This window comes from Podarcis gaigeae (genome assembly GCF_964106915.1).
Source record: "Podarcis gaigeae genome assembly, chromosome: 15".
Classification (NCBI taxonomy): domain Eukaryota; kingdom Metazoa; phylum Chordata; class Lepidosauria; order Squamata; family Lacertidae; genus Podarcis; species Podarcis gaigeae.
In genome coordinates, this window is record NC_139692.1 from 20,174,179 (window position 1) to 20,246,267 (window position 72,089).

General features: G+C 45.2%; 2 protein-coding genes across 2 annotated transcripts in view; both read left to right on the forward strand.

Moving 5' to 3' along the window:
* The first annotated feature begins 32,726 nt into the window (after positions 1 to 32,726).
* On the forward strand, positions 32,727 to 39,842 carry LOC310832379 (uncharacterized protein). The gene is made up of 4 exons (XM_083714156.1): positions 32,727 to 32,984; positions 35,473 to 35,680; positions 37,033 to 37,091; positions 38,243 to 39,842. The coding sequence occupies exons 1-4, from the start codon at positions 32,813 to 32,815 to the stop codon at positions 38,515 to 38,517; spliced, it is 714 nt and encodes a 237-aa protein (XP_083570282.1). The 5' UTR covers positions 32,727 to 32,812; the 3' UTR covers positions 38,518 to 39,842.
* A 27,489-nt stretch (positions 39,843 to 67,331) lies between these two features.
* The window catches only part of LOC310832393 (6-pyruvoyl tetrahydrobiopterin synthase-like), a 7,551-nt gene continuing 2,793 nt past the window's right edge, over positions 67,332 to 72,089 (forward strand). The window contains exons 1-3 of the mRNA XM_083714180.1: positions 67,332 to 67,491; positions 71,385 to 71,458; positions 72,081 to 72,089. The exon at positions 72,081 to 72,089 is cut by the window's right edge and continues 14 nt beyond it. Of these exons, the coding sequence (XP_083570306.1) occupies positions 67,394 to 67,491; positions 71,385 to 71,458; positions 72,081 to 72,089 (181 nt within the window). The 5' untranslated portion in view covers positions 67,332 to 67,393. The remainder of the gene's footprint in view (positions 67,492 to 71,384; positions 71,459 to 72,080) is intronic.

Here is a 72,089-nt window from a genome sequence, read left to right on the forward strand (position 1 = left end):
TGCCTCCTGCGGGAGCGAGTTCCAAAGTTTAACTATGCGCTGCAGGAAGAAGTCCTTTGTCCTGGATCTTCCAACATTCTGCTTCATGAAATGTGCACGAGTTCTAGCGTGCTGAGAGAAGCGAGAGAAGCTTTTCTCTATCTACTTCCTCCACGCCAGGCATAATGATGTCAACTTCTATCATGTCACCGCTTTCTCGCCTTTCTTGTAAACTAAAAAGTACCAAATGCTGCAACCTTTCCTTACAGAAGAGTCGCTCCATCCCCATAATAATTTTACTTGCCTTTTTCCGAACTCCAGTACTTTGGTATTTTTCCATTCCACACCACTACCCAGCCTAATACCCATCACTACCTCTCCAGATACTAAAAGCTGCTGTGTTTGTCCTAAGCAGAACCAGATCTATTTTGAGTTCAAACATTTTTATTCATCTCCAAATTTTTTAATCTCTTATAATACTTTCGGAATTGACTCCATTGGTTCCTCTACAGATATCACCACATCATCTGCAAATGCTTTTAATTTATATTGTCTCTGTCCCACTCTTATACTTTCAATTTCTTGATTACATCTTATTCTTTGCGCCAATGCTTCTAAAGTAATACAAACAATAAGGGTGACAATGGACATCCTTGTCTCGTTCCTTTAGTTATTTTGCAATTCTCAGTCAGGACGCCACTATTTTCACCTTTCAGGAAACTCAGGTCACAGCAATTAAAGTGGATCTGAGCTCTTGTGCAACAAACCTGGTTCCCACTCCCAAGATTGGACACATTGCCTGACTTGGCGTCATATCAAACATACCCACAAGTAAATCAGAATGAACACTCAATAAGCAGCATGGGCCTTGTAACTTCCCCACAAACTTTGTGCACACAAATCGGGGTGAATGTTCCATAAACAGGTAATCTGGAAGTGGCCTTCCATCAAGATGGAGGCACCTGACCTTTCTTGGCTGATGCTCCTCTTCCTGAATTTCTCTCACATTTGAGTATGCCCTACAGGCATGTCCAACATGATCTACTGGTAGATCGCAATCTCTTGGTAGATCGCGGAGTGTTCCTGGTAGATCCTGGTTGACCTCTAGCCCCTCAGAGATCTCCTTACAAAAAAGCAAAAAAAACCACCAACTCTGGCTTCCTAAAAAAAGCTACTTTGGCTTCTTAAAAAAAAAAAACTCAAGCTCCACAACTTTGGGTAGATCACTGCCAGTCTTTTTATGACAATGGGTAGATCACTGCCATATTTTTATACTGTGAGTAGATCGCAGTCTATTGGGAGTTGGACATCCTTGGATGAGTAGAAACTAGCCTGCTATACTGTATGGAGGGAGAAGCTGGTAAGGAAGGAATCCCTGGTGTGATAACAGGGATTCCATACCTGCCAACCATCCCTATTTTCCCAGGACATTCCCAGAATTACAAGAAGCCATCCCGGCTTCTGATTAGATACCGGAATGTCCTGAGGATGAGCCAGCCCTGGAGCAGCCGACTCACATGGCACCAAAAGATGTGTGTCCCAATTTTCATCAGTGGAATGTTGGAGGTTCTTATTACCTCCTTTTTAACCTGTGAAGTGCCAAAGGGCCTAGAGAACAGCATCTTTGCCTCTTGCCACCATCTCAGGCCTTTGGACTGTTTCCTGTTACAGTCCTCATAATTGGGAGAGGAAGCCCAGAGAGGAGGGGAAATGAAACGTCCTCCTCTCAGCTCTGCCCTTGTCCTCCCTGCATTGTCTATCTTTTTCCCCCCGTGGGTGCACACTCGCTTAATTTAATTCCAGAAGTGGCTGTTCAATAGATCTGCTGAGTGAAATTGTTTCAAGGAAGGTTAAATTTAGGTACTGAACCTCGACTTCTTGCTAGGCTCCCGTACAGAAAAAAGAAAGGGAGAGAGAATAGCGTAATAAAGTATCTTGCCATCCACCTGGTTAACAAGATGCCGTTTCATGCTTGACAACAGACGTCTCGAGAGTAAGGAGGAAATATTCTGAGAGAGCTAGCTAGCTAGGCTCTCGTCTTGATGAAATGCTACGATCCAGTCCTAACTGCAGTAAACAGACTGAGCAGAAAAGAACAAAACCAGACTCATTAGCACTCTCCAGAGTCTCTCTGCCTTTCCTGGTTCATTTAGAAGGGTTCTCTTCACTCCGAGGTGCTTCTCGTTCCCTGCAGGCAACATGCTGTTTTACAGCCAAGCGTCTTCTTTCAGAGGGCTGGAGAAGAAAAGATGAAGCTGTTGTTATAGCAACAGGGACAGCATCCCTGCAGCTCCTCCTACCTAGGGCACCATCTTTCCATCTCAGGTGCATTTGGAGACCAAGGGAAACATTGGATTTTGCCAGTATCCAGCAGCCAGAGTAAAAAAAAGGATCCTTTTCACCTCAGCCGTGAACTCGCCAAGGGATCATTGGCAAGCTGTGATCTTTTTTAAACCTGTGCCCCTCCGGCTGCAATATAAGGATAATAACACAGGGATGCAGCAAGGGCTGCTGAGCTAAAATGTATTCTGTAATGTGTATCGAACAGTACAGAAGAGCTACAGAAATTATTTTCATTCTTCTTGTGGTTGTAACCAGAATTCTCTGGGTTGTGATCAGATATAGCACAGACAAATTTCTCAAAATGTGCTAATGCTGGGGAGTGGGGTGTAGAGTCCCTTTGATTGTGGTTTGGTCATCAGAAGCTTTGAATAATTTTCTATTATTGTTGCTGTGGAGACAGCAACAATAATAGAAGATTATTCCATTTATTGTTGGGAAAGGAGGGAAATCTAGCCCAGTTTTTACATAAAGGTGAACTTACAATATTGTACTTTCCAAATCCATGTGCACTCAGAAATGCAACCATTGTTTGAAATCCGTCGTTCTCTGAATTTTGCAATGCAGTTATTCAGCCAATTTATGTCCACCAAAACACCTCCCTTAAGGCAAAATGCGTGTTTAAAAGATGAACATATTAGTGAAAATAACTTACAAAAAAATGCATTACATTGTGGGAAATTGCTTTGCAAAAATGTGGTTATATTTGGTGAAATCGCATGCAAAATGTGTATATTATGAAAAATTCACACTAAAACGCATGTCAATTTTCACGAGCACTTTTTAAACAAAGAATTTGCAAGCTAGTGCAGAACTGAACATAAAGCTGAGAAAAATGCAAAACTGGAAGAAACCAAATTTAACAGATTTGGCTATCCCTACTGGAAGGTGGTCTGTGGGCATGTCCACATTAGTGACTTGAAACACAGCAACATCTTTCCCAACCCACTACATTTCAAGTTGTATGTGACCACACTCACTCCATACATTTAAAGCACTATGATACCACTTTAAATAGCCATGGCTTCCTGCAAAGAATTCTCGGAGCTGTAGTTTGTTGAGGGTGCTGAGCGTTGTTAAGGTAAAGGTAAAGGGACCCCTGACCATCAGGTCCAGTCGTGACCGACTCTGGAGTTGCAGTGCTCATCTCGCTTTATTGGTCGAGGGAACCGGCGTACAGCTTCCGGGTCATGTGGCCAGCATGACTAAGCCGCTTCTGGCAAACCAGAGCAGCGCACGGAAACATCGTTTCCCTTCCCGCCGGAGCGGTACCTATTTATCTACTTGCACTTTGACGTGCTTTCAAACTGCTAGGTTGGCAGGAGCAGGAACTGAGCAGCGGGAGCTCACCCCGTCGCGGGGATTCGAACCGCCGACCTTCTGATCGGCAAGTCCTAGGCTCTGTGGTTTAACCCACAGCGTTGTTAGGAGGCCCCTATTACTCTCACAGTGCTACCATTCTCAGAGAGGATTAACATTCATAGAATCATAGAATTGTAGAGTTGGAAAGGACCCCAACGGTCATCTAGTCCAACCCCCTGCAATGCAGGAATCTCAGCTAAATCCCTCATGCCAGGGAACTCTGAGAATTCTCAGAATGGTCAATCAATCCCTCTTCCCATGACACTCTCTGATGGTAAAGGGGTCTCCTAACACCTCTCCTAACACCCTTAACAAATTGCAGCTCCCAGAATTCTTGGGGGGAAGCAGACTTGTTTTAAGCCAGGCATCCCCAAAGTCGGCCTTCCAGCTGTTTTGGGACTCCCATCATCCCTGACCACTGGTCCTGTTAACTAGGGATGATGGGAGTTGGAGTCCCAAATCAGCTGGAGGGCCAAGTTTGGGGGTTCCTGTTTTAAGCGGTACCACAGAGTAAATAAATGTATGACCTGTGTGAAAGGGGCCTGTGACTAACATCATGTCAATGTGGCTTCGAAAGCTAGCCATGAGATATTAGAGATATTACCATCCACACACTTTCACTACGCAGATACTGGTTGTTTTAAACTATTTAGAAGAGTTTATATTCTTTCTCTTGTGGAAGCGGTGAAAAATGATGAAGTTGTTGTTTTAAAGATGACTCACCAAACTGTGACATCTCGGTCAAAAGGTTTTATTCCCTGACCAGGTACAAGCATTACGGTAGCAAATATATTTTTCAACTGTTAAAATAAACAGTAATTAACAGCACACTTTCAAACAAAAGCTCTCTTATCTCTCACACATCGTAAATAACAGTGACAGTCCTTCAGCAGAATTTACAGACAAAACACTTCGGACAGGCGCCCGCCATTAGGCATCTGCGAAAACGAAGCCGGGTGGACTTATTTTTATTGGCACTTCCAGCTGATGCTAATTAAGCTCAGAGTGCCACTCCCACATATAAAGGAAAACTCTGGAACCTTCTAGAAACTTTCTACTTGTTTCTGGCAGAATGATTCCCTAACATGAGATGCAGAGTAAGGGGTGATGCAAACATACCCCAAGATGGCTGCTGCTGCATCAAAAACATCCACCTCCCAACTGCAGTGTCTCCAGTCTGTGAATCTAAAAAGAGCTTGCCAGCCTGGGTAGTTTGAGGGTGTATGAAAGAACAAGGAAGGGAGTCCAACTCCCAAGGAAAGTGTCTGATAAATAGTTCAGTGTTTAACTTAACAAGGGAAGTCTTTGAGCTGTGGAGCCTTTGGCATTTTCCTATGATCTGGAGACACGTGGGAGAGAGAAGCATTTTCCTCTTTTGGAGAACCATTTTTCAATGTTACGCATCTCTCTTTATGAAGGCCCCCGCTTGGCTGGGGCTGATCTCCTTGACACTTTGAAGATAGTGGCTGCTCTTGAATGGCTTTTGGAATGAGTTTGTTTAATGAAGCTCTGGAGGCGGAAACAGTAACGCATTTCAAATGCATTCATGGCCTTTGCAGTTGCTCTGCTAATCAGGGAAGCCTTTGGGGCTAAACAAGCAACTTTACAGAGCCAACCAGCCTGCCTATTTTCAGCCTGAACAAAGTGTTTCCTTACCCTATATTTAATATATTCTCTCTCTTTTTTAATCCGTTTGTTCAACTGGTTCCATCAGGCATACCGAGGCAGCTGCCTTAGATGGCAGATTTGGAGGGAGGATTTTGGTAGCCCCCTCCAGCCATGCCTTCTGAGAGACCCAGTGTGGTATAGTGGTTAAGAGTGGTAGACTCATAATCTGGTGAATCGGGTTCGCGTCTCCGCTCCTCCACATGCAGCTGCTGGGTGACCTTGGGCTAGTCACACTTCTCTGAAGTCTCTCAGCCTCACTCACCTCACAGAGTGTTTGTTGTGGGGGAGGAAGGGAAAGGAGAATGTTAACCGCTTTGAGACTCCTTCGGGTAGTGATAAAGCGGGATATCAAATCCAAACTCTTCTGCTTCTTCTTCTGAGCATCCGCCTTCCCCCATAATTCCCTTCTGTAGGAGGACAGAACTATGTGTGCCACACAGCCAGTCCTGTGCTCCCTAAGAAAGCCCACTGCTCTCATATGTGTGGGCATGGGGATGCAGCCCGATCCCCACTGTTGAATTCAGCTGCCCATCTGGTTGGCTTCTGTACATGAGGGTTGCCTTTGTGTCTGTTGCTTCAGCCACAAAATGTCTTGAACATGTGCTGCCTCCCAAGATGCCATCTGTCTTTTGTCAAAAAGGAGTGACACAGAGAATTCAATTCACATTTACAATACTTTTGTCCAACTGAAGCAGATGGCTTAGAGTCCTGTGCTTCTCAGTGTTTGGAACTTGGGGTGGCTTTTCATGTGACCTCTGAGACCTTGATGGAAATTTGAAGATAGACAACAGCAGTGGGGATATTACTGGCCCAGAGGTGGAAAGGAGACAAAGTTCCAACCAGATAGGAATGGCTGATGAAGATGGACTATGTCGAAATGGCGAAACTGACTGGGAAAATCAAAAACCAGGAAGAGAAGAATTTCAAAAAGGAATGGGGAAAATTTACAATGTGCTTAAGAGAACACGGTAAACAACTCAAAACTTTGGCAGGATTTGTAATGTAATGTAACTTCGGAAAAATGGATTATTGTTTTTTAACAAATTGGAGAAAATAAGATAAGCAGTTGAAAAAAAGACTGATAACAGTAACCATGGAAGGGTGGTGGGAAGTCAAAGGATTCAGAGAATCCTAGATGAAGAGGTGAATGATGTGTTTGAATTTAAATTTGTTAAAACTTAATCAAAATATTTATTTATTTATTTATTTATTTATTTATTTATTTATTTATTTATTTTAAAAAAAGGAAATTTGAAGAAAAACACTGAAGTTGTGGTGGGGATATATTCCTTCTGTTTGCATTCCTTGCTGAAGAGGCCAGTCCGCATTTTGGTTTACACTTCAAATCTGCAGACTTCCCAGTTCAAAAACTGCTGAAGAGGCAAGCAGCTTTTCCATTTAAGTTTCAGCATTTAAAATTAAAGCCAGCTTGCCTCTTCAGCAATGCAAAAGTCTGCTTTGGATCACACCCCATCCATACACAGGCATATCACTCAGTTGGAATGCAGCCTTGAGGGATGAACGCAGAGGCTGAGGATATACTCAGAGGTTTCCAGTTGCCCTTCCACACTGCAGTTTGTCTCTTCAGCTACGAGTTCAAAGAAAGTGACAGCGGTGAGCCGCTTATCCCCCTGCCTGCATATAACACCATAGGATGCAGCTGCAAATGATAAATACAGCAGTTGAGGATTATCTCAGAAGTCTTCCCGTTTCCACCCCTCACACTGCAGCTATAAAGTAAGATTTGGAACAAAAATGGGAGGGGGGGTTGTTTAACAAAATCCTCTCTAGGGGTAAGATGGAAGCGTGCAAAAAAAATTTGACATTTGTCAAGTTTTACTCATTCTTTGAGAATTTCTCTACCAAAATTCATACCAGTGCTAGTGGGAATACTGGTATATCTACTGCAAATATTGAAATATCACTCAGGGAACAAACAAAAAAATTGCAACTCAATATACATCACATAAATATTTCCTGTGATTCCTCCTGAGAAACTCTACTTTTCAGCTACCCACCAATTTATTTATTTTTCAAGCTGGAAAAACTCTTGGTCACAATGGGAGCTGGCTGCCTTATGCAAAGTTGAAAGATGCACTCAAATCTGAAGCACTCGCAGAGAAACAAAATGTAGAAATATCCAATTCAAAGTGGTGCGTTCTGGGAAATCTGCTCCCTAACATATCCATGCATATTTCCAAATGGGGAAAGTGGGAGAGAGTTAACTCGTGCAGATTTTGAAGCTGCAAGGATGTTGATTCTCTCAAACCTTCTCCCCTCTAAAGCAGATTTTGAACATCACAAGCCTTGAGCACAGTCCTACCATTGGGCAGAGTGAGGCAGCTGCCTTGGGCCATTAGTTCTGCGCTCCCTAAGCTAGCCTGCTACCCTCAGGTGTGGCAGAGGGTCCTGTCCCCATCATCAGTGTTCCATTTGCTGGTCTAGTCAAGTTTTATACATGGAATGCAGGGAAACCATCTTGTCCTGTGCCTCAGGCAGCAAAATGTGTTGGGCTGGCCCTAATCTTACCCTTGCTATTAACACAAAGTGCAGTTCTGCTAGGAAGATTCTGCGTGGAAGTTTCAAGTCCAGCATGGGGTTTGTTTTTGTTTTTTAATTTCAAAATACAGCCCATCTTCTCAGCTGCCTTCCCATGTCTTGTGAGGAATTAAATCACTGCTGAAATAAAACTCAGTGCCCAGCAGATGGCAGTGGAAATGGGCAGTGGGAGCAGCTGTGGTGGTTTGCGAAGGTGTAATAAATCGTAAGGGATGGAGTCTGGACAGATCACTTAAGAAGAATTTTGCCTCCTGCTGCAGCTAAGTAACCAGAAGACTCCTCTAAATGGCCTTTTTACTATGCATTCATGAAAAATTGTGGTCCTGGTGGTATCAGGGTAGATATACACAATGCTTCTTTCATTGCTGGTTCCACCTGCAAAGGTTTGGGGGCAGACGCACTGCTGGTCCTGGATCTTAGACAAGTCCATCGAAAAACTGTGGGGGGCATTTTGGGGGGAAATAGTTGAACAATTTTGGGGTCTTCCTAAAAAAAAGCTCAACAACTGGTTTTTACTATTTGAAACATGACAACCCTATTTTCTGTTGCTTTGCTCCTCCATACACACAAGCAGGGTGGCGCTGTGGGTTAAACCACAGAGCCTAGGACTTGCTGATCAGAAGGTCGGAGGTTCGAATCCCCGCGACGGGGTGAGCTCCCGTTGCTCAGTCCCTGCTCCTGCCAACCTAGCAGTTCGAAAGCATGTCAAAGTGCAAGTAGATAAATAGGTACCACTCTGGCAGGAAGGTAAACGGCGTTTCCATGCACTGCTCTGGTTCACCAGAAGCGGCTTAGTCATGAGGGCCACATGAACCGGAAGCTGTATGCTGGCTCCCTCAGCCAATAAAACAAGATGAGCGCCGCAACCCCAGAGTCATCCACGGCTGGACCTAATGGTCAGGGGTCCCTTTACCTTACACACAAGCAACAATACAAGCCAAGATTCAGCACTTAGCCTTCATTTCCTAGTACGTGTGGCCTTAGAAACTATGGGTTGGATGTTTCAAAGCAACCCAAATATGAAGCCGTGGTTTAAAAGTGGCTTCATATCCTCTCTTGGCTGTTTGTCATTATCTCGTTTCCTGGCTTGCAAGCTGAATTGTGTCTTGCACAGACACTTGATCAAAGGGAAGAGGGAGGTTGTTGCAAAGGAGCTCCAAGTTTGTTCATATCCTGGCTAACTCAGCCAGGACCTGATTGTGCAAAACAGCCCAGTTTATCTTAACAGTCTTCATTCCAGTCCTTTTGGTTATCAGCTTGCCTTCTCCTTTTGGAATCTGCTTCTCCATTCCATCTCCAGCACTTTCTCCAAGTCTTTAGCTGTGTAGGAGGAGAGACAAGGCTGGTGCTGGTGACGGCAGAGTCAGACCCTCCAAGTGTCCCTATTTTCCAGGGACGTCCCTGATTTAGAGAAGCCATTCAAGTTTCTGATTTTATGCTGGAATGTCCTGCTTTTCTTTAAGATGTCCCTATTTTCTTTGGAGAAATGTTGGAGGATATGGAGTTATCCAACCCCCAAGCCGTCTGAAGGCAATCCCATATCAGGAAGTTTTTTAATGTTTAATGTTTTATTATGTTTTTATATATGTTGGAAGCTGCCCAGAGTGCTGGGGCAGCCCAGTAAGATGTGTGGTGTATAAATAGTAAAATTATCATTATGGAATGGGACATCTCCTCGATTTTCATTGGAGAAATGTTGGAGAGTACTGTGGTACCTCGGGTTAAGAACTTAATTCGTTCTGGAGCTCGGTTCTTAACCTGAAACTGTTCTCAACCTGAGGTACCACTTTAGCTAATGGGGCCTCCCGCTGCCGCCGCACAATTTCTGTTCTTATCCTGAAGCAAAGTTCTTAACCCGGGTACTGTTTCTGGGTTAGTGGAGTCTGTAACCTGAAGCGTCTGTAACCTGAGGTACCGCTGTACTCAATGTTGCATTCTTAGAATCTTGCCCAATTTCTGTTTTATGCAGTGAGGGAGGTATCAGATTCATCCTGGTTGGTTGTGAGGCCTCCTTGGCACATCAATTTGCAATGGTGGCAGAAAGCAGAGAGCCCAACAGTAGATGGAGCCAGAGTCAATGACAGGCAGAGCCAACTTCTTCCACCTTCCATTTCCCTCTTGAGTTTTAGAAGGGCAACACTGAGACTATGGAGGAGGAGGAGGAAGAGCCAGAGGGACCCTCTGGACTGGTTGAAAGCATGAAAACAGGTGGGCATTGAGGACTCAGGCTGGTGGGGCAGTGCCCCATCTGCCCATGTTCCCTAATGGACCAGGTTCCATGATCCATTTGCTGCTGCTGTGACTCTGGGGCACAGCCCTTGGGAATATGACTAAACCACTACTGCAAGAGGGTTTACCAGCAAGTTAGACACTTGAGTGGTGTAGGGTTGGACGAAGCTGGAAGGCCCTAGATTCAGATCCCACCCACAGGGTGGCCCTTGGGCAATTTTGCTCTTGAAATACATTGCCCCATCTGTAAAATGGTTACAATAGTGTGGATAAATCAGAGAATGTAATTTGTTTTGCAAATGAATGACGTTGTTGCTGGGCGTAGCCTACCCAAGGCAGTTCAGATATAGATATAGATCCCCAAAAGCATACACTCAGGCCAGTTTCTTTAATTGAAAAGATTACAAACATTAATACAGATGATCACCCCACAAACAATCCCATCTATACTAAAATGACCACCACTGAGATAAAAACCTTTAAGAAAAGGCCATGTTAATCATTGTCAACGTTGGAACCATACGTACCTCAGTTAGGAGGGAGTTCTATAATCTGAGGGCTGCCATAAACTGGGAATTGAACATGTGACCATCTCAAAGCAGCTGCTCTGCCACTGAGATATTCCCTTAAAAAGGAAGTACCGTATTTTTTCCTCCATAAGACGCACCTGACCATAAGACGCACCTAGTTTTTAGAGGGGGAATGCAAGAAAAAATATTCTTTGAAGGAAGCACTGAGAAGAGCCTGTACACATCCCAGGCTCTGCTCAGCGCTCCCTTTCACGAGCCACGTGGAGCGTGTGTGTGGTGCTTGCAGGCTTTTCCCCGAGGAGGCTCCGTGCGGCTCTTGGAGGCTTTTCCGGGAGGTGGGGGAAGGGACTGAGGGGCTATCCCAGAAGCTAGAACAGCAAGAGGGAGCGCTGTGCAGCGATCCCTCTCGCTGTTCTGGCTTCTGGGACAGCTGCGCAGCCTGCATTCGCTCCATAAGACGCACACACATTTCCCCTTACTTTTTAGGAGGGAAAAAGTGTGTCTTATAGAGCGAAAAATATGGTAATATTGTAGTCCTTCGGGGCTGGAATAAAGGGCTGCTTTAAAAAGGTTCACGGGTCCATCTAGCTCAGCATTGTCTACACTGACTGAGTTTCAGGGGGCGTTTCCAGTCCTAACTGAAAAACAGGGGCCTTCTACTGAGTTATAGCCCTCCTAGTGTAGAAAATATCCCGTCCTTCTAAATTACCTGGAAAATACACTGGGCCATTCCCTTATCACATCAGAGACAACTGGGGCAACCCTAGAAAAGCAACAATACATTTTCGCCATTATTACAAATTCTGTGGCTATACACCTGGGTTATCATTTGAAGCTGCATTCCACAGAGTCAGGCCACTGGCCCATCTAATCCAGCATTCTTATGACCTTTCCAAAGCACCTGAGCGAGAGCGATGCTCTTAGCCTTCCAAGCTCAAAGTGACTTATATTTTCCATCACGGATTTGATCTGTTGTGAACTGCTGTGGGCACAGAGGATGGATGAGTGTGTGCCAATTGGATGTCCTTGGCCCACTTCTGGGCTGGCCTGACCTAGAATCCACCAGGCACATAGTGTAACAGGGATCGTGTCTCTGTCACCTTCATTATTTCCCTGTTGCTTTTTCTGATCAGAGCTGGCTCGTGGTTGTTGACTCACTCAAGGAAACCTCCTTCCATCATACCTGAGTGACTCAACATCAGCCACCAGGAGAAACCAACACAAAGCCCTCTACATCCACCTTCCCCAACCTGGTGCCCTCCAGATGAACCACAACTCCTGTCGCTTCAGCCTGCACAGCAAAGGATGATTGGAGCTGGGCCATGCCGCTGGGAGATGTGGTCCTGAACGTCTTGACAGCACCAGCCGATATACATCTTCTGGCGTCTCTGTTGCTCTAAACAGAGGCTTGCTTACCTGCTCTCATACCCTCCAGCATTTCTCCGATGAAAATAGGCATGTCCTAAGGAAAAGAGGGGAATTCTGGGATCAAATCAGAAACTGGGGTGCCTTCTGTAAATCCAGGACTGTCCCTGGAAAATAGGGACACTTGGAGGGTCTATACCCTGAGAGGACCTTTCTAGCCAGTCTGCAAAAGCTAGGACTGTCAACTTATTAAAGATAAAGGGACCCCTTACCATTAGGTCCAGTTGTGACCGACTGGGGATGCGGCGCTCATCTCGCTTTATTGGCCAACAGAGCCAGCGTACAGCTTCTGGGTCATGTGGCCAGCATGACTAAGCCGCTTCTGGCGAACCAGAGCAGCGCACAGAAATGCCGTTTACCTTCCCGCCAGAGTGGTACCTATTTATCTACTTGCACTTTGATGTGCTTTCGAACTGCTAGGTTGGCAGGAGCGGGGACTGAGCAATGGGAGCTTACCCCGTCGCGGGGATTCGAACCACCGACCTTCTGATCGGCACGTCCTAGGCTCTGTGAACAGCTTAATTGATTAATCTATCCATTTTCATAGTCAATTGGACCTAAAATAGACCTAAATTGGCATATGAGTGAAACACAGTAATTCTAAAAGGGATGGGGAATTCAGTTTTAATCCCACTCACCATATGGACCAGAAACTTTGAATAACAAAAGTGTTCTTTGAAGCTAGGCTCAAAATACCTTTGTCTTTTGCCTAAAAGGAGCAGATAAACCTTCCAAATCCTAGTAGAGACAGGCTGACTCAGAGTGGTTTTCTCAGAGCCACCTCTTTGATTTAAAAATTGAGTGTGTTTCTGCAGGGCAGGGCAGGGAATCCCCATTGATTCATGAGCGACACTGTCTGTGTGGGCCTTTTCTGTTGGAGGAACCCAGAAGTCTCAGCCTGGAGTGAGGAGAGAGATGTAAAGTAAACTATTCACTTGTATCCCACTTTTCCTCCAAGGAGTTCAAGGGGGCAAACATAGTTTTCTCCCTTCACATCTTACCCTCACAACAACCCTGTGGGGTAGGTTAGGCTAAGACTGGGTGGTCCAACACACAGCTCGTTTTTGGAGCTGCTGTACTTTCTTCATACCACTCTCTCTCTCACACACACACACAGAGAGAGAGAGAGAGAGAGAGAGAGAAGCCAACTCCTAGGTGCCGAGGGCATTCAGCCCCCCCCCAAAATTATTTGAGAGAGCCAAGGCCCCCCAAAGTTGATGGGCAATGCCATTCACATGGTGTGTGTGCACCGCATCATCCGATCAATTATGTGGGATGGGGCTTACCTGGGTTCCCTCAATATTTTATTCAAGTTGGCACCCCTACACACATCTCTGTGGAGGTCCCAACTCTTCAAATCTATGATTCTATGATTCTGCCCTCCACCCAGCAAAAAGCAGGATCAAGGTCACATTCCAGCCAGTCAAAAACACTCAAGGAGGATGCAAAGCAGTGAGGGGGTGTGATCTGGGTGAGGGGTTTTGGCCTAGGAAGGATTTTGAGGGCCAAAGAGAGAGGCCTAGAGGGCCACATTCGCCTGTCCCCCCTCTCCACAGGCCTGAGGTTTCCCTGTCTCTGCAATGAACCACTGACTAAGGGTGAGAGTTACTCTGGATTAATCAATGTGAGAGATAATGGTGCAATCATTTGCACACATCAGGAAATACTTGAATTGCAAGCTCCACTATTCTACTTGCTCAAGGCAAGGACTCTGAAATATACCTGCATGATTTCTTAAGACATTTGCTGGGACTAAAAGGTAGGGTGGCTCATTAGGGCCTTCTCCATCTTTTTTTTTCTTCCCAAAAATAAATAAATAAATTCGTCAGTCAAGGCAAAGCAACAGGTATCACAAGCGCCAGTTGAAGCCACTGACTCACCTGTCCAGTCTGGGTCATGAGCATTTCTCGTGCCACCATATCTGTGGATTAGGATCATACAGAGTGGGCAGTGGGATTACGCCTACTGGCTTGGCCCAGCACCTGCAAATGATGCTGTACTTGCATGTGTTGGCAAAGTCACCTAAGTATCCGATGGAGTCCAATGAGAAAAAAAAATGAGGATAATACCTTACTGAGAAAAACACTAAAGAAGGCTATAATCTCAGGAAAAATAAACAGAGAGGTCTGGTCCTTTTTTTCACTTCAGGCCTTGTATATAGCAGGGTGAGATTCAAGGAAACATACAGAGAAAGACTCCCTCCAAACCACACGGCCAATCAGAGCATATATTACCTTGGTGAGGATCAGACCACCCTGACTGGTTGCCAAGCAACACCTCCACCCGTCTCCCTTCTTGGCTAGGTGACTTTAAGTTTGACTGAATTAACCCTTAAATTACACACTGAATGGTCTCTGCTGTTGTACTTCCAACAACATGAACAGTTAGTGCTACTGTGGTTGTTGGAACACTGAAATCTCCTCAAACATATTCTTTAGATCTACAGATCAGGTTCACACACACACAGAGAGAGAGAGAGAGAGAGAGAGAGAGAGAGAGAGAGAGAGAGCATTGCTTGATGACTCCAATGTCATCATTGCAGCTGTAACAGTCCAGGTAGAACTTTCCTATTACCCCATATCACCTCAAATGTAATGCTTTTCAGTGGCGTCTGTTCACACATTCAGCTATCAAGCACTGAGTAATTAGATACAGGGAAATCAGGTGATGTTGGCGCATGTGTGAATGAGGCCAGGGTATTCTGATGAAGCTGGCCTGAGCCACAAAAGTGCTGGGCAAGACAGGCTCTCAGGGACAGTGCACCCAGGTCTATTTGGAATTTGTGGATGATGTCCTCAGCATGAAGGACTCAGTCCAGGAAGTGGGTGTCTTATGCTCCTGGAATCTGAACGCAAGGTCCACCAGTTGTGCTAACTCCTGCCATTGGCCCCAGCCTGGTGGGGTCTAAACTCTCCAGTGTGACATGTTTGTACAGACCCCTGATAGCTGAAGTACATTTCTTTGGTCTGGACTCAAGAAGGGTCACTTTTAGAACGTTAAAGAACACACCTAGATGAGAAGAGGCCAGCTCAGAACAATGCATAATGCAAAGATACATAGGGGGCAGAGCAGGGAATATGCTCTCTGTATCTGGAGTAACTGAAGAATCCAGGCACAGCTCAATGTGGAGTGGCCAATCCGTCATCCACCAACAAGGGCTTACTGGGTGGAGGCAGGCCCAGAACACGGGATCATGCAGAGAAGTAGCAGACATCCTCCTCCACAATGGGTATTTGTTTAGTTATTGGGACACATAAGCTGTTCTCTCAGAGTGATTGCCAAAGAAGAAGAAGCAAACTGTTTTTGTGGATTCCTGCTCTGTATAAATGTATTATGGGGAAGCTCAGTGGCAGAACACCTGATTCACATACAGAAGGTCTCAGGTTCACCCCGATGTCTCAAGGTAGAGCTGGTATTGTCCCCTGCCTGAAACACTGGGAAGATGCTGCCAGTCATTGTAGACAATATTGGGATAGATGGACCAAGGTATGCAAGGAAGCTTCCTGTGTTCCTATTGCCAACGTTCATTATTCTTATTATCCATTTAAGTAATTGCCATGAGCCAATTCGGGTGTTCCATTTCCTACACCTTAAACGTGAGTCATGAACTCTATCATAAAATAGGGTTGCCATACGATCGGAATTTCCCAGGCATAGCTTTTATTCAGCCCCTGTAAACAGCGTCCTGGTGGAAATTGCTTAAATGTTTAGGGAAATTTGGACGTATGGCTATAGTGTAGATTTTGACGGTACTTGTTTTGGTTTTGAGATTTCACACAAAAAAGCTGAACTTTGCCCTAATAAGCTCAACAACTTTTGTGTCTGAATTTTCACTTTTTTGAAATCTGGCAACCCAAACATAAAATTATTATTATTATTATTATTATTATTATTATTATTATTATTATTATTATTATTATTACCTACGGGACCGCCTCTCCCAGTATGCCCCACGGAGAGCCTCAAGGTCCATAAATAGCAACACCCTAGTGGTCCCAGGCCCTAAGGAAGTTAGATTAGCTTCAACCAGAGCCAGGGCCTTTTCAACACTGACTCCAGCCTGGTGGTACGTTTTGTCTCATGAGACCAGGGTCCCGCAGGATCTGATTTCTTTCCACAGGGCCTGTAAGATAGAGTTGTTCCGCCTGGCTTGGAGCCAATTTGATTCCCTCCCCCCTTTCTTTTTTTCTTTTTCCTTTCTCCTCCTGTGATGAGGCTGCATTTTAATATTTTAATGTTTCAATATTTTTAATTGTTGTATTTTAATCTTGTTTTTAAGTTGTATTCATTCAACTTGCTTTTATTATTGCTTGTTAGCCGCCCTGAGCCTGGCCTTGGCTGGGGAGGGCGGGGTAAAAATAAAAATTATTATTATTATTATTGCATATCTGTTACATTTGCATCCTGCCTTCCTTCCAGAGAGCTCTAAACAACATACACAGTTCTCCTTCTCCCCAAGACAACACTTTATTCTCATGACAGCCCTGAGAGGGAGTGGGCAGATGCTTTGGGGGTGGGTTGCGAAACAGATGATGCTCTACCTCCATCACCTCCTCATCCAGCAGCAGTTTTAAAGGGCATGTCTCTGGCTGTGGAAAAAATCAGAGATGTGGCTTTCCAGCTCACACCCTGCTTTGCTCAGTCACTACACTATACCAGATTGCTTATGTGAAATTTTGCTTTCCTGGGATTTCAGCCAAGTCTCCGAAAGTCTTAGAGATGCCGTATGATGATGAATCAAAAGGGAACAAGAGTTGCTTCTTCTCCCTGAGGCAAAGGAAGTCTCTTCTGCCCACATTTGGGAATGAGTTTCTGACTTACACTCCAGCTCTCTCAATTAGCCAGAGAGAGTCAGCATCATCAAAATGATAATTTTATTTGTATTATTACACACCACCCCAATTAGCAGAGACAGTGGTATCTTTATGCTTTGTGGTTTATTTACATACGTATGCAACCTGAGCCTAGATGGAGAGAGTATAGAACATTCAAAGGTAAAAGGTAAAGGACCCCTGGGCGGTTATGTTCAGTCAAAGGCAACTATGGGGTTGCAGCGCTCATCTTGTTTCAGGACGAGGGAGCCGGTGTTTGTCCACAGACAGCTTTCAGGGTCATGTGACCAGCATGACTAAACTGCTTCTGGCACAACGGAACACCATGACGGAAAACAGAGCGCATGGAAACACTGTTTACCTTCCCGCCGAAGCGGTACATATTTATCTACTTGCAATGGCGTGCTTTTGAACTGCTAGGTTGGCAGGAGCTGGGACAGAGCAATGGGAGCTCACCCCCTTGCAGGGTTTAGACCACAGCACCACCCGCATCCCTAGATGTACCACTGACCTGACTCAGAGAAGGACTGTAGATTGGTGGCAGAGCCTCTGCTCTTCACGTGAAAGCTCCTCATTTCAATCTCCAGCTTCTCTGGTAGGGCTGGTGGGAACATCCCCTGTCTTAAATCTGGAAATCTGCTGCCAGCCAGTGTTGAGAATACTTACCTAGATAGAAGATAGGAAGCTGTTAATACTGAGTCAGAGCATTGCTCTATCTAGCTCAGTGTAGACATCGACTGGTAATAGTTCCACAGGGTTTCTGGCAGGGGTCCCTGTCCCCGCCTTGCCTGGAGACGGCAGGAATTCAAACTGGGACATACAGAGTATTCAAACCACTGAGCTGCAGCCCCCTCCCTGTACATAAATCAATGCACGCCTGAGAACACAAAAGCACCATGCAGCACAGAGCCTACCACTCCGCACCCTGAAGCTACTGAGGTCTGGTTTTCAAAAATACATATTTGTAGAACAATTACGCTTCTCATGTTGTCGAGCAATTATATTCAATAGCTTTAACCCCAAACCACTCTTGCCTTTTAAATCAGCGCAGGACGGATGATTGCAAAGTCAAGCCTTTGGCGGTACGGAGAGTGGAGGGGAAGATGTGAGCATGAGAAGAAGGATGTCCCTGTGGACTTTAATCGATGGGACCTTGGTGGGAATGTTCTTGCCTTTGGATCCTTATTTATTTATTACACTTCTAAGCCCACTCCTAAGAGTCCATCTAACTCAAATTCTTATGATAGAATACCTGCAACTAGCAAAATTGACCGGGAAAATTAGAGGAATGTCAAATCTAAAGGTACTTAGGGAATGGAAAATATTTAAAGAATATTTGAAAATGTATTGTACAAACAATAAGATACTTGCAGAAATAGAGTGATACTGATATCTAAGAATTAATTAAAATATAATAGTGGAATGTATATTTATATACAAAATAAAATAATATGAATCTGTGCAAGGAATACAGATATTATAAGTAGTATAACGAGAATTATTGGAAGTTACATATTTTAATTTGTTATGTAAATGTAATACAGTGTATTTGTTTATGTTTGTTTCTCTATCTTTTCTTTATTGTTTTTTTATTCATTTGTATTGTTTTTTTTGTATTATATGTTATGTATATTTGTCTATGTGAAAATTAATAAAGATTTTCTTTTTTAAAAAAGAGGGGGGGCCATCTAACTTTGAATTAGGGTGGCCACCTTGGTTCCGGCAAAGTAGAGGGCAGGGTGGGGCGGTTGAGGGCGATTCTGTTTCCATCTGGCACTAAAGTGACTTCAAAGCAATCCATTACAATCTATTGCAGTCCAACAGGATGGCCCCTTTGGACAGTGGGGGGAGATTATGCCAAGCTGCCCAGGACGGGCATGTGGGGCACGCTCCCGGGGGGGGGCGAGGTGTGGAGGGAGCCCACTCCCGCACCACAGTTCAGGGTAGGAGAGGGGCAGGGAAGCTGCTGCCCACTTTCTTCCTGCTCTCCACCGCCCGATCAGGCCTGAGCCAGGGAGCGAAGCTGCATCAGGCACAAGCGCCGCAGCCAAGGCTCAGCTCCTTCTGGCGCAGAGCCAGGCTCCATTGAAGGAGCCTGCTGTGGGTGGCCCTGTTTGCACCGCCTCTCAGAATGGCGCCCGAGGCCACGGCACCCATGGCACACACCCGCACGCTATGCCTCTGCCTCTGCAATTTGTCACACGCACATGCATGCACTCACGCGTGCACACGAATCTGTATATCTGTCTGTGTTTGGCTCCCCAGAGCTTCAATACATGACCTTTCACACCCTTTCACACACATGCATTTGAGAAGGATCCCTAACTTAGCTCCTGTTGCTTGGTCCCTGCTCCTGCCCACCTAGCAGTTCGAAAGCACATCAAAGTGCAAGTAGATAAATAGGTACCGCTCCGGTGGGAAGGTAAACAGCATTTCTGTGCACTGCTCTGGTTCACCAAAAGCGGCTTAGTCATGCTGGCCACATGACCCGGAGGCTGTACACCGGCTCCCTCGGCCAATAAAGCGAGATGAGCGCCGCAACCCCAGAGTCGGCCACGACTGGACCTAATGGTCAGGGATCCCTTTACCTTTACCTTTACCTAACTTAGGAGACAGAGAGAAAACCCGAAATACAGGACAAAATTGTATCAATAAAGGACTTGGCATTTTACATTGAAATACTGTTTGGGACAATCCTGTATTATACAAGATAGTTGGCAATCCTAAAACAAAATTGTCAACACCACAGGTGAGGAACCTAAGGACTGTGGACCAAATGCGGCCCCCAGGCCACTCTATTTGGCCCTCAGAACTCTCCCCAGACCACACACCCTATTTGCAGCCACTCTGACAATGTTTCATGCTTGTCCGGAGGTAGGCTAAAGAGGGGTGTATGAATGTGTAGAAACTAGCAGGTAAGCTTTCCATTTTTTTCTCCACAGACTTTTGCCAGTGGTCCTGCCCATCACTGGCATGTGGCCTCCAGGAGGTTGTCCAGAAGGGGACGTGGCCCTTGGGGGCTGAACAACATTCCCCAACCCTTCTCTATATTTGCTGGCAGCATCTCTCCTGGGTTTTAACCAGAGGTGTTCCCCAGCCCTAACCAGAAATGCCAGGGGTTGGAGCTGGGATGTTCTGCGGCGCTATGCCACCATCAGAAGAGAGGAAGCTAAAGAGAGAGGCCTGGAGAAGAAGGACAATGGAAAAGGGAAGACAGTTGCTAGTCTAGACAAGAGGAGAAAGTAAACTCTGACCAGCTTGAAGACCCTGGAGACAGAAGCTTCTCCCAGCCTCCGCAGCAGCTATCTGACATCATTACCCATCATTGGTTAAATGAGTAACCAATATTGGAGTTGGGAACTGTGGAGTGATTATTTGTTCATTGTTATAATTGCCCCTTTATTAGATGTTGTTTCTTAATTTTATGAGATAAAGTAATAATACGTTCCTGGACTCTTGCGTCTGCAATCCGAACAATTACATCACCTTTTCTCAAGGCAGTGAAGAAGATTTTCTCCCCCCTCCTCATTTTATCTTCACAACAACCCTGAAAGGTAGATAAAGCTGAGAGGCGGTGACTGGCCCAAGGGCACCCTGAGAGCTTCATGGTTAGAGAGCAGATTTGAACCCAGGTCTCCCACTCTAACCACTACACCATATGCTGTAGCAACAGCCTCCAGCCTCTTCAGACCCAAGGGCCATCTTTCATCTACCCTTATCCCAAACATGTAATTTGGGGACCCATTTATTAATTGTTTTTACCATGAATTTGTATGGTGGTTGTGATGCTGCTACAAGTCCACCTTAGATCAGGCTGTGACCCGGCACTAGATGAAGAGAAATGTACTACTACATCTGTGGCAATACACACACTATTCAATTAAAACTTCCTCCCAAAGAATCTTGAGAACTGCAGTTTGTTGTGCATGCTGGGAATTGTAGTACAGGGGGGAGGATAAACTACAGTGCTCAGGATTCTTTGCTGGGGGAGGAGGTAAGGTAAAAGTAAAGGGAACCCTGACCATTAGGTCCAGTCATGACCGACTCTGGGGTTGCGGCCCTCATCTCGCTTTAATTGGCCGAGCGAGCCGGTGTACAGCTTCCGGGTCATGTGGCCAGAATGACTAAGCTGCTTCTGGCGAACCAGAGCAGCGCACGGAAACGCTGTTTACCTTCCCTCCAGAGTGGTACCTATTTATCTACTTGCAATTTGACATGCTTTTGAACTGCTAGGTTGGCAGGAGCAGGGACCGAGCAATGGGAACTCACCCTGTCACAGGGATTTGAACCGCCAACCTTCTGATCGGCAAGTCCTAGGCTCTGTGGTTTAACCCACAGTGCCACCCATGTCCCGGGAGGGGGGAAGCAACATCCTTTAAATGTGCTGTTTGGATGTGACCAAGTCTTATCTGATGAAGTGGACTTCCTTGCCATGGGCAACTTGAAAATTGCTGATTGCCTTGGCAGGCCACTTAATGATTTTTCTGCCTATTACAGCCATTATATTGTGCTAGACGCTGTAGGGTTGTTGTTCTACTGCTCCTTTTATTTATTATCTTGTATTTTATTGTGTTGCAATCTGAATTGAATAGAAATTCCGATTGTAAGTCTGCTTCACAGCATGAACCCTTCCTGCTGAAGCTAACAGGACCCCATTTGGGAAGCCCTGGTTTAGGCCTTAATAAAGTATGTTGGTCATCAAGGTGTCACGAGGATCCTTGTAGTTTATGTAGAAAAAAGGGGATCGCTCATTGGGGTTCCACTTCTTCTTTGCCCTGGCCTCAGGGACAGTATCTATTTGGGAGTCTCCATGCTCCAGGGAGCTTCTAGACTCAGCTGAGGTGAGGCTGTAGTATCAGGTGAAACTGCCTCTGGGGATAAAACTAGGGCAAAGAGGAGATGTTGGCGCTTCTTGTGCAATCCAGAAGAGTCTCCCATCGCTCTTTTGCCATGCCACTTGGGTTGGGCGTTCTTTTGTTGTTCCATTCCAACGTTGTCCTCACACCAAACACACCTCAAGCGATTAGTCAAGGAAAATGCACACGGTGTCCAGGAATGCAAAGTAAATCTGGACACAAATGAACTTTAATCCCCATGGGATGTGGGATTTCCACCACCACCCCTCCCCTCATGCTAATGTGCAAAACGTCACACACAGCAACAAGGTTCTATAAATAAATAAATTAGTTTAATAGCATATGGCGTTCGTCTGAGGGCCAGCACATTCCTAGAACATTGGTTCTTTTCGTTTCCTGCTTCCCCAGGTCTGGAATATGTGAAGCAATGACATAAAAAGAATGGGAGGGTTTCTGAGGATATACAGAGTGCATCCATAGCCCACCATCACAGACTTGGGATGAAAGGTGGGAGTTTCAAGTTAGTGATGGCATGTTTCAGTTTCCAGAACTGGACTGCGGAATAATTGCCCTGTGTATTTCTCCTATTAATTTCAACATACCAATTATTATACATTCCACAGAACTTCACATCTTATACAATCTTTTTGGACTTCCATCAGCACCTCTGATGATCCACCATTTTTATCATTTCTTCTGCATTCCTTAAATTCCTATTGCCGTTAATTATCTTAACTCACAATCCACCTCTTTAACCATTTTTGCAATAATTCAAATTATTTACCTCACAAAACTTCTTGCAAACCCTACAAACGTAATCTGGTCATGACAATCACTTTTCAAATAGTCCGTAAATTTACACCAGTCTTCTGTGAATCTCTGGTCCCGCAGGTTTCGAATTCTTCCGGTTAGTTTATCCAATTCTGCATAGTCCATCAATTTCATCCTCCATTCTCCTTTTGTCGGTAATTCTTCTAATCGTCTCTAGGATAAATACACAGAAGCCCTGTGTATTCATCCTAGAGACAATTAGAGACGTGAAATTCCCAGAACCCTTTGCCCTGCTTTAGCAATGTAGAATTCTCAGAAACATTATCCCTGTGTTCTGACAACAAATGTGTGTGTGCAATCCACGTGTCAAAGGGAGAAGTGGGATCGTGCCTGTGGCCTACCAGATATTCCTGGGAAATCCAAAATCCGGACCTGATCACAACAGCGCTCTCTCCCCCACTGAAGTTTCCAACAACTGGAACTGTGCTTAATGGACTCTCAGGTGTCAAACTTGGATACAGACTGGGAAATATCACCAAGCACTAGAAAGCAGAAGTTTCTAACAGCCTTCTCATAGAATCATGGAATTGTAGAGTTGAAAGGGACCACAAGGATCATCTAGTTCAACCCCCTGCAATGTAGGAATCTTTCACCCAGTGTGAGACTTGAACCCACATCCCTGAGGTTAAGAGTCTCATGCCCTACCAACTGAGGTATCCCTCATGCCAAAGGAACCTTCGCCAGCCTGGTGACCTTCAGAGGTTTTCAACAACAACTCACATCAGCTGGGATGGGGGTCAAAAGCGACTGCCAAACACAAACACACACACACCATCACATTACTATTTATATCATACCTCTGTGTTGATTTTAAATGCAAGCTGCATTGGGAGCCAATTCTGGCTGAAAACCAAAGCATAAATATAATTGGTTAATTAAATAACCGGACTAAAGTAAAATATATTAATGTAAGCTTGCTCCTATATTATCTATCTGTCTTGAATAGTCCTTTCCATTCAGGTTTCCTTTGTTTTTGGCAGGTCAGGGGGGAAGAATTAGGAAGCAGAGATGATGCCCAGTTAAGTCTATATTAAAATCCAATTAAATAGCATCTTAACAGAATAGCAAATCAATTCTCGTAAGCTTTCAGCTTCACTGTCGTTATCCTGACCTTCATCATTTTATTATCTTTTTAACAAAGCCAAATGGAAGATCTGAGTGGTTTTCTGGGAAATACACTAGACTGAGTTTTGGTGGGCAGATTTAGGAGCTGGAAACCCCTGTTTAGCCAGAAGCAGCTGAAGATGATCCACCAGAAAGCTCTTTTGGGAGGGGCCCCATTCAAATGAAAGCGTGCAAATGCTTGTAAAAGGAGGCATTTCCTCCAATTAAGTGCTCAGGTTTTCTAAATGGTGGCATTGTTGTTGTTGTTCAGTTGTGTCTGACTCTTCGTGACGCCATGGACCAGGGCATGCCAGGCACTTCCATCTTCCACTGCCTCCCACAGTTTTGTCAAATTCATGTTGGTAGTTTCGAGAACACTGCCCAACCATATCGTCCTCTGTCGTCCCCTTCTCCTTGTGCCCTCCATCTTTCCCAACATCAGGGTCTTTTCCAGGGAGCAAACAATAATGGGAGAGGGCTGATCTCTAGAACACTTCTGTAAAGGGCTACTCTCAGCCCAAAGACATTTCTCAAGGTTTATTTCCTTTTGTTCCCCTCATCTTCCCCTTTTATCATTAAGCACCTCAAAGTCTCCAGTGGCAGGACATGTAAGGAAGATAAGAAATAGATAAGATAAGATAAGATAAGATAAGATAAGATAAGATAAGATAAGATAAGATAAGATAAGATAAGATAAGATAGATGATATAGATAGATATAGATAGATAGATGATATAGATAGATAGATAGATAGATAGATAGATAGATAGATAGATAGATATAGATATAGATATAGATATAGATATAGATAGATAGATGATAGATAGATAGATATAGATAGATAGATAGATAGATAGATAGATAGATGATAGATAGATAGATAGATAGATAGATAGATAGATAGATAGATAGATAGAGATAGATAGATAGATAGATAGATAGATAGATAGATAGATAGATAGAGATAGATAGATAGATAGATAGATGATAGACAGATAGATGATAGACAGACAGATAGATAGATAGATAGATAGATAGATAGATAGATAGATAGAGATAGATAGATAGATAGATAGATAGATAGATAGATAGATAGATAGATGATAGATAGATAGATAGATGATAGACAGATAGATGATAGATAGATAGATAGATGATAGATAGATAGATAGATAGATAGATAGATGATAGATAGATAGATAGATAGATAGATAGATAGATAGATAGATAGATAGATAGAGATAGATAGATGATAGATGATTGATAGATAGATAGATAGATAGATAGATAGATAGATAGATAGATAGATAGATAGATAGAGATAGATAGATAGATAGATAGATAGAGATAGATAGATAGATAGATAGATAGATAGATAGATAGATAGATAGATAGATAGATGATAGACAGATAGATGATAGACAGATAGATAGATGATAGATAGATAGATAGATAGATAGATAGATAGATAGATAGATGATAGATAGATAGATAGATAGATGATAGACAGATAGATGATAGATAGATAGATAGATGATAGATAGATAGATAGATGATAGATAGATAGATAGATAGATAGATAGATAGATAGATAGAGATAGATAGATAGATAGATAGATAGATAGATAGATAGATAGATAGATAGATAGATATAGATAGATGATAGATAGATGATAGATAGATGATAGATAGATAGATAGATAGATAGATAGATAGATAGATATAGATGATAGATAGATATAGATAGATATAGATAGATAGATGATAGATAGATGATAGATAGATAGATGATAGATAAATAGATAGATAGATAGATAGATAGATGATAGATAGATAGATAGATAGATAGATAGATAGATAGAGATAGATATAGATATAGAGAGATAGAGAGATAGAGAGATAGATAGATTAGATAGATAGATAGATAGATAGATAGATAGATAGATAGATATAGATGATGGATAGATAGATGATAGATTGATAGATAGATAGATGATAGATAGATAGATAGATAGATAGATAGATAGATAGATAGATGATAGATAGATGATAGATAGAGATAGATAGATAGATAGATAGATAGATAGATAGATAGATAGATAGATGATAGATAGATAGATAGATAGATAGATAGATAGATAGATGATAGATAGATAGATAGATGATAGATGATAGATGATAGATGATAGATGATAGATAGATGATAGATGATAGATGATAGATAGATATAGATAATAGATTGTCTTTGGGGAAATGGTTTTCCTGTCTATCCAATTTTCTATGGGTTTGGAAGCCTCTGAGGTAACTTCACTAAACATAGCACAAGGTCTCCTGAATTGGCAAGGGTCTTTGCTAATGTTTTGGTGCCAGGCGCCATTTTGAATCAAGATGGTGGACAAAACCATGGTTTTGCTCATTATTTTGTGGTATCACAAGTCAAAACTCACTATTTTTAGTAGTAGTCTTTTTAGTAGTAGTACTAGTTTTTTAGAATACCCAGGCAGTGCAGGGCACTTCCCACTAATAAAAGAGCTGAGGGCCAGTGTGGTGTAGTGGTTAAGAGCGGTAGTCTCGCTCCTCCACATGCATCTGCTGGGTGACCTTGGGCCAGTCACACTTCTCTGAAGTCTCTCAGCCCCACTAACCTCACAGAGTGTTTGTTGTGGGGGAGGAAGGGAAAGGAGAATGTTAGCCGCTTTGAGACTCCTTAAAGGGAGTGAAAGGCGGGATATCAAATCCAAACTCTTCTTCTTCTTCTAAAAATAGTAACAGTAGTAGTAGTAGTAGTAGTAGTAGTAGTAGTAGTAGTAGATGACACACTGCAACATTTTGTTGTAGGTCATTATTCTACATTATCACCGTCTCGGGAAATATAGGCCAGGAAAATCAAAGGATGAGTGCCCCCAGTGCCCCAAGCAAAAAGAAGATAAAATGTCAAAGGTGCAGAAGAATCAGTTAGCTTTCTGAGAAACCCAAACATTTTGCTTCATGAGACGATCTCTCAGGGGACAACTGAACCAGTTTATTGAGGGGAACTGCTTAAGCAGGATGTTACACCATCTGATAAATGGTAGCTATGGCCCGCTAATGCTGAAGGCAGCTTCAGATGTTGCCATAGCACAACCACTAAGACCAACAAACAACTCGCAGTTCCGGTTGTCCGGTTGCTGCTGCAAATAATCCAGCAAGGAAACGACGCAAGACGGGTGTACACCCACTCATTCAAAGCCCTGTGGCTTTGTCCTCCTGACGAAAGGCTCTTTTCAGTAGCAGCGACGCTTGCATAACATCCAAGAGTGCTCTCAACAATCAAAACATCAAAAGCGAAAAGCAACTCAGGTCCCATCAACCAGTGCACATTTAAAGCAATGTTATACCATCTTGAAAAGCCATGGCTTACCCCAAAGTATCCTGGGGACAATAGTTTATGAGTGCTGGAAGTTGCTAGGAGTTCTCTATTTCCTATACAGAGCAGTTCCCAGAGTGGTTTGACAATCAATCCTCCTTCTCCGGAACTCCGAGAATTGTAACTCTAGGCTCACCCAGACTTTCACTTTTCCCATGTCTAGAAAGTCGTAGCAGTTTTCCAAGGAACTGCTGTTTGTGGCAAGGAGGCAAACAAGAGAGATTACCATGCTGGGGAGACTTCAGTCCCCTCACCATCGACAGCTACCCTGTCCCTCCTTGAATCTCCTGAACCTCACCATCAGGCAAGCCAGCCCCAGCAGTTGAGACCGGCAGTAGTCTTGTGACTGCATCTTCATCCAATCTCCATCTGCTGGCTGCAGCACCAGCGACAAAGCAGAGACTGGGGACTCAGCTACACAGCTGCAAATAAAACGTTTTAAATGTGTTATAAAGAGTGGTTCGCGACTGGACTTAACTGTCAGGCGCCCTTTACCTTTTTAAAGTGCAATATACAAATGTGACACTAGTTGGAGATAGTGAGCGACCAAAATTCAATATATTTTTCAAAACGTTTGAAAATAAAGCATTTTCACAGCATTTTTTATGTGTGTAGTTTCCACCTGGGCTCTGCTACAATTGTTTTAACCGTTTTTAATACGTGTAGGGGGTTTTTTGTTGTTGTTCTGAAGAGAAACCAGAGTATTGGGTTTTTGGGTGGTTCTTTGTAATTATTGAGGGAGGGGAGATATGTCTGGAAGCAGAGGAGCTGGGGAGAGCAGAGGATGGCCAATAACAGTGGTTCAAAGGAGGAGGCGGTATGGTGTGGGAGGTGGGACAGGCAGGGTAAGGGGCACATGGCACAGGCATTGATTGATTGATTGATTGATTGATTGATTGATTGATTGATTGAATTTGTATACCTCCCTTCATCCAAAGAACCCAGGGTGGTTCACAACCCGAAAATACAAAATGAAAACACAAAAGGTAGTAGCAAAACAAACCAATAACACACATATGCCCTGACACATTCAAAAGACCATAGAATGTTAATCAGCCAAATGCCTGGTTGAAGTTTCTCCTGCTGCCTAAAGATATGTAATGAAGGCGCCAGGTGAGTCTCCTTGGGGAGAGCATTTCACAAGCAGGGAGCCACCACAGAAAAGGCCCTTTCCTGTGTGCCACCCTCTGGACTTCTTGCAGAGGAGGCACATGAAGAAGGGCCTCAGATGATGATTCCGGGGTCCGGGTCAGCTAGAATTTCTGAACTGCCTTCAGAGGCAGCCCTACATATAACACATTGCAGTAATCTAACCTAGAGATTACCAGAGGACAGTTAGTGACTGTGCTGTGTGCCAGTCGCCCCTCCTCCAACCTGGGGAACTGTGGTTGTCCTATCAGCCAGCCCTCCAGTCTGTGGCTGCTGTTGCTAAATGCTAGGCTGTCTCTGACTTTATGGCTACCATGATGACCACAGGGCTGTCCCAACATTTCACTGGCTCAACGCATGTAGCAGGAAGAGAGTGATCTAAAAGTGGGAGATATTGACATCAATCCCTTGTCATGGTCAGATTGTTTCCTGTTGAGATGTAGGCTTTCAACAACTTTTCGCCTCTGCAGAGGTGAAGAACCTATGAAGATGCTCCATCCTTAGAGGCTGATTGATCCCAATGGGTTTCCAGATGGCTCTGGGGGGGGGGGGGGTTCTGGCTGATATGACTGGCACTACTGTCAAATCCCTGGCCAACCTCTCGAACACCCAAATGGCCGTTGACATGATCTCCCGCGTTGTGAAGCCTGCTTGGATCCCTGGTATAACCCATGAGCTTAGAGCAAGGAAATAAGCTAGGAGGCAGCTTGAATGTGAATGGAGGGAAACTCCAGTCAAAGGCAATCGAACACTCGTTATCAAGTCTACCTAGTGGCAAGGAAGGCTGCAACGAAGGTATTGCATCAGGGCAATGCAAGACTTCTTACACTCTGGCACAAAGGAGGTGACAGAACTGACGGTAGCTCACAATGACTAGTTTGCAAAGCATTTTGAGGATAAAATTGCTTGCATCTGCCGGGATGTTGACTCAACTGTTACAGCAGATGAATCTTGAGAGGTGTCCAGAGCACTGTCTAGTCCTGTTGTGTAGGATGAGTTTCAGTTAGTAAGGTGCGAGGATGTGGATAAGGATCAATCAGGGCGACCACTTGCACTATAGACCAGTGGTTCCCAACCTTTTTTTGGCCATGGCCCACCTAAGCATCTCTAAAATCCTGACGCCCCCACCCCTGTGGCATATAATTCTTATTATTGAAAAAGTGAAGTCCTATTCACGTGGAGGAAGCCTAAAAGGCCATTAACTGTTAATAACTCATTCTCGAATTGCCCACCTTAAAAATCAAATTGTCCCCCTGTGGGGTGTGTGCCCCATGTTGGGAGCCATGGCTCTAGACCAGGGGTCAGCAACCTTTTTCAGCCGTGGGCCAGTCCACCGTCCCTCAGACCATGTCGTGGGCCGGACTATATTTTGGAGGGGAAAAATGAACAAATTCCTATGCCCCACAAATAACCCAGTGATGCATTTTAAATAAAAGGACACATTCTACTCATGTAAAAACATGCAGATTCCTGGTCCGTCCACAGGCTGGATTTAGAAGGTGATTGGGCCACACCCATAAACTAAAATAAAATAAAATAGATCCCTCAGAACATGAACTGGTGTAATATATAGGTGATAAATAACAGAATATCTTGGGAAAGAATTGGGAAAGCAAAAAATAATAATAATAAGGCACTGTGTGTGAAATAACAAAATGAGAAACAGTACAATGAGAATAATCGGAAGTTTATTTTATTTATTCCATCTTTCATCCTTTTCTTTCTTCTTCTTTTCTTTTTCTGTAAAGTATGCGTATGTAGTTTGTATATACTGTGTTATTGTGTGTTGTTGTGTAAGTTAATGTTGATTGTTTAACAAAGATTCTTTAAAGAAAAAGGAACATGAGCTGGTGATTGCTGCAATCGCTAATCCAGCCACATTTGTGGAATACTGGCCCAAGATGCCCCGGTCCTAATGGGAGCTATTTTTAAAGCAGGGCAATTGGTGTTTTGATCCCAGAGCATTTTTTCCCCATCTGGTTCTACTCTGTGCTTATGGAATCTGGGACTTTCCCTCCGTGATTGACCTTAGTTATTTGTGCTCCTTTGCATCTTCCACCTTCTCTCTGAATCATTTGCAATTGAGCAAAACAAGCTGATGCATAAATCAGGGCGGGAGGCTGAGGGAATCATTCCTGCCCTCAATGCCTGGAAGGCAAAACATGGGTAATATTCCTGGCTGCTTAAGAGCTGGAATGTAGAAGCAACAGGAATGGAGGGTTGCAGAGCAGCCTTTAAGTGGGCAAGATGCCTGCAAATGCATTCCCTGAGCTCTTGCCTCACCTGTGATTTGGCAATCGGCTTTTGGCTACGGTTGTCATGGTGAAGAGCAGGGACTCATCTGTGTGTCATGAACTGGCCTTTGGCAGAGGTTGGGGGTATCTGAAGGATGAATAGGATGGAAAGTCACCAATTATGTAAAGAAACCCAGCGGAGGAGTTAATCATCTACCTCAAAGGAAGGGAGGGGGTGAAGGGTGTAATTAAGTCTGGGATGAAGTCATGGAAAAGTTCCTGATCTTTTGGACAGGCTTCCCACTAGGACGGGTGTCTAGAAATCCACTGTGGAATTTTAGTTCTCGTTTTAGCTTTAGTTTTCAAGGCTAAATTGGTTTTTGAGAAGGCCTCAGTGCCACACGCATGGTGCCACAGTGGACTCAAACCAACTGCTGCTGTTTTGGGTCTGAGCTGCTGGGAGGTCATGGAAATTTCACCCAGAGTTCCAGCTCTCAGAAGGAAGCTGTCAGCAATAGAACTGTTGACCAGATGTGTGGCGTTTGTTATGGAAGTAGATGGGAGACAGAGGAGAAGGTCATGAAAGGGAGGAGCCATATTTCTCCAGAGGAGAGCTGGATGCACTCTGGGTCAGCATGTCCCAGGCTGCGTACACACAGCCTCCCTCCACAAAGAATGCTGGGAACTGTAGTTTGTTAAGGGTGGGGGGATTGTAGCTCTGTGAGAGGAAAATTACAGGTCCCATGTGCTTTAAATGCACAGTGCCTCTGCATCCTCAGTGTGCTAAAAACTGGGCCCCTGGTACAAAGTAGGAATGAAGTCCTGTGCTTTGCGGTCTTCAGATGTGCCCGTAAATGTCATCTTCCCTGTTTTCCTCTGGAGGGAATCCTTTTTGTAAGAAGGCAACTGCTGTGACATTACCTGTGCCCTTCTAAAAACAAAAACAGCCTCTACTCTCTTCTTCAAAACTATTATATTCCATCCAGTGCTTTTTTTTCCTTAAAAAATGTTTAGGGGTACTCTCATTTTGACTCAAGAAAACCACCATTTTATAATTCCAATTAGGGAAAATTAATACAGTAAATGGACAAAAGTACAAAGATTCACAAAATGTTTAGAGGTATGCATACCCCTGCATACCTCCCAGAAAAAAGGACTGATTCCATCACAAGCAAATGAATGTAAATAAAGTTTACTAAACCTCATATTCTAAACCTGTTTCATGTCCTCCTTTAGTGACCATTTCCCCCCCTTTAAGTAAATAATGAAGATAATAGCATTGACCTTCCTTCCAAGGTTGTTGTATGACGAAAAGATAACGCATGTGGCATTCCTTTGGAATGCCCTGTATCTAGATTGTTGTAGCCCAAGTTAGTCAGAGTAGACCCATTGAAATTACCGTAATAAGCATGACTAATTTAGGTCCATTAATTTCAGTTGCTCTACTCTGCGTAGAACTTAGTTTCATGCAACAGTGTGTGTGTATGTGTGTGTGTAATTGTTAGCAAAACAACAAAATAATAATAATAACAAATAATAAATTTTATTTATACCCCACCCTCCCCAGACAAGACCGGGCTCAGGGCGGCTAACACCCAATATAAAAACAACTGATTGAAATACAACTTAAAAACAAGATTAAAAGCAATTTTTCCTTCCTCTTTTTCACTTCCCAGAGACTTCAGTTGATGGGAGCTTGATATTAAAAACAGATCACTGAGAAAATGCAAAAAAAATAGGGGTTGGTGTCAGCAGGTCTTTTTAATTTAGCGGTTTCTCCCTGGAAAAGGAAAATCTGGATTGAATGACCAGGGTGTGGGGGATGCAGACTGGTATTTTGATGCCAACTTTCAGGCATCAAAAGAGCATCCGTTTTTCTCTTCCCACAACAAAGACCCACCTGGTTACCTGGTATCTCCCACCCCCATCCATTCCTAGGACTGGCTCTTGAGACATGGCATGCAAAGACAGGATCACACATGCCCACATACATTTCTAGTGAGACACCAGGAGCAGAAACCTCCCTGCTCCCAGTTGGTTTGTGAATCTCTTTTCCCCACCCCCTTACTCCAGACAGGCCATTCAGATGCTGAGGTGCAGAGGCAGGTAAAGAGGAGGGAGGGCACATGCCCAAATGTGTCACCCTGTGAAACTTCCCACTGATGAGGGTGTGGAAGGAAGGTAATTTGCATCTGCCTGGCAGTATAAATAGCCCTGTGAGTTATGGTCCCTCTCCAGATCTCAGGTACAACAAGGCAGGCAGGTCCTGAAGAGAAATCAGAGAGGAGAAGAAAAACCCAACCTGATCATGCCTAGCTTCAAGTCCACCATGTTGCAGCTTGTCTTCCTCGGGGCACTGTTTGTTTCGCCTGCTTATCTTCAGCAGGCGCCTTGTGATATCATCAAGAAGACCGTTACGCGGGGCGCTTACAAGCTGAACGTGGAACCTGCTTATTTCAAACCAAGTGCCATCTACACAGGTAAGTTGCACTTTGTTTCCAGGGCTGCTGTTGCATCTTGGCATTCCTGTCTGTGTGTTCAGAGCTAACCTGCCTTTGGCCATCTTTGGGATCCAAAGGGTGTTCTGCCATTTTGGGGCACCCTTGCCTTGTGGACCCAGTCTCACCAAAAGCCCGTGAATGCAGGGCTTGTTGAGATTTTAAGCTAGCCTTGCTGCAGTGACCTAGAGAAGCTCAGAAAAGACATAGGATGGAAGATACGGTATTTGTGGGGTTTGATGCACAGTCTAATGGGATGACCAAAACCAAAAGAACAAGGAAGGGGGAGCCAATGTGGTGTCCTCCAGATTTTGGACTACATATGCCTTCATCTCTGTGCTGGCTGGGTCTGTTGGGATCTGAAGTCCAGCAATATCTGGAATGCAACCCATTGGTTAACAGTGTGTTAGGGGATCTATTCTTTCTAGAGGCATTGTAGTTGATGTCAGATACAGAAAGAGCAACTCTGAAGTAGCCCGTAAGTCAGTGCTGGGCGAAAGGGTGTGAATCTGCCAGCCATGGAGCTGATGGATGGGCTTGGATCTATGCCACTATCTCTAGGCCACAGTCTCCCATCTGTAAAATGGGGCCATAATGGCCTATTTCACAGGTTTGTTGCAAAGCGGGAAGAGGTGGTTTATTAAGGTCTTTGCACACACAAAAACTGCAGTAATAGTAGTAGTAGTATAGTAGTAATATTGTAATGCTCTTATCAGTCTGTCACTAAACTGTAATGCAAAGGTCCTACAGGTTTCAACTAAAAAAGGACCCAATCTTCCTTTGGTAGAAATGGTGGACTTTAAATTTTATAATAAATGAATAATTTTTAAATGAATACCAAATGAATACCCGGAAGGACAAAATGATATGAAAGCAGCATAGATTATATTGGAAGGGAACAAAATATTGATTCACACCACTTGAGAATGAGACCTAACATATTCAGTATTAATTTTTTTAGTGCCCAAAGAGTTTCCCCAATTTTGATCATGCATCTCTTGCACAATGACTACTGTGCCATTTAACCTGATAGACTGAGCTGCCCTAGCAGGGATTTGACCCACAGCCCCACCCAGGGTGGAAGACGGTGTGTCACCCTTGCCATTGCCAAATATTATTTTTGGTCCCTGTGTGGGATGACGACGCCCCAGTTTTTATCTTCCCCAAATGAAAGCTTGCTGTTCACTAATGAAGCCCAAATTTAATAAGCTGTATTGCAAGCGGCTGTTGGAGAGCCTCTTCTTGAGACACCTAGGCTAGCCAGTTTCCCTGGTCCAGCAAAATGAAGGAAGGCATGAAAAGGTTAGCTGTCCGTGGCTTCAATGAGGGTCACACATTCAGTGGCGTAGCGTGGGGGTGCAGGGGGGGCCGGCCACACAGGGCGCAACATCTGGGGGTTAGGGGGCGCAAATCCACGGGTTAGGGGGCGCAAATCCACGGGTTAGGGGGTGCAAATTACTTGCCTTGCCCTGGGTGCTGACAACCCACGCTACGCCACTGCACACATTTCAGCACAAGAACCTCTAGTAGCCAAGTCCAGATCTCTGACAAGGGCAGCAGTTTTCAAATATCCGATTGTACCTCCCTTTTATCCTCACAACCCTGTGAGGTTGTCTTGGCTGAGAGAGAATGACCAAGGTCATCCAAGGAGCTTCATGTCTGAGTGGTGATTTGATCCTGAACTGGCTCTCTTATGCCAGTCTCCATACACTAGGAGGTTTAGAGTTGGGGGTCTCGAATGAAGAATATGGCACGTAGGCAAGAAGAAACCTAGTGCCTTTCCCCCCCCCCCTTTAGAAAAGTATATCATATGCTCAGATTTCCTGTTCCTGCTTCTTTTCTAATGAAATGGTATATTGTATTTACACTCATTCCCCTCAATGTCACAAGCTGCCTCAAGCTTAGGAGAGGCAAGATTTAAAACAAAAACAAAACACCACATTTTGAATAAATTTAGTCAAAAGATTCAGATGGCTTCTAGGCTCCATGAATTCTAACCATCTAAATCACAACACACAAAGCTATGGAAATAATAATAAATTAACAGCAATGATAAGAAGAACCTAAAGCTGTTTGTGTGTGTTATCTCGCTGTAATCCTTCCAATGCAACCCTGTTAAGATAGGTCGGTTTTATCGCACCCATACTGCAGATAGGGAAACTGATGCTTAAGAGGGGCTTTGCCTAAGGCCACATGAGACAAAGGATTTGGATTTCCCCAGATCATCACTGCTACATACAGCAGCTGCTGTTTGTCTTCGCTTTTTTGTACAAATGATGCCACAACGGCACATCCCACAATGATGCCGAGATTTTGCCTTTCTGTAGTTTCTTGGTTTTCTTTGTCCCTTTGCCCCTGCTGTGGGCTTTCTGGATTTTTTCTCCCAGTATCACATCAAGGTCTTTCCTCTCTCTGCCCTCCATCCCTGAGTTTCCCAGTAAAAATGTGATTTCTCCCACTCTCTCTGCAGTCACCATTACTGGGATTGACAACAGCACTTCCGTCATCCTGCAAGCCGTGCCTTCTGAAGACGGCTCCAGCGGTCTGTGGGAAAGTGAAAACAAACCCATCAGCTGCAGTGGCGTCGAAAACCTGGTGGAGAAAAACGTCTCCAGCGGCAGCAGCACCCGAACTCGCTGGACGGCCCCCAATGCCAACATGGAATCTGTGCTCATAAAGTAAGAATCCTGACCACTGGGCCTTTTCTGCACCAAAGAGTCCCTGCCCCAAGGGGTCTACAGCCTCACACTACCAATGAATGTATTGTTTCTCAATACAGTTGTCTCTTGAATTACCACAGAGGAGCTTAGGGTTCCTAAAATGGCGTCGGCGTTGAGAGACAGTGACATAGATGCAGGAATTTTTCTCCCTCCCCAAAAAGCTTGGACAAATTTGTGGTCTATTAAGCACTTTCAGCCCCTAAACAAAAGCTCCATGTGTAAAGGGAAGGTCCCTGTGGACAGGAAATGTCGGATAATGGCCATGGCCTTCATGACTGACATGTGAGCTTCTCACAGATAGTGGGGTGGCTTCTTCTGCAAGGCCCAAAGGCACTAACTATGCCAATCTAAGTTAGAACTGAATTTTAACGGAAGGGTGAGACTGGGAGAACTAATCAGAGCAATTATCTGATAGTTGGGGGCGTGTGTGTGTGTGTGTGTGTAAGCGATAACAGTGGAAGAACTTGCTTATTTCTCCTATGAGAAGACATCAAAATTTATTACCTAAATCAAGAAGGCTGAATTATTCGTAATTGTTTGAATTCTCTGGTTTTTCCTTTGAGGGGAGGGCTTTTATTAGCCTCTGCTTTCATAGGAACTGTCTCACAGCAAATCAAACCACTGGTCTAGCTAGCTTAGTGTTGCTTACCCAGACTGGCAGCGGCCGTACAGAGTTTAAGACAGGGGATCTGTACCAGGCCTACCTGGAGCTGCTGGGGACTGCACCTGGGAGTCCTTCTGCTTTAGGCAAAGGGTTTGTCGAGAGGTTGCAACACTTCCAGACACAAAGCCTGGTGTTTCCTTGCTGGCAGGGAGAGCTGTGTGACTCCCAAGTGCAAAACGTAAGACATAAATTTACGGCACAAAATGTGGTTTTGTATAACGAGGCACTGCTTTATCCAAAGGGGCATATATCAGCCTGCCACCTCATGCCTGTCTGATGGATATGCTTGCTTTAATTTATATTGAGTGCTCTATAGCAAAGCTTAAGATTCATTTCCCCCTTTTTCTGCAATGATCACCAAGAAATGCCAATTGGCTGAAGAAAGATCATATGCAGATAAATTACACTAGCAATAACTATCCGTATCTCCTATGCTTGCTCCTAAAAGTTATCAGCATAGTTGCTCAGGCACAAATGAAAAGGAAGCTCTTATTTTTTTTCCCCTTCTCCAAATGCCAGCTGAAATGGGGTTCGAGCATCACTGCATCCCCTCCCCCATTTTTAACAGAAGTGCTGTTTGGCTATCATTTCACAGCTTCTCTCCTCCACCATTCATGATCCTCATTTTCTGTTTGTTTCCCAACAGGTCTTTTGTCATCTTTGCCAATGGAACAACCCTGCTGCAAACTCAGACCCTGGCAAGAGGTAATTTTGTGAGAAAACAAGGTCTCCCTCCAGTGTCAGTCTGTCGGGAATTGTAAATCGGTAGAGTGCGGTTGCGTTCAGATCCTGTTTGAAGGCTTCCTATGAGAGAACACATTTTGTTGGCTGCTGTGAGAGCAGGATACTGATGGGTCAATGGCCTGATCCAGCAGAGCTCTTCTTATGTAACATCCAAAGCAACCTCTCTCTCAACCCCACCCTCTCTCTTCCATCTAAACAATGGGGGGGCGTGGAGAGAGGTGACTACTATTGGCTAATATAGCTCAACTTCAATCTCAGTCTCAGGGCAATTCCTTCAAACATTTGCAGGAGGGGAAGTTGATGCAATTCCTGTTTAGCCAGTGGAAAACAACCTAGGAAGTTGTCTTATACTGTCAGACCACCAGTATTATCTGTGCCAGGCTTCCTCCAAAATTTTAGGCTGCTGGGCTGGCTATTATCACTTTTTTGGAAATTGCAGGTGGGCAGAGTGCTATTTTGCTCCTGCATACCTTTCAGGCTTCCCCCCCACAAGTGTCTGGCTGGCCCCTGTGAGAACAGGATGCTGGCCTGGACAGGGGCACTGGCCTGATCCAGGAGACTTGTTGTGCATCCTTATATTCTGGGGCTGACAGGAGTTGTTTCAAAAGTATCAGAAGGACACCAGGTTAGGGAAAGCTGATATACAGTGGTACCTTGGGTTAAGAACTTAATTCATTCCAGAGGTCTGTTCTTAACCTGAAACTGTTCTTAACCTGAGGTACCACTTTAGCTAATGGGGCCTCCCACTGCTGCCGCGTAATTTCTGTTCCCATCCTGAAGCAAAGTTCTTAACCCGAGGTATTATTTCTGGGTTAGCGGAGTCTGTAACCTGAAGCATCTGTAACCTGAGGTACAACTGTACACTGCTCTCACTGGCAAGGGCTGTCTAGGATTTCAGCCTGGCAGTATTTCCCCAGACCTGCCTGGAGAGGCTGGAAAGTGACCTTGGAAACCTTCTGCCTACAGAGCACTGAGCCACTTCCCTTCCTGCTGCCTCAGGCCTTGATTTATGTGAGGGCTTTGAACTCAGGCCTTCCCCCCACCCCAGTCCACCTACAGATCCTTTTCTGCTAAGCCGCAACAGCTTGGCTAATCTGATTTGTTTCTTTCAGACACAACAACCACCAGCATCAGATCGGTGTCCTCCTCCGCCACCCCTCGCCCTGACACCAGCACCCCTGCTTCCCACAACCCAACGCTTCACAGCAACCCAACCGATGCCCACGTCCTCCTCAACGCCAGCACCGTCCACCACCATAACTTCGCTTCCTCCCACCAGTGGACACAAGGTCCCAAAGGCTCGGCCTCTGCAGCTCAAGGCAGCTCCTTCCTCCTGGCATTCCTGCAGCTCCTCTCCGTCTCGCTGGGCTTCAAGCTCCTCTCCTAAGCTGAATCCCGAATCCCCACAACACGCATTCCCTGCTTTCCTCTCGTGCGTGGCCACCTTCCCTTCCAAACAGAACGTGAAGGGCGGGTGGCTGGTCTCCTCAAGAAGGAAATCCCTCCCTCCCTGCCTTCACCTGCAACTCTCTTTCCCCTCCACACCATTATGCATCTTTATTTGCACATTTATTTCATCAATCCCTAATATAGCCCAGCTGCTGACTCAGAAGATATGGCAGGAGGTAGCTGTACTGAGAGACATCTAAAGAGAGAGGGCTCATGCCTTTAGGGGGCTGGGAGCAAGATCAAAACATTGTCTCTTCTTTATTTCTTTTTCCCTGCCTAGGGGACAAAAATATAATAATAAGCTAAATAATCAACAGACTTAACTCTGCCTGTTGCATATGGATCCAGTGCTGCTAAGATCTTCCATGGCAAGAGTAGGAATAGACCAGATATTTTAAGTTAATATTATTTTATCAGGCTTGGGACAATGATGCAACCTTAGGAATGGAAGCATCTCAACAGTTCCTTCTGTGCATCCCACATCCCCACCCCCCCCAAAAAAAATTCTTCCAGTTCTCTGAAAGAGAAGTGCTAGGAAACTGGTCTCTATCCTTGGAGGATATTTGACTGGATGGCACAGGCAGGATGGAAGGAAAGGCTGATCCATTGAGAATATCCACTATACACCACGAACAAAGGAAGCAGTGTTTTGTACCGCCATGTAGTCCAAGAAGGCTGTTCCAAAATTCTGATACCACACACATGCACACACCCCTTTCCCATATTTTATTTTCTGCGATAGAGGAAAGAAAACCCGGCGTTTCCATTTAAACACAGATCCGAATGCCCATGTGCCAAGCAGATCTGAATGCCCATGTGCCAAATTTGAAATTGCACCCTTTCTTCAGCTTCTGAAACAACTATCGGTAGACGTTTATGCAGATTAAGGGAGGCCCCTTCATTTACTGTATGTATATTAACTCTTATGAGCCCCCTGCTGGCAGGGCAACCCCCATGGACTGTAAAATACTGTATTTATTTGCTCTGAAATACTCGGATAACTCCTCTGCTTCTTAAGAAGTGCTTACCCTACTGTTTCCATAAGTTGTATGCAGAGAGGAAAATGGGGTGGAATCAAGAGAGATGAAGGACGAACCAAGTCTATTGGTGGTTAATTGTGGGCTTCCACAGAAAGATAGGCTGGGTTTGCTGCCAGTGGCTTTTGTTACAGACTGTGTTTCCTCAGGGAAATGTATTTTGGAAATGTATTGTATTTGAAAGACCCTGGTTCAATAAAACTGCTTCCTAATGTCCTATATATAACTGTGGCCTTCTTTTGGGGGTGTTGCGGGGGTGGGGAGAGGGTACTGAGTGAGGAATGGACAACTGAGCAAAGGGTTAGAAAAGGAGCACATTAGTGGCTCAGTTTCAACTGGTTTATATACTTCTCAAGGTCATGAGCAAAAGTCTCTGAAAGAACAAGGTTAAATCCTCCCTTTTTAGTTATGCCAGCGTTAAAAGTCACAGCCATGACTTTTTGGAATGGGTTTTTTTTCCTGCCCCCCAGGCAAATGCTGCCTCTTTTGCTGTAACAACCTTTCCAAGCCAGTTTCAGCCAGGAAACCGACCTCCCCTCCCCTGCTTTATGTTGACATTCGTTTGAGGCTGCAGAATAACAACGGGATTTATTGGTGCCGCGGGACGCCTGATCCATTTTAATGAGGACTAGGATATTGCAGATCACTTGAGGTGCTAAAAGAAGTGAACACAATTATACCCTTTTCATTCAGCGGCACATTGGCAAACGGGAGTTGTTACCCTGTGTACTTTAGAAACAGCAAGAGGATCCAACTGGTCAAAACTCTGTATAGTTTGCCAGAAAAAATAATAATACTAGGGCTTGCCGATCGAAAGGTCGGCGGTTCGAATCCCAGCTGCGGGGTGCGCTCCCGTTGCTCGGTCCCAGCACCTGCCAACCTAGCAGTTCGAAAGCACCCTCGGGTGCAAGTAGATAAATAGGGACCACTTTCTAGCGGGAAGGTAAACGGCGTTTCCATGTGCAGCTCTGGCTCGCCAGAGCAGCAATGTCACGCTGGCCACGTGACCCGGAAGTGTCTTTGGACAGCGCTGGCCCCTGGCCTCTTGAGTGAGATGGGCGCACAACCCCAGAGTCTGGCAAGACTGGCCCGTACGGGCAGGGGTACCTTTACCTTTACCTTACAAGGGAGGTCAGCAGCAAAGATGGTGCCAAGTGCCTCTGGGTGGTGTGGAAATGGTCCCATGTGTTAGATTTCTGAAAGGAAAATCATGATATATTTTAACGCTCCTAGACATACTTTTTGGGATTGATTCCATTGGTTTTGATGGATTTAATTTTCAAGTAAGCACACTTAGGATTGATTGTGGTGTCCTATGCCAACCTGGCACTGATGTAAAAATTGGGGTTTAGCTTTTGCTGCCCATCTCCCCATGGGACTCTGAGTCCCCTAAGTTCAAGATCAGTCAGAAAAGAATGGATGGAGGCAGGATCCAGTGGAAAGCAAGGCAGATATTTATTTTTCTGTTGCAAGAGTTCCCTCCTCGCCTTCCAAGGAGGGAGAGACCCTGACCAAAAGTGAGCAGGAACCTTTAAAGACTTTTGACATTGCCCAACCCCCTTCACCAAAGGGCACCCCAAAATCATCATACATACATCATAGCAGGCAGTCTACAGCAGAAATTCTGTCTGTCAGGATACCTGATAATGATCATTGATTGCATTACCTGGGCAGCCTGGCCATTCTTTTGTGGTGGTTAATACTTTAGTTCCTGGATCCAGATCACAGACTCACCCAGTCATACACAAATACGCCCTTAAAACAGGATTTGTAAGCAAAAAGACAATGGGAAGGCTTTCCCCATTTGCCTCCCTTACTGCAGAGGAGTATTTGAGGTCATTGGGAGAGTTGCAATGGCTTCAGGGTTGCTCTCCTGCTCAGACACATGGTTCATATACTGAGATATGTGTGCATTTATGAATATTTGTTGTATATTTGAGACCTTAGAATTCTTAAAACAGGGCCCTCCAGATATTTTGGGACTGCACCGCCACTCTCACAGCATGCACTGGCTGGGGCTGATGGGAATTGTAGTCCAGCATGACAAAAGTTGGATTAGGTTAGATTGATTGGCAATGGGGAAATGCTCTGGAAATGTAAAAAGTGGCAATCCTTCAAGTAACTGCAGAGGCCCAAGTGAGAAGCTACTCCTCTGGGAGTCTTGCCTGCTCCCTTCCCTAGCCCCCCACCCCAGCCCCGAATTCCACATGGATGGTGGATGCCTCCTGGAAGCCTACAAGCAGGTCACAAAGGCAAGAGTCCTCTTTTAGCAACTGCTCCTGAATTGGTAGGCTCTACTTGTCTATCATTACTAATAGAGACTGACAGACATCTTCTTTTCATTAATTTCTCTAATCCTCTTTTTTGAAATAAGAGAACCTGTTTCATACTCTCATTGTGTGTTTTTGCCAGCCTGGATTGATTGATTGATTGATTGATCATTTTTCACAACAAAAAATGGCAATATAAAAAACACAGAATACATAATAGAAATAAAAACAAAGACGACCCAATATCAATCAGCCAAAGGCCTGGTTGAAGAGGAATGTTTGTGCCTGGCGCCTTAAGATGTATCATGAAGGGGCCAGGCAAACCTCCCTGGGGAGAGCATTCCACAAATGGGGAGCCACCACAGAACAGGCATGTTCTTGTGCTGCCGCCCTCTCGTGGAGGGGGCACATGAAGAAGGGCCTCAGCGGATGATCTCAGGGTCCAGGTAGGCTCATATGGAGAGAAGCAGTCCTTAAATATGAATTTGAAATCTGATAATGCCTCTTGCTTTGCAGGGTGGAAGACAGAGAGGGGTGTGCATAGAAATAAGTCTACTGCACAAAGGTAAACTTCACTGAGCCACCTGCTTTTGCTCTGGCCTCGCCCAGCACTGGCCCAAGGAAGTGTGGCCCTCAGACTGGACTCTGGGCAAGGGAGGGCTTACTGGATGTGGTGTCACTCTGTATGGTAAAAGGGACAGAGAGTTAAACAATCCCAGACTCCTCCACAAAATCCTTGTGGTCACTTCCCCAAAACAGGATAGATTTTTCTTTGATTGTGCCGCAGATAAAGAAGCACATTTTACTTAGAAATGCCCAACAAGTCTTATGTCTGCGCAGGATTGTAGCCCAAGTGAATTCGCCATCCAGAACTGCAGCTTCTCACGGGTCCGCCTCTCTCAGGTGATGTTATTAGGCAGGTAAACAACAGGGGAAATTCCCAAAGGCTGGGATGCACAGAGGAGGTGCTGGTTTCTTTATCTTGCATTCCTATCAGGCGTCTTCAACAGCACGCTCAGAAGTTAGTCAGCTGCTGTGGAGCTTCCCTCATCTTAGCTCAGGGTTACTCAACCAGGTGCTCTTGAGAGGCTATGGGTTCCAACTTTGATCATCCTGAAGGCTCCACTACACAATTTACTGAGCACTAGTGGAAAGCGGAATTCTAAGGAACCACATTTTTTAAAAAAAAAAAATCAGTACAATTTTGAAATCAGCGATTAAAATCAGTGTGGTTCTGAAAAATTCAGCTGGCCAACTCGATTCAAAATGGCATCCAATTTTCTTCAAATATAGACAAAAACCTGCTCCTTCATCTTGAGAAGAGTCATGCAAATTTTGCCACACATTTTAAGGACCACAGTCAGTTCCCTCAAACATTCCCTCACACATTAGGGGAAGAGTTTCCAAGTGAAAGAACCTCTCATTAAGTACTACTGAAGTCTTCCCACACCCCTCAACAAAATACTAGCATTAACCATTAACCAAAAATACTAGCATTAACCATCTGAGTAATGCATCTCTCCCCCAGCACCTGTTCAGCAATAGCTGTGCCACAGTCAGATGATGGGATGAAACCTCCCTTGATGGAACAAAATGTTCTGCCTTCTCCCTCTCCCTCTCCCTCTCCCTTTTCCTCTCTCTCTCACACCCACACACTGTTATGGCTATTAAGGAGCCATAACACAAGGACATAAGAGGAGCCTGCTAATCAGGTGAATGGCCCATCTACTTCAGCATCCTGTTCTCACAGTGATCAACCAGATGCCTGGGAGAAACCGGCCTGTAGAATTTGGGCACAAGAACACGCTCCTCTGCTATGATTTCCAACAACTGGTATTTAGAGGCCACTGTGGCTCTTAAGCCTTCTCAATGAATTTGTCCAATCCTCTTTTGAAGCCATCCAAGTTAGTGGTCATCATTGCCTCCTGCGGCAGTGAGTTCCACAGTTTCACTATGCACTTCATAACCAATACATCCTTTTACTTTGTCCTGAATCTTCCAACATTCAGCTTCATCGGACGGAACGGAATCACTTGCTGATCTCTACCCACACAGCTTCTCCCATTTCCATCCATGAGTTTCGCTTGCTCAATTGCCTCCTCTTCTTGCTCAAAACATCCTCAGTCTTCCTCATGGGAAAACAGTTTCACTCTTTCCCCAGATCAAACCTGGTCCATGAAACATCCACCCAGAAACAGATTTGTTACAGCAATGCCCTCTCACACTCTTGCGATGCAGACCAGGGGAGAGACAATTTGGAAACTGGTCTGTGCCATCTCAAACAGGTGTGGCCCTCCTATCTCCTAGCTCAGCATACCATCTTAGGCCCTCAAAATTTTATTTTTCAACAACTCTACTTTATTTTCTACTTAATATCCTGACTTTCCATTGGCAAACGGATTTAGCATTTGGGCAAAAGGACGGCAACGGTGTACCGCAAATGTGTAGCAAAGGGGGAAATAATCAAATGAAGCATGGTTCTTGATGGCAGCTTGAGGGACAGCTGAATAGGGCCCCTCTTCTCACTGCAGCTGATGAGGGTACAGAAGAATTCACCTGCAGAGTATTATGGCAACCTCCACACACACACACACACACACCAGTTCTGCAGCAGCTGGTGCACAAAAGTGTACATAAGAATCTGCTGGATCAAGACAATGGTTCATCTAGTCAGTGGCGTCTCAGGGGGGGCACCTGAGGGGCAGTGGCCCCGGGCATATTTTGAGGGAATGCATTTTGCTCCTCAATGTCCTGCCAGCCCCTTGCAGCTGTATCCCTGCCCACCCATGTCCCGGGAGGGGGCGGGACAGACATGCACCTGATGTCTGCACTCACAATGCCCTGCCAGCTCCACACCTCTTCGCGATGCTACATGGCTGTGTGAGGAAAACACAACAGGCACATGCCCTTTCTTTTTTTCCAAAAAAATTATTCATTTTTTTATTATATATTTATTAAGTTTTCACAGATAATATAAAGACAAAACAAAACAACAATACAGACAAACACAAATCAAACAGAAACAAGTATAATTTCATTCCCTTATTTTCAAACACCTCACTTCCCCGACTTCCTCACACCTTCCCTTTCTGTATTCCAATTTCTAATCAAAGTTCAGCAAATCCTTTCCTTTAATCCTGTTTATATCTTTGCCTTTCTTTTCTTTTTCATATCCAATACAGCTAGTAACCACATAGTTTCTAAACCAACATCGTTTCAACATTCATTAATTTTACAGTATTTTTTAAGATAGTCCTTAAATTTTTTCCAATCTTCTTTCGCCGTCTCTCTTTCCTGGTCTCGGATTCTGTCGGTCATTTCTGCCAGTCCCATATAGTCTATTACCTTCATCTGCCATTCTTCCAGAGTGGGTAGATCTGCAGAAAGAAGACCTGCAGAAAGAAGTGGGCTGTAGAGAGGAGACAACTTCAACACGAAAAGGAATACTGGACTTAGCAAATTTATCATTTGGACTGAAACCACCGAAGGAAGAGGAACAATTACTCGGAGCAGTAGGAGGAGAAAGTAAATAAATACCATCATGGCTCTGCGACTTCTAAGTTGGAATTGTAACAGCCTTAACATGCCTCAAAAAAAGAAAAGAGTTTTTCATATACTAAAGAAAGAACAATTGGACTTGATTTGCTTGCAAGAGACACACGTGACAAGGTTAAACAGGAAGCTACTTATTAATAAAAGATTGGGACAAGAATTTATTTCCTCGGACAGAGTTAAGAAAAGAGGAGTGGTGATATATGCCAAAGAAAAACTGCAACCGAAATTTATGTTTAAAGATGAACAAGGAAGAATTTTGGCAATTGAAATTCAAATTCAAGGAGAAAAGCTCTTGATTGTTGGAATATATGCGCCAAATGAAGGGAAATCTGAATTTTACAAGAAGTTGCATGAGATTCTGTTGGATTACATGGACTATAATTTAATCTTGCTGGGAGACATGAATGGTGTGGTATCTACAAATATGGATAAGGCACAAAGACAGGTAATTACCAAAGATGGGAGATTACTGTCAGGGAACTGCCATCGGAGAGTCAGGTGGTGGAAGGGCTCAAGGAAGCTAGGAGAGCCTCAGATGCGGAGGAAGGAACCAGTAGGGGGAGAGGGAGAGTTCCTGCAGAAACTCAATCGGAGGAAGAGCTCCAAGATGTTTCCAGTGAGAATAGCGGGGAGGGCTCAGGACCTCCACTGCGGACGCCCACTCCATGGAGGAAACTGTCACGCAGAGAATCCAGAAGAAGAGTTTCCGTCAAGGAACTCTTATGTTGGAGTAAATTCCGGAAACGCCCACTGACGGATACTGCCAGCGATTGAGGTAGCCACGCACCCATGGCTCCTCGAACTGGGAAAGTTTAGGAACTGATGTGAAGTTTGGAGGACTTAAACGCTTACGCACGAGCAGCCCCCTTTTCCCATTATAGCAATCCGTCAGTCTCTGACGCTGCTTGTGCGAAGGAGAGGCATCATGAGCAACCCAACCGGAGCCGGAGGAGCAGGAGGGGCTGGAGGGGGACCAACTCTGGAGGAGAGAAACAGAGCTTTGGAGCACCAGCTGGCACTGCTAACGGCGCGGCTCGAGGAAAGGAGGGCGCAGGATGCACAGGGGAAACCCACTCCCATCAGAAGGAAGGTACCTGGGTTGGTACAAAAATTTGGGGGTGATCCAAGGAACTACCAAGCCTTTAAGACAGAGATGCAGTATGCACTGAACCTGCAACACGATGACTTTGCAGATGAGGAATCGAGAGTGGCTTTTGTGATTGGACACCTCGAGGGAGGGGCTAGAGATTGGGTGAGACCCCTGATGGCAAACAATAATAGCGCCTTAAAGACTTGAGGAAATTCTTTGGTGCGATGGACTTGATGTTTTCCAGCCAGATTGAACAGGGAGTGGTACGCAGACAGTTAATGGCATGCAAACAGGGAAATCAATCAGTCAGAGAGTATTGGACACAGTTTACCATGCTTATACATAAATTGGGGTGGGATCTGTCTTCGGACCCGATACAAATGCTGTTTGAAGAAGGCCTAGCCCCAGCGGTGAAAGATGAACTTTCCCGCGCGCCCCGTCCTGAGTCCATGGATCAGCTGACCAAGGCAGCGCTTGCGATTGATGCGCGCCAGGAGGCGAGAGCGCTGGAGAAGCGGGAAGGGAGAGGAGAGCGTTGGAATGATTTCCGCATTCCTGAGATGCCGGCACAACCTTCCCCACCAGTGGAACCGATGGAGATTGGAGGAGCAAGCGTGCGCGGAGCTTCAAATGTTAACGAAGGGCGGAAGAAGGAAGGGAAGAGCGCCAAGAAATGTTTCCTTTGCCAACAGCGAGGACATTTTGCCAGGGTCTGCCCGCAAAGGAAAGGATGGCAAGGAATGGTGGGGGCTGTTGGAAGTGAGGAGGAGGGTGTTAAGGAGCAAGTAAAAGCCAACGCCTGGCTGCCAACGACAGGGCACAGCAGTCAGGCCAAGGATCAGTGAACGTGCCCAAGCCTGAACCCCCAAGAGCTGCTCTCGTCATGGAGGTGCTGCTAGAGCTACCCAACGGACATCCACTCACTATAAAAGCCCTCTTAGACTCAGGCAGCTCCTGCAATTTCATGAGTAAGGAGTTTGCGTCAGAACACCAAATACAAATGCTGCCCTTAGTTCCTTCCTTGCAGGTAACAACGATTGACGGGAGGGAACTGCTGGGAGGGGAAGTTAACCAACAGACGGTCCCCATGACAATGAGAGTGGCAAGGCACACGGAAGTCATTGCATTTCACGTAGCCACACTAGCGGGACCTCCCATCATCTTGGGAATGAGCTGGTTGGCGCTACATGACCCACTGGTGGGATGGCACCAACGGACGGTCTCTTTTGGGTCAGCGCATTGCCTAGAGCACTGCAAGGGAAGAGAAATGCAGGGGCTGGCTAGGGCCAGTCTTGCAGGGATGGCGGTGGGGGAAAAGGGAGAAATACCGCGACAATACGCAGATCTGAGTGACGTCTTCAGTGAGAAGGAAGCAGATAGACTGTCCCCGCATAGACCCTTTGACTGTCAAATTAACCTACTCCCGGGAGCCCAGCTACCAGTGGGCAAGCTGTATGCCATGTCAGACAGGGAGATGCAGGAGTTAAGGGAGTTCATAGACAAGAACCTGAAACGAGGTTTCATCAGAGAGTCAAGAGCGGTGGGGGGGAGCCCAGTGTTTTTTGTGGACAAAAAAAACACTAATAAACCCAGGTTGATCGTGGACTTCCGGGCCGTCAATGCAGTGTCAGAACCGGTGACCTTTCCCATGCCCAGGATTGACGACATTTTGACCAGGGTGAGGAAGGGAAAGATTTTTACCAAGCTGGACCTGAGGGGAGTGTATAACCTGATACGGATGAGGAAGGGGGATGAATGGAAAACTACCATGTTCACCCCCTTGGGGGACTTTGAGTATCTCGTTATGCCCTTCGGACTACAGGGGGGCTCAGCCTGTTTCCAATCATTCATGAATCACATGCTGGGACCTTTGCTCTATAAGAACTGTGTAGCCTTCTTAGACGATGTGTTAGTCTACTCAGAGGACGAAGAGCAGCATGTCCGAGATGTCCGAGAGGTCCTAAGCCGACTGCAAGCAAACCAGCTGTGGGTCAAGCTGGAGAAGTGCCAGTTCCATACTAGAGAGGTGGAATTCCTGGGGTACCGTTTGTCAGACAAGGGATTGGCCATGGATCCTAGCAAAGTCCAAGCGGTACTGGAATGGAAGACACCCAGAACCAGGAAAGATGTGCAGAGATTCCTGGGGTTTGGAAACTTCTATCAGACGTTCATCAAAAACTTTGCCCACTTAACGGCTCCCATCACTGATTGTCTCAGTAGTAAGAAGAAATTTGCATGGACGGAAGAGGCGCAGCAAGCGTTTGAAAAGCTAAAGAAAGCATTCGCTTCGGAAGAACAGCTCTTGCACGTGGATCTACAGAAACCGATGAGGGTGGAAACAGATGCATCAGATCGAGCGGTAGGGGCGGTTCTGCTCCAGCTGGGGAAGGATGCGTCGGACTGGAGACCATGTGCCTTTTTCTCGCGGAAGTTGAATAAATCCGAAAGGAACTACACAGTGTACGACAGGGAACTGCTCGCCATTTATGAAGCGTTTCGACGATGGCAGCACCTGCTAATAGGAGCGCAGCACAAGGTCCAGGTGTGCACGGACCACAAGAACCTGGAATATTGGCGAACAGCCAGAGTACTGAACCAGAGACAAGTGCGGTGGGCGCAGGAATTTTCCAAATTTCATTTTGAGATTCGCTACGTACCGGGACCAGAGAACGTGAGAGCAGACGCTCTCTCTCGAAAACCAGAGTATATGGAGGGAGAGGGAGCGCCAGAGGAGAGACATGTCATCCCTGAGGACCACTGGGTGTGTGGGGCAGCATTGGTAGGGCAACGAGAACTAGTAGAAGGGACAGAGAACGATGAATACGCCCAAGAGAAGCTCAGAGGGCTCAGGAGAGCCGGGGAGATCACCGGGGGTTTTGAAGAAAAAAACGGGGCGTTGTACTACAAGGGGGCCTTGTACATACCAGAAGGGGAATTGAGGGGTAGGGTACTCAAACAACTGCACGACAGCCCCACTGCGGGGCACTTTGGGCAACACAAAACGATGTGGTTAGTTACCAGGCAATTCTGGTGGCCCAAGGTGAGGGAAGATGTATGAGAGTATGTAAGGGGGTGCGACCGCTGCCAGCGAGCAAAGGGGGAAAGGGCGGCACCAGCGGGGTTGCTGGAATCATTACCCACACCTGAACGGCCATGGGAGGCAGTTTCCATAGATTTCATGACGGATTTACCAAGATCCAAGGGGAAAACTGCGGTAATGGTAGTGGTAGACCTGTTGACCAAGATGTGCCACTTTATAGCTTGCTCACATGCGGTAACGGCGGAAGAAACCGCCAGGTTGTTTGTAAAACACGTTTTTAGGTTGCATGGCGCCCCCTTGAGGGTGGTTTCAGATCGAGGGAAACAATTTACATCCAGGTTCTGGAGGAAGCTCATGAGCTTACTGCACATGGAGGTCAGTTTCTCAACCGCCAGACACCCAGAAACAAATGGGCAGGCGGAAAGGGCAAACAGTATTCTGCAACAATATCTGAGGTGTTATGTAAATGACAGGGAGAATGATTGGGTAGAGAAATTAGCCCTGGCCGAATTCGCGTACAATAACGCGGAAAATGTGTCCACGGGCATGAGTCCATTTATGGCCAATTATGGGTGTCACCCCAGGACCTTTCCAGAGGAAGGGGGGGAAAGATGGAGCGTACCGGCAGTGGAACATTTTGTGGAAGAAATGGAAGCAATACACCAACAGCTCAAAATGAATTTGGATAGGGCCAAGGCAGAATACAAGAAGCAGGCAGATAGGAGCAGAAGGGAAGGAGAGACCATAAGGGTGGGGGACCGGGTGTGGTTGTCAACACAAGGGTTACCATTCAAAGGGGGTTGCAAAAAATTGCGGCCAAAACGACTGGGACCCTTCGAGGTTATACAGCAGGTCAATACGGTGGCCTTTAAACTCAGGCTGCCAGACAACATGAAACTGCATCCAGTATTCCATAGGTCATTACTATCAACATACAGGGAGGGGCGAGAATTTGGGGGACGCGAAAGTGAGGTTATTGCGGCACCGCAAGTAGAAGAGAGGGAGCGGAGCAGTCATGTAGCAGAAATTCTCGACTCTCGGTGGAAGGGGAGACAGGTGGAGTACCTAGTGGCATGGGAAGGGGAACCGGAGTCCGAAAATACCTGGTTACCGGCAGAAATGGTCAAGGATGAGGTCTTAGTAGGAACATTTCATCGCCGGTTCCCAAGGAAGCCCCACCCCTGGGCTAGGTTCTGGGAGGAACACTTCGGCACCACTGATGAGGAAGAGGAGTTCGAGGGGTGCCCAGAATCAGGACAGGAAGAGGAAGAGGAATCAGATGGGGAAGAGTATGGGGGAAGAAGGGACAGTAGTAGGTGGAGAGTGGTTTTCGAGTCCACCAAAGATGAGGAGGATTCCTTCCGGGGGTTCCCAGCCTCACCACCCAGAGAAGAGGGGGAAACGGGGGGTGAGGGGGGTCCTGGAGGGGAGGTGGATGTCAGGGAACTGCCATCGGAGAGTCAGGTGGTGGAAGGGCTCAAGGAGGCTAGGAGAGCCACAGATGCGGAGGAAGGAACCAGTAGGGGGAGAGGGAGAGTTCCTGCAGAAACTCAAGCAGAGGAAGGGCTCCAAGATGTTTCCAGTGAGAATAGCGGGGAGGGCTCAGGACCTCCACTGGGGACGCCCACTCCATGGAGGAAACTGTCACGCAGAGAATCCAGAAGAAGAGTTTCCGTCAAGGAACTCTTATGTTGGAGTAAATTCCGGAAACGCCCACTGACGGATACTGCCAGCGATTGAGGTAGCCACGCACCCATGGCTCCTCGAACTGGGAAAGTTTAGGAACTGATGTGAAGTTTGGAGGACTTAAACGCTTACGCACGAGCAGCCCCCTTTTCCCATTATAATTACCAAAAACTTTTTTTGAAATGACTGACAATATGGACTTGATTGATATTTGGAGAACAAGGAATCCCCTGGAGAAGGAGGGAACCTTTTTCTCAGAAGCCCAAATGACATGGACCAGAATTGACCAAATCTGGGTTACTAGAGGGATGGCATCAAAGATAAAAAAAAGTGGAAATATGCCCAAAAACTTGCTCCGACCATAACACCGTAAAGATGGAGATGAAACAAACAACAGCTGGTTCCTTCAGATGGAGGATGAACGACACCTTATTTAAAGATGAAGAAGTGTACAAAAAGGCACAAAAGACTTTGACAGATTATTTTGAAATAAACATGAAGACTGATGTGGAAAAAAGAGTAATCTGGGACGCAAGCAAAGCGGTAATGCGAGGATTCTTGATACAACAAAATGCAATAAAAAGGAGAAGCCAAAACGAGAAAAAAGACGAGATTTTGGAAAAGATAAAAGAAGGGAAAAATAAGTTAAGATCGAAACCAAAATCGCAAGAGATTCTGAGAGAAATTAAGCTGTATCAAACACAATATATGGAATTGATGAACCAAGAAATAGAATGGAAAATCAAACAAATGAGACAAAGGACATTTGAATCAGCGGATAAATGTGGTAAACTTTTGGCTTGGCAAATAAAGAAAAGACAAAAATTGAACACAGTTACAAATTTAGAAGTGGATGGAAAGAATATATATAATCCAACTGAGATTAGAAATTGCTTCCAGAAATATTTCAAGCAACTATATGCACAAAGGCCGCAGAAAGAAATGGATATAGACTATTTTCTTGAGAAAAATGGATTACAAAAAATCTCTCCTGAAAGTACACTTCTGAATCAGAAAGTGACTGAACAGGAAATAGAAGGTGCCATTCAAAATATGCAATTAGGCAAATCTCCAGGACCAGATGGGCTGACTTCCAGGTACTATAAAGTTTTGAAGGACTGGCTTATACAACCACTGAAGGAAGTCTGCAATGAAATTCTGGAGGGGAAGAGGGCCCCTGAATCATGGAAAGAAGCTTACATTACACTTATACCAAAGACAGAAACTGAAAAGACTCAACTTAAGAACTACTGCCCCATTTCGTTGTTAAATGTGGATTACAAAATCTTTGCTGACATTTTGGCTAAGAGGTTGAAAAAAGTTTTGATGGGGGTGATTCACAGAGACCAAGCGGGCTTTCTCCCAAGAAGACACCTATCAGATAACGTAAGGAATATAATTGATATTTTGGAAAAATTGGAGGTGAATATAAATACTAAAGCAGTATTGATATTTGTAGACGCGGAGAAAGCCTTCGACAATATTTCTTGGATATTTTATGAGAAAGAATCTCCAGGGGATGGGGGTAGGTCAAAGGTTTGAAAATGGTATAGGTGCAATTTATTCAGAGCAAAAAGCAAAGTTAATTGTAAACAATGTGGTAACGGAAGAATTCAAGATAGAAAAAGGGACACGTCAGTGATGCCCAATCTCCCCACTACTTTTCATTTCAGTCCTGGAGGTCTTACTGAATATGATTAGGAAGGATCAGCTGGTCAAGGGGGTACAAGTCGGAGCCAAACAGTACAAATTGAGAGCTTTCGCAGATGATTTGGTACTTACTTTACAAGAGCCAGAATCTAGTACTAAGAGAGTTTTAGAACTAATTCAAGAATTTGGTCAAGTTACAGGATTCAAGTTGAATAAATTAAAAACTAAGGTCTTAGAGAAGAACCTAACACTTATTGAAAGGGAGAGGTTTCAGAATGAAACAGGCTTAACCGTGGTTAAGAAAGTGAAATATTTGGGGATAAACATGACAGCTAAAAATGTGAATTTATTTAAGGATAATTATGAGAAAATATGGTCAGAAGTGAAAAAAGATTTAGATATCTGGTCAAGTTTGAAGCTTTCCTTGTTAGGCGGAATCGCAGTGATAAAGATGAATGTATTGCCTAGAATGCTGTTTTTGTTTCAAACATTACAAATTGTGGACAAGATGGACTGTTTCAAGAAGTGGCAGAAAGATATTTCTAAATTTGTCTGGCAGGGCAAGAAGCCCAGAATAAAATTTAAGATTTTAACTGATGCGAAGGAGAGGGGGGGATTTGCCCTGCCAGACTTTAAACTTTATTATGAAGCAGCAGCTTTCTGCTGGCTGTAAAGCTGGCTACTTCTTGAAGATACAGACATTTTGGATTTAGAAGGGTTCAACAATGTTTTTGGGTGGCATGCATATTTATGGTATGACAGGGTTAAGCTACATAAAACATTCAAAAACCATATTGTCAGAAAAGCACTGTATAATGTCTGGATTAGGTATAAGGACCTTTTGGAAAACAAAACCCCAAGGTGGTTGCCACCTATGGAAGCAAAAGCCCTGAAAAAACTTAATATGGAAGCAAAATGGCCTAAATATTGTGAAATTTTGGAACAAGAAGGAGATAGGTTGAAATTGCAGAGTTTTGAGAAATTAATAAATGTTGGAAATGTAAAGAGACTGAAGGTACATTCTTTCACCTTTGGTGGATGTGCCCAAAGATTAAGGCTTTCTGGGAAATGATATATAATGAACTGAAAAAGGTATTTAAGTATACCTTTCTGAAGAAACCAGAGGCCTTTCTCCTGGGCATGGTCGGCCAAATGGTGTTAAAGAAGGATAGAACTTTTTTTATGTATGCAACAACAGCAGCAAGAATACTTATTGCAAAGTATTGGAAGACTCAAAAAAATTATTCATTTTATAGCACAAATAAACAACATAAACAGAAAAAGAAACAATACAAACAAATTATTGTCTTATCCTTAATTTTTCTAAACAATGTTAGGTGAGCTTCCCCAAGTCCCCCTATCTGATTTTCATTTTACCTCATCTTTAGCAGTTTACATATATCATAATTTTTAACCTTTTTCCAATTTTAAAATACACTATATGCTACTTCGGGATGCAGGTGGCGCTGTGGGTTAAAGCCTCAGCGCCTAGGACTTGCCGATCGAAAGGTCGGCGGTTCGAATCCCTGCGGCGAGGTGTGCTCCCGCTGCTCGGTCCCAGCGCCTGCCAACCTAGCAGTTCGAAAGCACCTCCGGGTGCAAGTAGATAAATAGGGACCGCTTACCAGCGGGAAGGTAAACGGCGTTTCCGTGTGCGGCTCTGGCTCGCCAGAGCAGCGATGTCACGCTGGCCACGTGACCCGGAAGTGTCTCCGGACAGCGCTGGCCCCTGGCCTCTTGAGTGGGATGGGCGCACAACCCCAGAGTCTGTCAAGACTGGCCCGTACGGGCAGGGGTACCTTTACCTTTACCTTTATATGCTACTTCGGACCCTACAGCCTATATCCCCTTCCAAAGCTATTCTAAGATTTAAATAGTAACATATTTTTTCAAATATTCTTTAAACTTCTTTCAATCTTCTTCCACCGTCTCTTCTCTCTGGTCTCGGAGTCTCTCAGTCAGTTCGGCAAGTTCCATATAGTCCATCATCTTCATCTGCCGATCTTCGATAGTTGGTAAATCTTGTTTCTTCCAATTCTTCGCTAATAATATTCTCGCAGCTGTTGTGGCATACAGGAAAAAAGTAACATCCTTTTTGGGGATTTCACCCCCTACTATACCAAGTAAAAAGGCTTCTGGTTTCTTAATAAATGTGTTTTTCAACAATTTTTTCAGTTCATTATAAATCCTTTCCCAGAAGTCTTTTACCTTGGGGCACGTCCACCACAGGCATGCACCCTTTCTTACACAGGCATCTAGCATTCAAAAGCATTGCTGCCTCTGACCGTCTAGGCAGAGCACAGTCACTGTGATTGGGAGCCAGTGATAACCACCTACTTTGTGAATTTGTCTAACCCTCTATTAAAATCACCCACATTGGTGACCATCCTTGCCCCATATGGGAGTGAATTCTATAGTTTAACTAGGCCCTGTGCAAAGAAGTCCCTTTTTTTTATCTGTCTGGAATCTTCCAACATTCAGTGTCATTGGATGCCCACGAGTTATGAGAGAAAGGGAGAGAGAATTCTTCGTTTACTTTCTCCATGCCAGAAGAACCAATGGTTTTATAAGAGATGTAAAAATGTGTGCCAAATACATTCAGAGCCACACTGCCTTTAGATACGGACGTGCTTAATCCAAGAAACTTCATCCAACAAGCTGAAGGCAGCCTACATGATTTAGATATTCTCTTGAGGGGCCGTAGCTCAGTGGTAGTGTTGGATAATCTCTCTTTGTATGAGAGGATCATTTGTTCCAGAAACAGAGAAGAAGTTTCAAGAAGCAGCAGAAGGCTAAGATTGCTCTGTTTATGCAAGGACATTTTCTATGGAAACTGTTATTATTTCTATGGAAACTGTGGCTTAGGGCCCTCGTATTTCCAGGACCACCTCTCCTGGTATGCCCTGCAGAGGACCTTAAGGTCCATGAATAACCATAGTTTAGAGGTCCTGGGCCCTAAGGAAGTCAGACTATCCTCCAGCAGGGCCAGGGCCTTTTCAGTGATGGCTCTGACCTGGTGGAATGCTCTGTCCCATGAGACTAGGGCCCTTCAGGATTTAACCTCCTTCCATCGAGCCTGTAAAACAGAGCTATTCCCCTGGCCTTTAATTTGAATTCAGCCTGATCTTTTATTTCCCTTTTCTTCCCTCCTCCTCCCCTTTTATGAAGATTACCCGCTCTGAGACCCCACAGCTAATTCTCCCCTGGCCTCCTTGCTGGCCCAAGTAGGACCAATTCAGCCAGCTAGCCCTGGGGGTTATCGAATGCTTATTTCCCCTAAATTGATTTCTGAATTTTGAATTTTATTGTTATTCATGTTTTTATACTGTATGTTATGCTGCTTTTACAACGAAGTGTTTTAAATTTGTTGTTAGCAGCCCTGAGCCCGGTTTTTGAACCAGGAAGGGCAGAGTATAAATAAAAATAAAGAAATGCTTTGCATGCAGAAAGTCCTAGGTTCAATCCCAGCCAGCATCTCTAGGTAAGGCTGGGAGGGACTCCTGCCTGAAACCTTGCAGAGTGACTTCCAGTTAGCATTGACAATGACACTTACCTTTAGGGTCTGCCGCCTTTGCAAGACAGTGCCTTCTGTGCCCCCCACCCGGGCCAGCACAACCCCAAATCAGCCTCATACCAGCCTAGAAAGTGGACTCTGGCCTGCTAGCTGTTTATCCAATGACCGGTGGGCTGAGTGTCCGGTTCCACCCCAGGGATGGGTTGGACTCAGCCAACAGGCTTCACTCCGATCTACCTCTGGAGTACTTATGCCCAGCCTGCCTCCACCACCTTGTCCATTGCCTTCTACCTCTACCTCTCTTTTAAATCAGAACCAGTGAGGGCGGTGAAGGTCCTGTGTGAGTGTCTGGAGGCAGTTGGAGGATGGATGGCGGCTAACAGATTGAGGTTGAATCCTGACAAGACAGAAGTACTGTTTTGGGGGGACAGGAGGCGGGCAGGTGTGGAGGATTCCCTGGTCCTGAATGGGGTAACTGTGTCCCTGAAGGACCAGGTGCGCAGCCTGGGAGTCATTTTGGACTCACAGCTGTCCATGGAGGCACAGGTCAAATCTGTGTCCAGGGCAGCTGTTTACCAGCTCCATCTGGTACGTAGGCTAAGACCCTATCTGCCTGTGGACTGTCTCGCCAGAGTGGTGCATGCTCTGGTTATCTCCCGCTTGGACTACTGCAATGCGCTCTACGTGGGGCTACCTTTGAAGGTGACTCGGAAACTACAACTAATCCAGAATGCGGCAGCTAGACTGGTGAGTGGGGGCGGCCGCCGAGACCATATAACACCGGTCTTGAAAGACCTACATTGGCTCCCAGTACGTTTCCGAGCACAATTCAAAGTCTTGGTGCTGACCTTTAAAGCCCTAAACGGCCTCGGTCCAGTATACCTGAAGGAGCGTCTCCACCCCCATCATTCTGCCCGGACGCTGAGGTCCAGCGCCGAGGGCCTTCTGGCGGTTCCCTCATTGCGAGAAGCAAAGCTACAGGGAACCAGGCAGATGGGCGGGGTATAAATAATAAATTATTATCATTATCATTATCATTATCATTATCATTATCATTATCATTATTATTATTATTATTCGCCAGAAGGTTGAACCAAAGATCTGTGACTCGGGCTGGATCTACACTGATCTGTAAAAACGCTGTTAAAAAAAAGTAATATAGCTCTCAATGCAATTTCCCATTGCCAATGGATCACTGCTGTACAGCGCCCTCTGGTTTCACATTTTTACAACGCATTTTAACGTTATAACCAACCAGTGCAGATCTGCCCTCGGTGTAAGGCAGATTCCTATCTTCCTGGGATTCTCTTTGATCAACATAGCTACCCTGCGAGGTAGGGCTAGGTCTGAGAGACTGGCGTGGACCAAGCTTCCTCTATGGCTCATCAGGGATTTGAACCTGGATTGCCCACCTCCTACTCTGACATTCTAGCCCAAGGTAGCCATTGTACTGCTATCTAGATGTTGTTGGATTTCAACTCCCATCAGCCCCACCCAGTATGACCGATAGTCAGGAATGATGGGAACCGGAGTCCAACAGCATCACATTGCCTCCCCCCCCGCCTCCATTGAGCTCTTGGGCCATAAATCCTAAGGGCACCCGTGATGTCTCTTGTCAGTTTTGTAAGCCTGCAGCTCAGACAGGAAAAATTACCACGATGGAATGTTAAATGTGGTCCTCAGCTATTTCGGGAATGGCTAAGTAAAAGTGGTGAGCAGTTTGTTTCGGCTAAATGGCTATTTTAAAAACCATCTTCCCTCCAACCCAGCCATCAGCCGATGAGACAATCTTTCCTGTTGCCGAGCAAAAAAAAAGGGGGGGAGAATGCCAGCCTGTTCATCATCATAATCTGGAGACAGGAGATATAGATATCTGCAATGAGTTTATACAGAATGCAGTAGGCCAATTAGCAACCATATAATATCGCTTACATACAATAATCGATAGAAATGAAATTGACTTTACTTAATGTATTACAGTCATACCTCATGTTATGTTTGCTTCATGATACGTTTTTTCAGGTTGCGTCCTGCGACGACCCGGAAGTACCGGAAAGGGTTACTTCCGGGTTTCGCCACTCGCGCATGCGCAGAGGCGCTAAATCATGCTTCGCGCATGCGCACAAGTGCCAAATCGCCTCCGGAATGGATCTCATTTGCAACCAGAGGTACCACTGTACCCTGTACTTTTTGCACGTGTTATTTTCCTTTTTCCTCCTTTCTTTCCTCCTTCCTCTTTTATCACATTATTCCTTTATAAATGAAAATCTTTCAAAAAAAATATCATCCTCATCCTCATCATAATCTGGAGACAGGAAATAATGCAACAAGATACTGTTCCCAGCCACCCCAATGTCTGCCAAGCAGGAGAAAGATTCCAGGAGTCTTGGCACTTAACCAAGGTTTGTGTTCCTTTGGAACAAGACACAGCAGACAACTGTGTCTTTATGAAACATGGCTTATTCACACGTATTTACAACTGAGTTTTATGGAGAGAGAGCTCCCAGCAGCACAGCATTGGATTCAGAGGCATCCTAAGCACCATCCCTATGTCTCTCTGTAACCCAGCCAGCCAGCATGGATGTTGCCCTGCATGGAGTTTTGCTCACTCCATCCTTCTCTTCTCTAAGCCCAGCTCCTGAAGAAGTTAGTAAAGGTAAAGTTACCCCTGCCCGTACGGGCCAGTCTTGACAGACTCTGGGGTTGTGCGTCCATCTCACTCAAGAGGCCAGGGGCCAGCGCTGTCCGAAGACACTTCCAGGTCACGTGGCCAGCGTGACATCGCTGCTCTGGCGAGCCAGAGCTGCACACGGAAACGTCGTTTACCTTCCCGCCAGTAAGCGGTCCCTATTTATCTACTTGCATCCGGGGGTGCTTTCGAACTGCTAGGTTGGCAGGCGCTGGGACCGAGCAACGGGAGCGCACCCCGCAGCGGGGATTCGAACCACCGACCTTTCGATCGGCAAGCCCTAGGCGCTGAGGCTTTAACCCACAGCGCCACCCGCGTCCCTCCTGAAGAAGTTACCGGTAGCTTAACTTCAAACCCCACATTTACTAATTTCAGAGATTATGGGGAGAACCTGGCACCCAGGATTTTAGGGGATCCTTGCCCCCTGCAAGCCCATAACAATAACATCGCTAGCTTTCGCAGCGAAGGCAGCCATGTATTTGCAACCACAACTCCTAACTGCAAGTCAAGGCTCACAGTCCATGGCCTCGCCCCGTGGCACCCTTCAACATTGCTGGACACACTGTTGTGTGGCGTTCATTCATTCTGCAGTCACGGCCCACCCCTAAATTGAAAAACCAAAGGGGTGTTTGTTATTTGGATTAAAGATACCCTTGAAAAAAATGAAGTTGTCCTCTCAGCATGTTTTCAACAAAATGTCCCTCAGCAGTTGCAGGCAGGGTGTGTGTGTGTGAGAGGGGGGGGGGGAAATATGGCAGGATGTTCACTCCTGTCCAGGCGTGTCAACTATAGGGGGCTGAGAAGCCTTCAGCCCCCTCAATATTTGTTTGAAAGGGGCTTGGCCCCCTCAATTTTGAGGTGACCCAGCACTTGTCGCTCACACATGGCAAGCATTGTCTGTTGAAGCTTCAGTATCCGGCTCCACCAGAGTGCTCGGCCTCCTCCAGAAGACATGACATTCCATGTACATGATATGCAACATGCATGACGTCATGTGGGCATGATGCACACCGGGGTCTCCATCTGGAGGCAACCTGGCACCTCTGCTCCTGTCACTCTTTACTGTTCATCCATGTATGTGCATGTTAGTTTTATGTGCTCTAGAGTCAAGATGCAGCCATTCCTCATCTACAGAGTTAAGTTCTAAAGACCGTGAACTCCAGAACTTGTTGGACTCCAGCCCCCATCATCCTTGGCTCTCCAGGGTTTCAGACAAGGAGTTGCCCCCCATCCCTAGCTGGAGGTGCCGGGGAATGAACCTGGGACCTTCTGCATGAAAAGCTGATGCTTTGCCACTGGGCTATGGGCCTATCTCACAGAACTGTTATGAGAATGAGAATGTGTGCTGCCTCAAGTTCCTTGGAAAAAAGGCAGAATCTTAAAAAGAATGTAAAGAATGAACTAATTAAAGTAGAAGCCAAGAGTAGGATGCGGAGATACACATCCATCACTTGATTTGTGCATGTTAGGGGTTCTTTAATCTATCACACTAAGGCGTGAAACTGCCTTTAATGAGGAAAGTTGAATGTACAAGCAGAAAAGCAATTCTACTTCAGGCCATGTGAGTAGAGTTGCCAACTGATCTTCCAAAAGCACCACCCAGCCTGCTCTTATGCTTGGTTCTGCAGAAATGGCCAGTGGGAATGGGGAGAAGAACAACCACTTGCCCACATCTGCAGATCAAGCTACTGTTCAAAGCATCGGAGGAGGGCCCAGGGAAAGTATTTGGCAACCCTAGATGCGCAGGTGATACAAAACGTTCATATGCAATAGCCCATGACTGCAATAGAAGGTCATCGCTTGATGCTGCAACCACCAAGTGATGACTGCATGTGTGTGGACCAGCTTCAGGTTCTGCTTTGTCACTTGATAACCCTTTGTGTATAAATTCCATCCTCTGAAACTTCCTGTTTCTTTTATAAAGCCTCCCATTAAAACTGCAGCCTCCACAGCTCTTCTTCCTTCTCCAAGGGAATTCCATGCTGTGCAAAGGTTTCAAAAACCAACTCCCTTTGATCTGAATCACAAAGGAGCCACATTCCACTTGGGTACAACCCACCGCCCACCTGGAGCCAGTTTAGCAGGTCTTTTCCTCTCTTGCAATTAGGAAGGCAAATCCCCAGGAAGAGAGCTTCCTTCCATCCTTCTAAGAGGCGTCTTAGTTGCCTTGTGCAGTTTTATTTTAAAAGGCTACTCTACTTTTCTTTTTTTTGTCTCCCACACATTGCTTTCTAAAAAGCAGAGAGCGAGCCCTTTTTAAATCAGACATTTGTTCAAAACCAAGTGCCTCTGGTTTTTACAAACACAGAATGCTCATTTGAAATGTCTTAGGACCTGTGTCAATTTCATGTGTTTTAGCTTCGAGGTTTAATTGGAGAGGGGGCATTTACAGAAGTTTATACCATTTACAAACAGACTGGAGAGGAAGGCATTATTTTCTCCAGCTCCTTAGAACTCAGGGTCACCCACTGAAGCGAAGGAGATGAACACAAAGGAACGTCCGTTTTATCTTCACAACAATCCTGTGAGGTGGGCTAGGCCGTGACTGGCCTAAGGTCATTCAATGAACTTCACCTCTGAGTGGAGATTTGAACTCGTATCTGTCAAGGACTGGCTGGATGCAGAGGAGTGGTGGGAGGGAGCCCCCAAGGGAAGAAGGCTCAGAGGCCAGGGAATGGTGGTGGGATGATGCTGAGTGGTTAGAGGGAGAAGAGGGAGCTGACTGGGAGGAGGAAGTGTCAGAAGCTGAAGGGGCAACAGGGTTTAGTGAGCAGGAAGAGCTTATGGCAGAGAGCAGTTCAGAATCAGAGGCAGAAGAGGAGGCTGGAGTGGAGGGGGCCAAGGCAAAGATGAGACAGGCTGCTAAAGAAGCCAGGGGGTCTCTCCCTCCTGTTGTAACCAGCTCCCCTCCCCTGGTCTACTAGAACACAGAGAAAAATGAAAAGAGCAGAGAAGAGATTGACTGTGCACAGACACAGTCTATAACTGCTTGGAAAAAACCTGAAGAGGAGGAGACTTAGGCAGCTGTGCAAAGGTAGAGATCTTCAGTCTTCGCAAATGCCACATTGGGGTAAGACCTGGTGGGAAGAGTTGCAGAGATCATTAGGCCTGTGCTGCTTTGGTTTCTTGGAATAAAGTGTTAACTTCACTGAAACCAGTGGTTTTTCTTAATTGCTGACCTTCACCCGACTCCCTCTCCTGAAAAAATCTTCCAGGTTTTAGTCCCACACTCTAACCAACAGGGAGTCGTTGTTGCCTCCTCTGGATGTTGTTGGACCCCACCTCTTAACAGTCAACAACTAGTGTGATCATGGATGATCAAGGATGATGAGAGTTGTAGTCCCTGCCCCTCCCCTGTCCCCCAAACCACCATGGTTCTGGCATCCAGCTGTCCACTATTAGAAACAAAATACTAGAGGGACTCCAATGTGACCCATCATGGGAGTTCTCACACTCACGGGTTTTCTCCCACATCACTGACAGATTAATAGTGTTATTGGTGGATTTATATTGGACTGTTTTGCTAGTTGCTCTGTAATGCATCCCCAATGCTATTGCACTACAGATGTGTGGAAGCTGACATCTGTGCTTGTTGTTGTTGTTTAGTCATTTAGTCGTGTCCGACTCTTCGTGACCCCATGGACCAGAGCACGCCTGTCTTCCACTGCCTCCCGCAGTTTGGTCAAACTCATGCTGGTAGCTTCGAGAACACTATCCAACCATCTTGTCCTCTGTCATCCCCTTCTCCTTGTGCCCTCCATCTTTCCCAACATCAGGGTCTTTTCCAGGGAGTGTTCTCTTCTCATGAGGTGGCCAAAGTATTGGAGCCTCAGCTTCAGGATCTGTCCTTCCAGTGAGCACTCAGGGCTGATTTCCTTCAGAATGGATAGGTTTGTTCTTCTTGCAGTCCATGGGACTCTCAGGAGTCTCCTCCAGTACCATAATTCAAAAGCATCAATTCTTCGGCGATCAGCCTTCTTTATGGTCCAGCTCTCACTTCCATACATCACTACTGGGAAAACCATAGCTTTAATTATACGGACCTTTGTTGGCAAGGCGATGTCTCTGCTTTTCAAGATGCTGTCTAGGTTTGTCATTGCTTTTCTCCCAAGTACTTCTGTGTAGGGATGTGCAAATCTGTCAATTTCAGTTCCTATGAGCTTTCCATTTTTCCATTCTTAAGTTCACTTCTCCACATTTCTGCATCAGTTTGTGCTTTTTTTAAATAACACAAAAGCCAATTCCTCGTGAAAATTTAGCAGCATTTTAAGTGATGAGACAGTGCACTGGAATCTTTTTAAGATGCTGGACATCTGTACTACAGCACAACAAAAGCGGGACCAAAAAAAATCCAGAATATATGTGGTATGAAAAGTCAGCAAGAAGTTACAGGACATGCACCAACTGGAAACCAAGAAGTATGAGCACCTTGAAACTTTTGCAAGTGTAAACCACCCCAAAATTCCATGCATCATAAATTGGATGAATGAAGGATGCTCTTCAGCCAACAGAAATGAGGTTCCGCAAAGAGAAAAGGACTGTCAGATCTCAGGAGATGGAAGGCCCTTGGCTTCCCGCCAACCCAATATGGATGAAACTTCTTCAAGAAGAACTCTATTTAGTTTTTTTAAAAAAAAAAAACTATGGTGGAAGCCATTGAAAAGGCACACTTGATTTGCCACAGAGTAATTGATTCACTGTAGACGGAAGGGCTGTGACCTTGCTAAAGCGGTTGACATGGCAATGTCCTTCCAGACTTCTACCTAGTCTTGTGACACCAGGGTTTGACCAACAGCTCCCTGGGCTGCGACAGACAAAACAGAGGTCCTTTTGTTCCCTGCTGGGTGGGGAGCCCACATTGATGTTGGTGGGCGGGAGAAGAGAACCTCATGTGGGAGATGCAAAGTCAGATAATTGACCACAAGGGAAATGGTACCCATTTCTGGGCCTAGTCTTAGCTTGGCCCTTTGCTCCTCTGTGCTAACTTCTCCCGGCCAGCAGCTGAATCACAAGAAAAAGTCTAGAAGAGACCTACATGGGGTGCAACTTCAGCAGGCTGGCAATGACCAAAAGCCCAGTAGGCCTTTCGACAACTTTTCCAGTGTGAGAGCCAGTGTGGTGTAGTGGTTAAGAGCGGTAGTCACGTAATCTGGGGAACCGGGTTCGTGTCTCTGCTCCTCCACATGCAGCTGCTGGGTGACCTTGGGCTAGTCACACTTCTCTGAAGTCTCTCAGCCTCACTCACCTCACAGAGTGTTTGTTGTGGGGGAGGAAGGGAAAGGAGAATGTTAGCCGCTTTGAGACTCCTTCGGGTAGCGATAAAGCGGGATATCAAATCCAAACTCCTCCTCCTCCTCCTCCTCCTCCTCCTCCTCTTCTTCTTCTTCTTCCATTTAGCTTGTAGAAAAAGGGTGGTAGAGAAGGCTGCCAAAGGCTATAGGCTTTAACAACGCCAACCCCATAGAAGATCCCCAATTCAATGCTCCCTTCCATTTCTCCCCTTTCTTACTTCATGGCGGCAGATGAAATAACAAGAAAAGCTGTTGCAGGCTCAACTAGGCCTTAGGAAACAGTAGGAATAGTCAGAAGTCCCGAGAAACAATGTTTCCTAGATGTTATGCTTTCAGTGGTGTGTGTTTGCCTGAGCTTGAGTCTGGACTAAGAATTCTGACCCCCTGTGTTCTAATTCAATACATGATATCCAGTCACAGAACACTGCAGGATTTGGGCCACTGACATTGGCTCTTAAACTCTGAATTATGATTCGCAGCTTGGGAGTTTAGACAGCCAAGCACACTGAGAGTAAGAGCAGCCCAGACCTTCAGAAATGTATATAAGCAGCTGCTTTGCCACTGTTGTCTAGTTCTGTTAGTTCAATAAAAGTTTTTGCTGTTATCGCTGTGTCTTGCTTCATGGGAGCCCACCTACACTTCATCCCTGATGACCACTACATGGCTATATGGCCTAACATAGGCCACAGCAGAGGTCATTCTCATTGTTTCTACCAAGAATCAGTGAAGAAATAGAATGGAACAGTTGTAGTGGCAGGGAAAGTTGATTCTGGGATTGTGGTTGGGTTAATTGTAACCTGAGCCAAAACATCAGAGGAATGTGGGCTCCATTTGTAATCAGCCAGGAAATTCCAAACCAAGAGTGTTCATATTATTAATTCCCCACTTCCAAATCCCAGTTGCTTCCCTGGTGTCCCAAAGTGGTCAACGAAGTGGTGGGAACCTCACTGGCAGAGCAAGATGAGGATAGGTTCCCTTGTTGTTTAAACCCAGCATCTGGGAAGCAAAGGTGAATATGAAGTTTGCCATTGATTCTTATATCCATGTGTTATGTACTGAGTTGAATAGGATCCAAAATGCAGCAGTCTAATTGGTCCTAGAACAATAAGATTCAGAATGCAGCTGTCTGATTGGTCCTAGAACAATAGGACCCAGAATGCAGCAGTCTGATTGGTCCACAGGAGCCACCCAATCAAGCTCCAGGTGGAAGTAAATCCGCAACCTGATTGGCCTACAGGAGAATCCCGGAATTAGCCTATCATGTGGGGCCCATTTTGTAAATAATGTATATAAAGCAGACATTCTGGGGGAACTTCCATTTCCTCCTCACCACTATGAGCTGAATAAAGAGCATGAAATCTCGACTCTGAGTATATTTCACCATTAATTTGCCTAATCCTTTTCAAAAGCCACCTCTTGGGCACTCTTGGTGGATTCCAAACTTAAGGAGAACTCTGTTGATATCCCAGGTCCTCATGGGACATGGGATGAGTGGACCATTGTCACTCAGGCTATCTAGGGCTCACCTTACCTGGGAAAAGGCAACAGGGAACCAGTGTATCTCGTTGACACGCTTACTTCAATTGGAAACTCATAACATTCTCCATCAGCTGAAGCTTTTGAACAGTCATCAAGGGACATCCCTCATATTCAGTGGGAACAGGACTTAGCATCCTTCACCTGTTGAAGTTTTTGAATGGTCGTCAAGGGAAGGCCCTTGTATGTGATGAGACTGGAATCTTACCCAAACTTATAATGGCTGGCTGGGATCTCTTGAAATTCCATGTCACCGAGGCATAGCTAGGTGTGTAGTGGTGCATAGCTAGGCTCGGGTGCCTGGTGCAGGGGTGTGTCCTGCAGCCGGGGGGCGGGACGAGCCTCTCTGATGCTTGGAGCCTTTCCACCGCCTTCCCCTCAGCTGTAGGGCGGCTGAGGGAGAGGCACCAGGCAGACGCAAGTCCCACGCTGCTGTTTCAGGCAGTGCTGAACCTGCAGGACCTAAGCCACCACATCACTCCTAAAAAGTTTCATGAGCCCAATTTAAAAAAAAAAAAAACAAAACTTCATTTTGTCACACACCCCCACCTCAGTGATGGCACCTGCGGCAGACCGCACCCCCCACACCCCATTCATCCTCCAATGCGCACTCTAAAAAAGATACAGTCCAGTGCTCCCTATCTGGGTGGGAAACACTTGATTGATTTTAAGTCTAATCTTCCTTGCTCCAGATTTCTAAAGTGAGCTCTCAATTGTTCCTACAGTCTGATTGTCTTGGAAACCATAAAACAGCATTAAGTTATTGTCAATTATGGTAAATTTGTTGTCAGCTCCTAAAAAGTTTGTTAGCTGAAGTAAATTGCCCCTGAGGATGGAGCTGAGCTTGCAGACTCACAAAAGAGGGAGGGAGGGAGGGAGGGAGGGAGGGAGGAAGGAAGGAAGGAAGGAAGGAAGGAAGGAAGGAAGGAAGGAAGAAGATTTGAGCTACCTAACTTGTTGTAATTCGCTGGAGACCCATCTTAGAGCCAAAACCACATTTGTTACGTCCATGACAGAACTTCTACAGTATAAACACAAAAATCTAAATAAAGACCCAGTAATATTGAGGGGTATGCATTCACAAGCAACAAGCAGTTAGGAGAAATGTCCTTATCCCTGCACTCACCCTGTGAAACAATGTCCTTTTCCAAAAAATTCCAACCCAAATCCACGTGAGCCTTGACTATTATATATATATATATATATATTCCATTAAACCATGGCTTTCATCAAGAAGGAAATACGCTGAGTTAATTGATGCAAAACAAAAAACAATGCTGATGGTTGTTCTGTGTAAAGAAATCTAGGCCAGGAGATACGCTGTCTGACGAACAATTTGCATCTGATTGGCCAGTCTACCATCCACCACATGACAACTTGTGGATATATTTATTTGGGCCCAGCATGAAGGTTTCCCGCTTTTAACGGCAGCTCAGCTACCAACCCTCTGTTAACAATGGAGCGTGTGGCGAAAGATAGCAAGCCGAACACCGCAGGCAAGATGACCTTCCTTTCTCGCACCGAAACATTTGCAGCCGCCCATAGGCTGAACAGGTAACAACGGGGAAGAGGGAGGGTGGAGGGTTGAGAGGAAAAAAACATGTTTCGAATTCATAGGTGACCAAAGAGCCCACAATTACCCCATCCCTGAAAGGAGGCATAGATGTGCAACCTCTCGGAACACTGGCTATCCAATGGATTCTAGTGAGTATTTCCTGTACCTACAATTCTCCGGACATAAGGAACCAGTTGCCCAAGATAGCATCTCTGATACTCATATAGTTCAAAGGCCAAATAGAGCCAAAGGGCAATTGTTGACCAGTTTTGGTCTGCAGGGTAAGAACGATGGGTGTTATTGCAGCAGTTTCCTTCCCAAGTTCAGGAAAGAGACTCATCTGTAACCTTTATCTCAGCTATGCAATATGAAGCGTTGGGTTTCCTAATGCATTCTAGCTCTCCCCACTTTCCCCTGTATGACCTGCCCCATCCTGCAACAAAGGTGAGAAAGGATGTCTAAGGAGGTTCAGAAGTGTCCCTCTTTTCCAGGGACAGTCCCGGACTTACAGAAGCCATCCTGGTTTCTGATTTGATCCCAGAATGTCCCACTCTTCCTTAGGACGTTCCTATTTTCATTGGAGAAATATTGGAGGGTATAGAGTTATGTGACCCCCAAGCCAAGGAGATAAGTAACTGTTTTGTTTTGATTTGATTTGATTGTATTTATATTCAGTGTTAGCTGCCCTGAGCACAGTCTTGGCAGGGGAGGGCGGAATATTAAAATATTATTATTATTATTATTATTATTATTATTATTATTATTATACCTTTTGAAGACATCTGACGGCAGCCTTGTATAGGGAAGTTTTTTAACATTTAATGCTTTATTATTATTTATTATGCTTTTATATATGTTGGAAGCCGCCAATCAGATGGGTGTGGTATAAAGAATATAATAATAATAATAATAATAATAATAATAATAATAATAATAATAATAGGATAGGACATCGATATTTTCTTCGGAGAAAGTTTGGAGGTTATGTCATAGTTTTCTGTCTCCAGTGGAAAGAGGATTTCATCAATGATGGCACTAGAAGGAAAATGGACACTTTTGTCCAAGTCAGCTTTAAGCCAGGCAGAGGACCTTCTCGATAGTGGTGCCGCCTCTGTAGAACACCCTCCCATCAGATGTCAAGGAAATAAACAACTATCTGACTTTTAGAAGACATCTGAAGGCAGCCCTGCTTAGGGAAGTTTTTAATGTTTGATGTTGTATTGTGCTTTTAATTCTGTTGGGAGCTGCCCAGTGTGGCTGGGGAAACCCAGCCAGATGGGTGGGGCATAAATAATAAGTAATAAATTATTATTATTATTACAGTATTATTATTATCATTATCTGACTTGGAGGTGTTGGGGACTGAACCTGTGATTTTCTACATGAAGAACAGATTCCCTAACCACTGGGCTACAGAGTGTCAGTATATACTGACAAACAGAGTTCTGGGAAAGGTTGCCAACTGGCAAAGCTTCTCATGGCCCAGAAAAAAAGCATTTCTCCCACCTACTAATATTCACAGTTAAAGGCACAGGAACTGGGGTTGGTATATGTAAGATAGCAACTCGAGTTCTGGGGAAGAATGAATAAGAAATTATTTGTACTTGGGGGAAAGGCAACGTGATTGTTGTAGCTAATGCTGCTTAGATTGCAGACAGAGCCTCCCACCTGAGTTGAGAGGACGTATTCCAGAGGGGGACATTTGAGTATCTCTTGCAAAACACACATGCATATAACAAGAGTATTGCGGCACCTGGAAGACAGATTAAAAGATTTATTGTAGAAAATGTTTTTGTGAATAAAAGCTCGTATAAATGAAGAGCTGCATTACACACACACACACACACACACACACACACACACACACAGCAAAAGGCAGCAAAAGGCAAATGGTACGAGGCGTGCTATTTCTCTCCAGAGTTGGTGACGAAGTAGATCAGAATTTACTGGTAGATCTCTGAGGACTTGCCAGAGATAAACAACAAGGACTTGGACTTCCAGTTGTTTCACAACAGCCATCTGGTTGGCCATTGTAAGAACAAGATGCTGGACTAGATGGGCCACTGGTCTGATCCAGCTGGCTGTTTTCTTGGACTGCCTCTATTAATTGTTGTTGTTGTTTAGTCGTTTAGTCATGTCCGACTCTTCGTGACCCCATGGACCAGAGCACGCCAGGCACTCCTGTCTTCCACTGCCTCCCGCAGTTTGGTCAAACTCATGCTGGTAGCTTCGAGAACACTGTCCAACCATCTCATCCTCTGCCGTCCCCTTCTCCTTGTGCCCTCCATCTTTCCCAACATCAGGGTCTTTTCCAGGGAGTCTTCTCTTCTCATGAGGTGGCCAAAGTATTGGAGCCTCAGCTTCACGATCTGTCCTTCCAGTGAGCGCTCGGGTCTGATTTCCTTAAGAATGGATAGGTTTGATCTTCTTGCAGTCCATGGGACTCTCAAGAGTCTCCTCCAGCACCATAATTCAAAAGCATCAATTCTTCGGCAATCAGCCTTCTTTATGGTCCAGCTCTCACTTCCATACATCACTACTGGGAAAACCATAGCTTTAACTATACGTACCTTCCTCTATTAATATAGACATTTAAAACAGCATTGATGGAATATCCTTATTGTCAAGGTCAAGTGGCTATGGATTTTCGTTGCTCTTTTTGTTTTAAAGTTATCATGTTTCTTCTGTTAAAATTGCTGGCATTCCTACAAGAGAAAGGTTCTTTTTTCCCCTTCTAAATTATGCAGATGTGATGAAGAACGCTCAGGGTATAACGGCCTTGTGCTCAGTTCTGGAACTGAAAGCAAATTCCTGGGCTAAGCATGTGCTCAGAGGCCCTGTCCTTTTGTTCTGAGAGTGTTTTGCATCCAGTTTGTGGGTCTCGGAGTTTGAAGAAAACGTCAAGAGAGATGCTGGAAGCTTGCTCCTCCCTGATCTATGCAAAGGGCAGCTGCATGCAATATAGGTCCAGCAACCATCCGCAACAGCAATAATTTGGCATTATGATTTTTGTTAACTGGGCTGGATAGGGCTCAGCAGAATCAGGAATCATCACCGAATGTAGAGGTGGCACAAGAGTTATGGTGATTATAGAAGTAAGTAAAGGAAAAGGTAAAGGGACCCCTGACCATTAGGTCCAGTCGTGGCCGACTCTGGGGTTGCGGCGCTCATCTCTCTTTACTGGCCAAGGGAGCCAGTGTACAGCTTCCGGGTCATGTGGCCAGGATGACTAAGCCGCTTCTGGCGAACCAGAGCAGCACATGGAAACACCATTTACCTTCCCCCCAGAGTGGTACCTATTTATCTACTTGCACTTTGATGTGCTTTCGAACTGCTAGGTTGGCAGGAGCAGGGACCGAGCAACGGGAGCTCACTCCGTTGCGGGGATTCGAACCGCCGACCTTCTGATCAGCAAGCCCTAGACTCTGTGGTTTAACCAACAGCGCCACCCATGTCCCTGATTATAGAAGTACTGGACTCTATAATCCAGGCTCTTATAAAGTCTCTCTCAGTCTAGCCAATGACATTGCAGCATTGTTGTGAGGATAAAAGTGAGAGGAAGGATAACCGTGAATGCCACCCTTGAGCTCCTTGGAGGAAAAAGTGAGGTTTAAATGTAATAATAAAACAAAGAAGACTTACAAATAGCTGCAAAGAAGCCGGGTTGGGTATGGCTCAGTTTTTTAAAAAAATAAGGGCTGTTTCAGAAGTAATGGATCCTTTGAAGGTCCATTTTGAGTTATCCTTGCTAGTCACTGACAATAGACACAGTCTCCGTGTACAAAAGGCTTCCTTCTCTGTTCCCATCTGCAGTTAGATTGCCTCTCTTGCTGTTTTCATCTTATTCCTGTTGGCTGCTTCTTTTTCTCAACCCTCACCCACTGTCTTACAGCAAATCTCTGAATGAGGAGGCGAATAGGAAGCTGTTTGGGAAATGCAATCAGAGCCACGGGCATAACTATAAAGGTAAAGAATGGTGAGCCTTTCTAGCATTGATGATGATGATGATGATGATGATGATACATACTACCTCCATGTAAAGACTGGAGCAAATTCTTCTACAGGCAAACAGGGGAAGGGGAGCGGTGACAAAGCTTTGAATGGCATTCCTCTTTCCGGTGGGAAGAGACCCTGCTCAGTGTTTTTCCTGCTGGAATCCAAATGGAGATTTTTCTTACCAGGGGCTTAGAATCCAGCAATGTGTACTCAGCTTCAGCTGGCAAAATTGAGTGGTCAGATTCCCCAGGACTGTGCCCCATTGGGGCTGCACACTTGAATGCTCTTCTGTTGGGGAAGAGGGGAGACCTTGCATGCGGAAATGTAGCAGCACATCAGGCTAGTTCTCTCTGACGTGCTCATTTTCAATGTTTTCTGGAGGTGGGGCAGCACTAAAGCTTGCAAGTGGGAGAGCTTTACCACTCCCCCCACCCTCATGCCTGTATTTTCCCTCATTGCAGAGGAGATTATGTGTTTCAGCAAGAGATGTGCTGTACCCAACTCTTTGCTACCACCTTGTGGTACTGAATTGGGTCTGCAATTAATGCTAACAAACTTCCCTCTCTCACGGTTTCTTCTTTTTCCTTTGCAGTGACAGTGA

Coding starts and splice junctions, on each gene's coding strand:
- LOC310832379 (XM_083714156.1), top strand. CDS start 32,813: ATGCCTAGCTTCAAGTCCACCATGTTGCAGCTTGTCTTCCTCGGGGCA. Junction 32,985..35,472: donor ACCAAGTGCCATCTACACAG/GTAAGTTGCACT, acceptor CTCTCTCTGCAG/TCACCATTACTGGGATTGAC. Junction 35,681..37,032: donor ATGGAATCTGTGCTCATAAA/GTAAGAATCCTG, acceptor GTTTCCCAACAG/GTCTTTTGTCATCTTTGCCA.